Consider the following 72089-nt stretch of genomic DNA (forward strand, 5'->3'; position numbering starts at 1 on the left):
AACCCCAATGTCATGAAAAAACAGAGCAAAAAACAGAGTACTACCTCAGATAGCTCGTCGATGGCATCCTCGTCGAAGTCGCTGCCCTTCCTGCAATCTACGTCGAACTCCTTTATGGCGTTCTCCTCGTAGAGCTCTTCGATTTCGTCATGCACCTTGCGCTTAAGCCTTCTCATCTCCTCCTCCTCCAGATCTTCCCCGACCTTCTGCTCGCCGACGGGTGCCTCCACGGCTGCGATGGCAGCGGGAGCAGGCACAACGGTCGCTGCACCGCCAGCTTTCACCGCTACGGCGGACTCAGCCGCTCCACCCACGGCTGCAGCCACGGCAGCAGACTGCTCTGCTCCGATGGTTGCCTCCGGCTCGTCCGCCGCATCTTCACGCCCGCGTTTCATCGTCGGTCGAAGACAGGAGGAGGGAGGCGTAGGAAGGGAGGAGGGTGGTGAGGAAGGAGGAGAGGGTGGTGAGGTGGTGAGGAAGGAAGAGAGGGTGGTTAGGTTCGGGAGAGGACGAGGGTTTTCTACCCGATTTGGGGAAGAAATGCACTGCTCCTGCCTGTTGGAGCTACCGAGAAGCCGCGGGTGCCGATTTGACTTGACACACCCACCCGGCCGTCCCCATTCCACGTGGGGACGTGGCGGTCGTGCACGCGGTCGTGCACCTCCTGCGGTTTGCCATCAATTGCTATCGGTCTCACAAGTGGGTCCCCTTGTCATCCACACAACCGCGCCACCACATGTACCACATTTTTCTTTCTCCCCGTCTCGACCACTCCACATCTTTCTTTCTCCCCTTCTCGACCAGCGCCGCCACCGCCATCTCCCGACGACCCCTCTCTTCGCTGCCGGTGCGCGGCCGCCGCCAACTCCGGCAAGTACGTGAGATCTCCCCTCTTCTTCCCTTCCCCAACCGCGTCTCCCTACGGAGGCGGATCTGAGCCGATTGGTTTGGACTGAAACTTAGTTTTTGATTGGATCTTGATTTGGTTTCTATGGTTTGAACCTTTGGATTCAATCCAAAAGTTGAAAACGGTTTGGACTGGGTTGGATGACGAGCATGTATAGTTCGGTTTGGTCTAGATTCTAAATGAAAATATCTGGATTGGTTTGGTTTTGATGTGTGCCGTGGATTGGACTGGTTTTAGTTTGGATGCCGAGCTATTCCCAGGTTTAGATGAGACGGGCATTGCCATTGTCATTGGCATTGCTTTATTACGTAGATGATAGTAAATAGATTGATTGGCCATTGCCAGTATAGGTTATCACTATGATTTATTATATGTATGATCTTTGTATTGTACTATGTACAATTCAACTTAGAGTTCAACATGTTCTGTGTAGAATGGAGGAAGCACCATGTGGACGCTGCAACTCACGGTGCCGGACCAGCCTTTCTACTGCCACGCTGTTCGGCATCTACTTCCAGCCTTCTTTTGTTGTTGCAGCGGTAACAATTTATATGAACCTTCTGATAGTACATTCTTTTTTTTTGCTATTTCCACTAATGTATTGTGTCTGTTATTTGTTTTTATCTTACACAGATCGTACCATGCAATGTGAGATTGGCATTCAATGAGCTCATCGGAGACACCGTGACCTTCGACGCTCTTGGGGGCCCATACACTATGCAGGTCGAGAAGGGGCGAAAGATAACCCAGATAGGAGGAGATGATTGGGATCGTTTCATCGCCCGCATGCGTCTTAGTGGGGGTGAATTGATCAGCTTCTCCTTCAGAAGAGATAGGCCCAGGATTTCTGTTATCTATCTAAATTTGATTCCGGATAGTGAGGATGAAGTTCATGAGGAGGAAGATGGTGCTGATTCAGATGATGACGATTCAGATGATGATGAGAACCCACTTGTTGAATACCTGTATGCCCAAGGACTCAGACTGGGCGACGAGGAAATCGGCAACCTCTGGGACATGCTTCCGCTACCTGAAGACTACCTAGGGAAGCCATTCGTGACCCGCCTCACAAGGACAAATGTTAAACGGCATATCATGGTATGTTACTTAGTGTGGTAATTACATGATATGCATGCTTAGTTAATGTAGTAGTTCATATGATATGCATGTTGTAGTACTGTGATGAGAGGCCTAGTTTAGAATTCATTTAGTGAAGAATTTTATGACATGCATGTAGTGTAGTAATATGCGGTGATATGCTTAGTGTACGCAGTAATCTAATGATATGCCTAATTACTGTAGTAATTTGATGCTTGGCGTATAGTGTAGTGATGTGATGATATATATGCTCAGTGTCTTGAAGTGTATGCTTTGTTGATAATTGCACGTGACATGATCATATATCATGTCAACTGTTTTCAGAAATTACCTAAGAGGTTACTTGATAGCTGTGGCATCGACCCGGACGAAGAAGGCATGGCTGCTGGACTACGCCTTACCAGAACGGGCTCCATCACCAGCTGTGCCTATGCAGTGGACACGGACGGTCGCACTGTCTTGAGAAGGGCAGGGTGGAAGAAGTTCCTTCGTGGCAAGAATCTTCGCGTAGGACAGGCCATCCTACTCACTGTTGCGAACACCAGTCGCCATGACTTGAGGATGATGATCACCATCCACCTCATTTAGAACTTGTTATGTTAGCTCTTGTTTGCGAGTACTTGTCGTGTATTACCGTACCTATATCTACTCATATCTAGGTACTATTGCTTCTGATGGATTGCAACTATTATTAACTGGTAACTAATGCTCTACTAGCTATGATTATTCCACTGTGTGATGTTTTATAGACTGTAGTGTGACATGGTAACTGTTATATATGGTAGAGGCTGGTCTCTAAGACCTTGTACAATGCAAGGTGCTTAGGGATGTGCTTAGAAAAATAAAGCAGTTTTTTCTGAAGCACCAGTGCCTATTTCTACAGGAGAGACGCCTAGTTAAGCGTCTACCTTGTACAAATAAGCACCGGTGTACCAGTGCCTATTTCTACGGGTGCTTATTTGTACAGGGTAGACGCTTAACTAGGCGTCTCTCCTATAGAAATAGGCACCGGTGCTTCAGAAAAACCCTGTTTATTTTTCTAAGCACCACCGTACGCATCAAGCATTGTACAAGGCTTATCATGCATCACCAAAATAGTATTAACAACTTGGAACACTAAACCAGAGTAGCAGCAAACTCTTAAGATAAACGGTAGATCAACCACCGCACAGCATAAGTTCAGACACACCATAGGACATAAGTTCAGACACACCTAACAACAAAGAAACATAGATATCATAAAAGGACACTGCGCTAGCAACTTGAAGGCAGACTTTGATCTCTCTTCATGCAGCGTAGTGGCAGTGGTAGTAGGGGTCAGCCTCCTGTGCTTCTAAAATTTCCACACCTGATTTGATGTTGTCTATTATCTTCCAAGCCTTGTAGGTGGCGTACGCATCCTTCGCTGCGTACTCGATGAGGTAGTCTAGCAGCGGGCTGATCCCCCACAGTTTATGGTCTTCGGTCCTGTTGATCTTCTTCTTCATGTTTTGGTAAAATGGGTGGATGACGCTGGCTGCAACATCAGCCAAGGAGTCGTACTGCTTCTTTCTGCAGGCATATGGAACTCTATAGTTTTTCTGAATGTCGATGTACTTTTCGGGGTTGATCTCCAAACCAGACATCTTCAGCATCTCTTTGTCATTATGAATGCTGAAACCGGCAAAGGTGAACAACTTCTTCTCCTGGAGGAAGCTCTTGAGGCGCTTGGGCCTTCAAGGGGAGAGACATATTGAAGATTAGTAGTAATTTTGAAGATTTAGGAGTTGTTTGGTTTGTGACTAAGTTTGCCAAAGATTGCCACACCTAAGGTTAGGCAAGTTTGACCAACTTAGGTGTGTGTTTGGTTCAAGCCACACCTTAGGCAAGCCACACTTGGGTCCCACATGGCATACACACAAAAAGTGTGGCAAGATTCCCTTAGGCTTGCCAACTTGTGGCCCTCATTTTGATGAACTAACCTTAGGCAAACTTGGCAAAAAATTGTGGCAAAGTGTGACAATGCTAGTGCTAGAACCAAACAATACGAGTGATGAATGCATGAAGTACATGATGTTATTTCTCTTTTTGGATCATACAGTTGAAAATAACACTACAGCAAACTACTTCACTACATCAACTTCAGAAACAACTTTTAATACATCTAGTCCAGTGCATCCACACCGGTAGACACAACACTAATGCATCAATATCAGAAACTACACTAGTATATCAGAAACTACACTAGTAGACACAACACTAATACATCTAGTCCAGTGCATCAACTTCAGAAAATAACACTAATGCATCCACAGCGGTAGACACAACACTAATGCATCAAGATCAGAAACTACACTAGTATATCAAGTTTGGTGATTAATCTGGTGCAAGATTTTAAGATACTAATCCAGTGCATCAGGGTAAAAATCTATGCCAGTGCATGTACTTGAGAAACCACACTAGTGCGTCCACTTCACAATCTACACTAGTACATGTAGTTGAGAAACTAGGGTATATGAGTAGGATGGCTCACCATTTTGTGGCCGCAGCGATGTGGTAGACCAGGCAGAGTTCATCCACGCATAACTGCAGAACTGCTGCGTACTGCGGAGGTTCGTCATCCCTGGTATACTCCACATCAACGCCGACGAATCTAGGATACATGCCGACGGCTTTCATGAAGAGCCTCGTGAGCATTTCGTCGGCAGTGTCTGGATTGCTGGTGCAGACGACCTCCAGCGTCTCTTTGCCGTGGAGTTCCACCTTGTCAAGTTTGGTGGTGTAGTCGCGCTTCTCACCGGGGACCTGAACGTCGTCTTCCTTGATGCTCTGGTCGGACGTCTCGCCACAGTGACGCTTGGTAGACGGCTCCTCCGCCATTGCCCTTCTCCAGCGACGGCGGTTTTGAGACAGAGACGGTGGTTGCAGTTTGTGGAGTAGATGGACGTGGTTCGCATAATGAGGGGTGAATGGAGGAGAAGGTGCCTTTTTGAGTTCTGGGGGAGGCGGTTCGTCGCGTGAGGGAGGCGCTCGTCGTTATCGTGATCGTGGGGGTCGTGGGGCTCGTGCTGTTGGTGTTCCATTCTGTAACCACCCACGGGCCTGCATCGTGGCCCATATCACTGGGTTTGTAGTCGTATGCAGGCCGTGGTGTGTGAGAAAACTCATGTTAGGTAGGTGGGCTTTTCTCCTCCTTCACCCGGCGGCCGTGATGTAAACATGAGAAGCAAGTTTGCTAAGGTTGTAAACGGACCCAATATTTTTCTACATCTTTGTATCAACATGAAAAGCAATCATGACTAGTTTGCTAAGGTTGTCGGCATTTGTATGGATTTTCTAAGGTTTTTGCAACGATAAAATGCTTAAAACACTTCTGACATGTTGTGATGTTTTCGGTATTTAGTGGTCTACTCGCTGGGATTATTCCACTGTGTGATGTTTTGTACGTGCCAGGTTGTAGTATGAAATGCTAACTGTTCTATATGGTAGTGGTTGGTCTCTAATTGGACCGACATGTTGAACTAGTATCAATGGTAGAGGCGTTTCGTTGTGCGCCACATCCAACAGTTCACATAATTAATTATCCAAAGATTAAGGTATCAAACCCTTGGTCATACAAAGCAACATTTCGTTCCTAAAAATTAAGGTACTTCCACATTCAAACTAACTAATACTACAAATTCGAAGGAACTACTTAATACATTAACAGCACATAGGGAAGTAGCCCTGGTCCAACGGCTTGAGAAAGGACGAACAAAAGCTGAAAGAAGAAGGATCAGACAGTAGCAGCACCATCAGCCTCCCAGCCTCACAACTTCAGCCAGCCTGGTGAACTCCAGGTTTTTTCCTGCAAAACACACATGGGATGTTGGAGGCAAGAAAATAAATTTGCCAGGGGTCTTGTCATGGCATCTAATCGCACGGAATGCTAGTACAAATGATGGAGAACAAAACATCCAACATGAGCAAATTCATAGGAGTTCTAGATCCATGGATACCATGAAGAAAAAATGCTCAGTTCTAATTCAGACACAACACTTGGTGAAAACATGCATATTCATATCAGCAACATTGATATGGCATCTTTGCAAGCTTGGGTCAGTGACTTGTCTTGTGTTTCATGGCATGACAATAATTTTAACAATAAATAGACATGAAATTGACCCAAACTCATGTACAAAGTTAGGACATATGATGCATGGATTAATTCACAAATAAATGACAAAATGCCAACTTTGTATAGAATTTGCAGTACTGAAATATTTCAGTGTGTACCGGTGTGTACTAAAACTGCAGTATTGAAATAATTCAGTGTGCATCGGTGTGTACTGAAATTGTAGTAACAAAATATTTCATTGCCTACCGGTGTGTACCGAAATATTTCAGTGTCTACCACTACAACATTACAAATTTTGCCTAGGGCAGTACCGAAATATTTCACTGCCTACCGGTATGTACCAAAATATTTCAGTGTCCACCACTACAACATTACAAATTTTGCCTAGGGCAGTACCGAAATATTTCAGTGCCTACCGGTGTGTACCAAAATATTTCAATGTCCACCACTACAACATTACAAATTTTGCCTAGGGCAGTACCGAAATATTTCAGTGCCTACCGGTGTGTACCGAAATATTTCAGTGCCTACCACTAGAACATTACTAATTTTTCCTAGGGTTCATATGATTCCTAGGGTTCACATACATCATAATCATCCTCCAAATCCATGTACTCAAATATTCATGCAATTCATTGAGATTAAAATGCCATATAGCATTCCCTCTCTGAGCTATTACGATCAGTATCACCACGATGTAAGCACGAGCAGTAGGAAGATGAGGAGTGGGGAAGCTTACTCTAAACATAGCTACCGCCGCCGTTCAGACGAGGAGAGCGGCGAGGGAAGCGTGGAGAATGGCGGGGAAGCGAGGTCGCGACCACTGTCCTCCTCATCTTGTGCTTCGGAGTCTCCGATGACTCGGTTGGAGGCTGCACAATCTGCAACGGCACCTCGTGCACGGTGGGTTCCTGATCCAGTGGATGCTCTACCCTGGATCTGAACGCCCACCACCTCCGCCTGGTCCACTTGCTGGACGAATTGGCCTGCTCCATCGCCCAGAGGAGGATCTCGATCTTGTGAATCGGTTGTGCGGGCGGGGGGCAAAGCTTTGCCCTCTCCTTCTTCGTCAAATTCTTGAGAGTGGCCATTGCCGTCCAGCTCATCTGCCTTGTGTTGTCAAACCAAGAACGGATCTCCCTCAACCCGGCCAACTTGACCTGGTCGCCGCCGGCGATCTGCACGAAGTCGGTGTTCTCGTCGCCGGCCATCAGCTCGATTTGCCGATTCTTGCTTCGATGGAAGAGGGGGTGGGGGTGGGTGGGGGGGGGGGGTTGCCTGAGTGGAGAGAAGTTGCAGCGGCGAGAAGGAGGAGATGACTGCGGTGGACTTGGAGGAGAGGGCGGAGATGGCCGTCGATGAGTAATTGCATTCGACGAGAGGGGCGGCGCGTGCAAATTTTCCTAGGACTAAACTGCCCCTATATTAAAACGCGTCCCCACCTTGTCACGAGTACCGGCCCCACTCGTTTTAGTACTTTCGCGTACTTTCATCGGAGTACTACCCAGTACTTCGTATTTGTCTGCCGTTAGATCGACATCAACGAACGGTTCTAAAAAAGCCCAACCACTCTAAAACTTGTATTTAAAAAATACAGTGTTTGCCACTTGTAATTTGGTGGTTGTGTGAGAGTAAAATCTGTAGCACAGGCTCAAAGGCACAAGTGCAGCTAAGCCTTCCGAGCCTATAAAACACCATCCACTCCTTCCTGTTCCAATGCTACATCCCAAAGCCACAGCAGAGGATAGGAGAAAAAGAAACCCCTTGCTTACTTGTAAGTTGTAACCCACCCACCCCGTGGAGAGTTCTTCCACATGGTAACCCACCCTTTGCAAAGCCAGGCAAGATGTATAACGCTCTGTCGGGGCAGGAGATGTCCTACACAGACCATGTGCAGAGACGGCACACGATAAAAAGGCTGCATCTACGCATGGTGAGAGACACAGTTGGATCCACTCTAGGAATGTCTTTGAACTGATTCCTCTGGTTCATGTCAATTCCTTTGTGTTCACGGTGTTATTGATTGGAATATCTTTGAACTGATCCCCCTGGTTCGTTATTCCCTTCATGATTTCTGCGTTAGTGATTGGATATTTATTTTGGGTTGCAGTGTGTTCACAGCGCTGTGCTGCTTATGCTGCTACGAGACCTGCGAATGCTGCCTTGACTGCCTCTGCTGCTGTTGCAACTAAACTAGCCATGCCCGCCATGGATGGACGGACGCAGCAGCCCCGCGCGGAGAACGAGCGGCTTCCGCCGCCTTCAGTTACCCCCAAAACATTCTAGAATTTCATAATAAGTGTGTGTGTGTGTGTGTGCGTGTGTGCGTGCGTGTGGGTGCGTGCGTGTGCGTGTGTGTGTGTGCGCGCGCGCGTGCGTGTGCGTGCGTGCGTGTGTGTGTGTGCGCGCGCGCGCGTGTGCTGTCTTAACTCGGTGAGAACTATATCAGGATATTGATACAATATTATCTTCCCCGGACAAGACTATCACTGTAATAATCAATCATGGTTTGTGTTGCACCTTGATTTAATTAGCATCAAATTCTTGTAGCTGAAGACTTTTACCTTATAAAACTTATAGTAGCCTTTGCTTATCGTGCTCTAGTTGTTTTTCGCTTTCCCTGGGGGTTTCGGTTTGTGGGATTCACATGGGATAAGGGTTTATGTGTAGAGTCTGCCGTTTGGCTTACTGGAGGTGAGCAATGTAGTGCACATCTTCGTCCTTGTGGTCTTAGTGTTGTTGATGGGTAGTTTTCCTTTCAGCTCACGTAGATCATGCATCGTTTGCAGGTTTCCTTTTCCAGTTTCAGTAGTTTGTAACAAAGAGAAGTAGTTTCTAGCAGTGGCAGCGCCAGGATCAAGGCTGGGCAGAGGAAAACCCCAGGCCAAAAAAAAAGAGCTACGATACAAAACAGTGCAAAAAAGCTACAGTGAACGCAAACAAGCCTCACCACGCAGGCCACAGCCCGGGCAGCCTGGGACTTGTCTCTGCCGTCTAGTAAAGGAAATCGGAGATGGAGCTCTGTTTGTAGAAAAAGGAAAAGCATCAGATTCTGATCACTGTGCCGTTTCTTCTTCTTTCCTCCCTGAAATTCCCTCTCTTTTTTGCCGGGCTCCCGGAAATTGTCTGATTTTTTTTAAAACGGAGGCAAAAGCTTTGCCTCATCTCATTAATTAAGAAGAAGAAGAACACAGTTTTAATGGTTACAGGATCACTCAGGTCCGAACAAAGGATTACTCTCCCGGCAAAATATTAAAATAAACATGTGCAACTACTAATGACTTCACACTCGTGTGGCTGGTGTTGGTTTAGCTTGAGCAGGTTAATTAACCGGCCATACCAACCAGGCGCAGCAGCTAGGTAGGCGGTTAAGCAAACTGCAAGCTGATACTCAAGGAGAAGATGTTTACGAAAAAGTTTTGTGGCTTCGAAGAGGAAGGATCCTTGCGCTGAAGACGAGGTAGCATTCCATGACTCTAGAGCGCCAGGTTAATGAAAAATACATCAAATACCTGTCCGGATACTGTACAACTGCTCAAGTGGACACGAGTGCTCATGGTCGCTGCTAAACTATGGTGCAATAATCCCCAATGCCTCTCAAGCCTACGCAACTCATTTAGATAAGTGATGGCCAACTTCTTCAGTATACATAGATGATCTTCATTCACCAACACTAGAGAAACGAGATCCAAGAGACTTGGAATGCAACTACATTTATTTGTTAGGAATTGCTGATGTGAAGGTGCTTTGCTAGCTCATTGCAATCATTTATCGGCTTGTGAGGCTGCACTTGTCTCCAACTTGAGCACATGTGTTATGATCATTCTCACATAAGCCGGTTTGTTAATTTGGAGCAATGCCCTTGGGGCAGCCATGTGTGACCGTTTTTATGTTGAACTTTAGTGATCGGATGATGAAATTTGAAATGACAAATAAAAGGTTTTGTGCATCACTCAATGCAGAGGTCGACGGATGTTCCCTCTTAAAAAAAAATTGGAGCTCTACCGGTCAAATATGGCAGTGTAGTGAATCAGTTCAATAGAAATTTCAGTAGGTAGGTAACACCTTGGAAACCTTAGAGTCCAAGGAAAACTAATGATGTCCCATTTTTTTCTCCACAAGGATACCTCTAATTTATGTCAGAAGATACCACATTCAGATGTGATCTCCCCTGCCCTATTGATACATGTCGTTGGTGTTGGGCATCGACAAATGTTGGACCTCCCCTGCCCTATTATACACTCGCGATCTACGCATCTGGATGCTGTCACCGTACTTACATACACAAATTAGGAGAGAAACAAAGATAGCCGGAGAGAAGATAAGAGAAAGTGGAAACCGGCCAGCTGGCGGCAAAATGTATAACAACCCTCCGCCGGTGCAGAGCATGTCCTACTATGAGCACACGCAGAAGCGCCACCATGAGAAGGGCTGCCTCTATGCATGGTAAGATACCATCTGCAGCCATCGTATATATACCGAACTTTTTCTGCAGCGTGATGTGACAGTTGCACTAAGAAGAAGATCAATATACAGGCAGTGAGGCCGTAGCTAACTTTGCAGGGAGTAGTAGTGGAGATCGAGGCACATCTTGTAATCTAGTTCCTGGCCATACCCATGCACGCACGCACACATCATGGTCATGGGTCCATATATGCCATGACCTTATGGTCCTCATCGATTCATTCCAGCCCATCAGAACAGAACACTCAACTAGACAAAGAATGGTCATGGGTCCATATATGTACGACGCGCAGGAGATGTCCTACGTGGATCACGTGCAGAGGCGCCACGAGGAGAAGACCTGCATCTACGCAGGTGAGACACATAGCTCGATGATCCAGTCGCTCGCTCTCCTCTCTGGGTTTTGCTCTGCTCCTCTTGCTGATTGAGCAAAGCCGTGGCCTATTCGTTCCTCCCTTCCTAATATTATATAAAGTGGGATACTGTATAGACAAGGGCGTCTCCCCTAACCACACATCTTCGCAGAATCTAGTTGTATTACCGTTACCAATAGTGAACCTCACCCTGCGAAAGAAGGTTTCTTTCGCCCTCATCAATCCCTTCCAGAACAGTGAGTTAGTGTGTCTGGCGGTAACCTGGGCCAAAGTTTTTGTTTGTAGGTTTTTTTTTCGAAAAGAGGGTCTCCCCGGCCTCTGCATCAGAGTGATGCATACGGCCAACTTATTAACCAAATAAAAAGGTTCCAACAAGGTTCCAAAATCTCGAACTGTAAAAACTAAAAAGAAAGCTCACACAGAGCCATAATGGGCTAGAAACACAAACTAGCCAAGATAAGACGCCACAACCGGCTGGCTAAAGATAGATAGGTAAACTAATTATCTATCCTATTACATGACCGCCATCCAAACCGGTTGAAGATATCCCGAGCTACCATCTCCCAGCGGATAGATCCAGTAACCAAATGCTCTCTGGCCTCCATCGGAGTGAGTAGCGACCACGAACGGATCACGGCCGTGGCTCGGAAAATAACCTGCACAAAGTGAATACGTGATGTTCTGTTAAAAACCAAATCATTTCTGCATGTCCAGATAGTCCACAGCAAAGCGCAAACTCCAACACGAATATGTCTCGCTAAGTCAGGCTCAATCCCATTAAGCCATGTCCCAAATGACGTGGTGACAGAATCCGGTGGAGTAATATTAAAAGCAATGTGAACCCTCCGCCAAAGGACTCTGGCCAACGGGCAGTCAAGAAAGAGATGTTTGATCGTCTCATCCCAAAAATCTTGTTGATTGTTGAGACTGTCTTTGCCGGGAGTTCCAGGGCTAGCATTGCGTGCACTGGCATCACCGATAGGACAAATTGGATGAGGATCAACCTGCTGCTCTTTGGTAGGGTCGCGGCACGCCAAGTAGGCAGACAAGCAGCAATGTGATCCACTAGGCCTTGGAGCTGTGCGGCCGATTGCTTCCGGATGGTCAGTGGTAGTCCGAGATACCTCATCGGGAAGCCACCCAACACCAATATACCAACCTACATGGATAATCAATATGTCATTCCATCTCGGGCGATGGTTATATCACTCACAGCTCATTTAATCCTACATGGATTATCAATATGTCATTCCATCTCAGTCGATTTAGGATGGCATGTTGTCTGGGTTTCTTGAACAAATCCTTGTCTTACTATACAAGTCCATCGGGGAAAATGGAATCAGGCACGATCTGGTACACATCAGTTATCAGTAAGGGTGTAGACCACATAACAGTATAACGCTCATCAGATTTATATAAATTTCTAGAACAAACCATCACAGACCAGCGCCACCAGTAGAACATGGAAAATGCATATAACTCAACACATAAATAGATAACAAACCACAGATTGGTTTCTCAACACCAATATACCAACCTTCCAGCGACAACAAAACAATAGGTGATGCACATGCACTACCAGTGCCGCCAGTAGCACTAAGGATTGCGATGCATAATTTCATAATGGGCAGGCTTCTATATACCATGTGACACTTGCGATTTGGAAATTTCATTCGCCTTCACTTATAACAACAAAACTTGCGTTTACAATCACATCGATTACCACGAACCAGCATCACTTACCAACTTCTTAATGGTCTCCTAACTGATCACTGGCTTACTCTCTACTTTTGTTGTCTATCTTTGTCCCCCGTTCCACTTGGAGTATCAAGAAGTTTTTGGTTGTCTCTAAAAGGGTCTTCGCGTTAGCTTTATCATATGTGCTGAATAACAGAGATAGCATGATTAGAACAACAGCATTCAATACGCAAAGGTACTCATGCCATGTCAATATTTGCGTTCAAAGAAAGACTGGACAGTGTGAAAATAAAAAGCACTACAACAGGTGTCTTGGCAGGAACATACCTTCAGTCCGATGTGAGCAAGCTTGATCATGTTCTCCTCTGATTTACACCACTTCAGTAACATAGGGCAGCCAGAAATGGTTAGATGTTCAAGCTTGGTCAGTTGTATCATGCTGTCCGGCAAAGTCCTGATCCCCTCGCAGTAAATGATTCCAAAATTCTTGAGAGAGGTAAGGTCTCCTAACCACTGCGGTAGTGATGTCATGCTTCTGCCCGTAGACAAACTTAGTTCTTGTAGTGAAGTCAGCTCAACCAATCAACTCCGGAGTTTTGCCTGGTCAAGTGGCAATGATTCAAGAGAGGAGAGGTGTTGGATAATCTCAGTTGAGGTGGTCAGATCACTGCAACGTCCGATAGTTAACTTACGGGGGGCACCTTGCTGCAAGGGCACCTTGCTGCTACAAACAGTCAGATCAGTTATTGGACGAGAGGAAGCAGCACTGTGTGACAAGCTCTCACCCAATGATAATAGCACATTATCACAATCTATTATCATCAAGACCGATATATCTCTAGGGAGACATGGTTGTATCCTCAACTTTTCACATCGCTCTACGGTCAATGCCTCAAGCTTAGGGAACATTAACTCATTTGCACCTCCCTCCCCTCTGGTATATGCCGTGTTGAACTCTTCCAAGCTCTCCATACCATAGAGACCCATCTCTAGTAGATTTGGTAGTTGACAGAGTGGAGGTAAGCTCTTGCACTTAGGAAAATCACACAGATTTATCTTACAAAGATTAGGTAGGTAGTACCCAATGTCCATAAACCAATCAGGAATGCTGACACTCCTGTAACCAGTTATAGACAATATCTGTGCACTGCTTGGTGGCACTAGTTTTTCCAACACCTCCTGGTCATCCACAAACCTAACAGCAGCTACAGTCCATTGAAATGCTAGCATTTTAATTTTTTGTTTCTTGATCAGTTCTATACTCTCGGCCTCTTCTGCAGACTTCACATTTTCAAGTCTATCTATCGTCAGCATATCAGGATTTGTAGGTTGAAGCAGGGTGATATTGCTGCTACTTTTATCACTAGAAGGATGCACCACAAAGTGTGGCAACAAGGCAACATTTAACCAAGAGAGCCCTGATTTAACAAAGTTGTCCACATTTAGAAGCTTCAAATTAACTATTTGAAACATACTATCAGGAAGCTTCTCTATGTTGGAGCAGCCTACGAGGTCCAATGTATGAAGCTTCCTGAGGTTGCCAAAACTTTCTGGTATACTGGAAAGCCCTCGGTTCTCAGATAAGTTCAGATGCTCCAGATTGGAAAGGGTGCTGACAGAGCCAAGCAAGCTGTCAATTTGATCTTTTGACTGGGCCATAGCGTGCATGCACCCTGACAGATTTAGATACCTGAGTTTGGTTAGATTACCGATAACCTCTGTCAGACCTCTCCTATTTGCTACTATAATAAATTGAACTGATAAATCCAAATACTGAAGTTCTGTAAGACCGCCAAAAGCTTCTGATATAGACATATAACAACGCGATAAATCCAGATGCACCAACTGCTTCAGCTCCGCGAATGATTTTGGGAGTTTGCGTATTCCATGGCAACCTGATAAATCAAGATGCATCAGACCTTTCATATCACCAATTGACTCTGGCAGTGCTGAGAGATTATGAGAGCCTCTAAGGTTGAGGTAATTTAATTCTGAGAGCTTGGTGATACAATTGGGAATCATCTGATCTCGGATCCTTGGAGCACAAAGAAACCTCAATTGTTTCAACTGACCAACAGATTCTGGAAACTTCCTTACAAGGCATTCACTTAAATCCAAGACACAGAGGCGCGTACCTAGTGAAAATGCATTACCACGGAGTTCTAATTTGCCACAGTCTAGAAAATGCAGCACCTTTATATTTGCAGGAGAAGTCATGGATAACTGCAATGGCTTGCTACAATCTGTGAGAAATGCATAGAGGCATCTGTTTCCCACAACACTTCCATTATCGTTTACTTGATCGTCCAAGATCGCTCTTGCGAGGTCATGCACTAGGTCATGCATCGTGAACACTGTAACATCTTTGTCTCGCCGCCTATCATTCTGCAGCAAAAAGAACCTGAAGGTGAATTTTAAATTTATTTTATTTTGTAGAAGTATATTTATGAATGGAAGTAATTTCATTTAACTGTAAAAAGAAGTGTAAATAGAGTAGTATATATCAATGGAAGTACTTCATGGGGGTACAATATTTCCAACAGCAACAGCAACAACAACAACAACAACAAAGCCTTTAGTCCCAAACAAGTTGGGGTAGGCTAGAGGTGAAACTCATAAGATCTCGTGACCAAACTCATGGATCTGGCACATGGATAGCAAGCTTCCACGCACAACAATATTTCCATGACCATCAATTTGGAACAGTATTTTGACGCTGTGAATATAGTTTCTGACTAAAGCTGGTATGTTTGGATAGGTCCTTGAAGGATCAAGCAGTGGACGAAGTTGTACCTACCATGGTTAATTTGGCCAACCACTGCTGCCCTATATACATGCCCACATCGCAGCCCATAGTCCATATATAATCAGATTCAACTATGTTGCTCTATCCTACAACGCCTTCTCACTGCACTAGATCCTATGGTGGCGGGTTCAACCTCAGGTCAACAAGGCGCTCGACAAGGGGCCCGTGATCCCCACTCGTGCCTCAGAAGTGGTTGCTTGGACCATTGCACCACCGGCTGGTTCCTGCAAAGTGTTTGCAACTTTTTCTTCGTTCACATTCCACAATCCTTTGTTTCCATTTCTAAAACAGAAAATAGTTTCCGCATATACTTCTTTTAACTGTCTTGGCTGGCTAATATATGTACTCCCTCCACTAGTAGAAAAAGGGGCTTTCGTTCGGGCCTTGCCAGCCCATTAGTCCCGGTTCTGCCACGAACCGGGACCAATGGAGGCATTTGTCCCGGTTCGTGAGCCCAGGGGGCCGCCCGGAGCCTCGTGGGCATTGGTCCCGGTTCGTCTGGGCCCATTTGTCCCGGTTCTTGGCACGAACCGCGACCAATGGGCCTCGCTCCTGGCCCACAACCATTGGTCCCGGTTCGTGGCAGGAACCGGGACAGAAGGATGGCCTTTAGTCCCGGTTCCAGCCACGAACCGGGACAAATGAGTTGCCTATATATACCCCATCGCCGGCGAGCAGAGCACTCCACAGTGCTCTGTTTTTTGCTGGCCGGCGAGGGGGAGGGCATTGGATGCTCTAGCTCACCTCCTATGCACGTGAGGTGTTCGATGAAATGCCCGAGCCACACTAGTAAAGTTTTCTCCTCTCGAAGCTCGACCTCCGAGCTCCATTTTTTCCGAGATTTGTCTAGGTTTAGCGGTCCGTCACGCCCCGTCCTCGTCTTCACCGCCGTCGATTGCCCGCGCCGATCTCGTCGCCGGCACCATCGTGGTGAGCCTCTTGTTCTTATCTTCTTTCTGAAAAAAAATCTTACTTTAGATAGATACTTGTCTAATTTTCTTACTTTTGACACACATAATTATATATAATGCACGCAGATGAACCGGCAATGGATGTACGGTGACAGACACACCTCTGAGTACATTAAGGGCGTGCATAATTTTCTTGAAGTGGCTGAGGCAAACAAGCAGAATGGTTTTATGTGTTGTCCATGCCCTAATTGTGGGAATACGAGGTCTTACTCTGACAAGAAAATCCTTCACACCCACCTGCTTTATAAGGGTTTCATGCCACACTATAATGTTTGGACGAAGCACGGAGAAATAGGGGTTATGATGGAAGACAGCGAAGAAGAGGAGGACGATGACAACTATGTGCCCCCTGAATACGGTGATGCTGCAACGGGGGAAGCTGAAGATCAAGAGGAAGCTGAAGATCCAGAGGAACCAGACGATGTGCCCGATGATGATCTCCGCAGGTCATTGTTGATGCAAGGGAAAAGTGCGAAAGTGAAAAGGAGAAGCTGAGGTTCGATCGCATGTTAGAGGATCACAAAAAACGGTTGTACCCCAATTGCGAAGATGGCAACACAAAGCTCGGTGCCGTACTGGAATTGCTGCAGTGGAAGGCAGAAAATGATGTGCCTGACAAAGGATTTGAGAAGCTACTGAAAATATTGAAGAAGAAGCTTCCAAAGGATAACGAATTGCCCGACAGTACGTACGCAGCAAAGAAGGTCGTATGCCCTCTAGGATTGGAGGTGGAGAAGATACATGCATGTCCTAATGACTGCATCCTCTACCGCGGTGCGTACAAGGATTTGAACGCATGCCCGGAATGTGGTGCATTGCGGTATAAGATCAGACGAGATGACCCTGGTGATGTTGAGGGTGAGCCCCGCAGGAAGAGGGTTCCTGCGAAGGTGATGTGGTATGCTCCTATAATACCACGGTTGAAACGACTATTCAGAAACAAAGAGCATGCCAAGTTGATGCGATGGCACAGTGAGGACCGTAAGAAAGACGGGAAGTTGAGAGCACCCGCTGACGGGTCGCAGTGGAGAAAAATCGAGAGAAAGTTCTGGGCTGAGTTTGCAAGTGACCCAAGGAACGTATGGTTTGCTTTAAGCGCGGATGGCATTAATCCTTTCGGGGAGCAGAGCAGCAATCACAGCACCTGGCCCGTGACTCTATGTATGTGTAACCTTCCTCCTTGGATGTGCATGAAGCGGAAGTTCATTATGATGCCAATTCTCATCCAAGGCGCTAAGCAACCCGGCAACGACATTGATGTGTACCTAAAGCCATTAGTTGAAGAACTCTTACAGCTGTGGAATGGAACAGGTGTACGTGCGTGGGATGAGCACATGGGGGAAAATTTTGACCTAAAGGCGTTGCTGTTCGTGATCATCAATGATTGGCCCGCTCTCAGTAACCTTTCAGGACAGACAAACAAGGGATACCACGCATGCATGCACTGTTTAGCTGACACCGAAAGTATATACCTGGACAGATGCAGGAAGAATGTGTACCTGGGCCATCGTTGATTTCTCCCGACCAACTGTCAATGTCGAAAGAAAGGCAAGCATTTCAAAGGCGAGGCAGATCACCGGAAGAAGCCCGCCATGCGTACTGGTGATCACGTACTTGCTATGGTCTCTCATTTACACGTAATATTTGGAAAGGGTCCCGGCTGACTAGCTGTTCCGAATGACGCTGAGGGACGCACACCCATGTGGAAGAAGAAATCTATATTTTGGGACCTACCCTACTGGAAAGAGCTAGAGGTACACTCTTCAATCGACGTGATGCACGTGACGAAGAACCTTTGCGTGAACCTGTTAGGCTTCTTGGGCATGTATGGGAAGACAAAAGATACACCTGAGGCACGGGAGGACTTGCAACGTTTGCACGAAAAAGACGGTATGCCTCCAAAGCAGTATGAAGGTCCTGCCAGCTACGCTCTTACCAAAGAAGAGAAGGAAATCTTTTTTGAATGCCTGCTCAGTATGAAGGTCCCGACTGGCTTCTCGTCGAATATAAAGGGAATAATAAATATTCCAGAGAAAAAGTTGCAGAACCTAAAGTCACATGACTGCCACGTGATTATGACGCAACTGCTTCTGGTTGCATTGAGGGGACTTCTACTGGAAAACGTCCGATTAGCCATTGTGAAGCTATGTGCATTCCTCAATGCAATCTCTCAGAAGGTGATCGATCCAGAAATCATACCAAGGCTAAGGAGTGATGTGGCGCAATGTCTTGTCAGTTTCGAGCTGGTGTTCCCACCATCCTTCTTCAATATCATGACGCACGTCCTAGTTCATCTAGTCGACGAGATTGTCATTCTGGGCCCTGTATTTCTACACAATATGTTCCCCTTTGAGAGGTTCATGGGAGTCCTAAAGAAATATGTCCGTAACCGTGCTAGGCCAGAAGGAAGCATCTCCATGGGCCATCAAACAGAGGATGTCATTGGGTTTTGTGTTGACTTCATTCCTGGCCTTAAGAAGATAGGTCTCCCTAAATCACGGTATGATGGGAGACTGGCTGGAAAAGGCACGCTAGGAGCAGACTCAATAATATGCAGGGACGGGCATTCTTGGTCTCAAGCACACTACACAGTTCTACAGAACTCTACCTTGGTGACCTCGTATATCGATGAATACAAGAACAGTCTGCGCTCCAAACACCCGGAGCAGTGTGACGACTGGATTACATGTGAACACATCAGGACTTTCAGCAGTTGGTTGGAAACACGTCTCAGAGGTGACACCACTGTTTGTGTTGAGTTGTACTCGTTGTCCAGGGGGCCATCTTCGACTGTATTGACTTACAAAGGATACGAGATAAATGGGAATACATTTTACATGATCGCCCAAGATCAAAAGAGAACCAACCAAAACAGCGGTGTCTGCTTTGATGCAGCAACCGAGAAGGGAAAGGACACATATTATGGTTACATAATGGACATATGGGAACTTGACTACGGACATGATTTTAAGGTCCCTTTGTTTAAGTGCAAATGGGTCAATCTGTCAGGAGGCGGGGTACAGGTAGACCCACAGTACGGAATGACAACAGTGGATCTGAACAATCTTGGGTACACTGACGAACCGTTCGTCCTAGCCAATGATGTGGCACAGGTTATCTATGTGAAGGACATGTCTACCAGACCGAGAAAAAGAAAAGATAAGGAAGCGAATACATCATACGATGAGCCAAAGCGCCACATAGTTTTTTCAGGAAAAAGGGACATTGTGGGAGTGGAGGGCAAGACAGACATGTCTGAAGATTATGAAAAGTTTCATGAAATTTCTCCCTTCAAAGTCAAGGCTGACCCAAGCATCCTGATAAACGATGAAGATTATCCATGGTTACGGCGCAATAAGCAAAGCACACAAGCAAAAAAAAAGTGAAGACTTTCTCTCCACAACTATTATGATGATACCATGCCAACTTTCAACCTTTTCGTAGTTCATTTGAAATGTCTGTTGTAACAGACGAGTTTCCGTATGAAATCCTGATACTTCGAAACAAATTGTCCGTTTTGTACACGAAGTGCATCCAATTTTTGCTGTAACCCTCTCTACTTTCTTGCACATGCTATGTGGGTGAAATGATGATACCATGCCAACTTTCAACCTTTTCAGAGTTCATTTCTAGTGCTTTTCAATTTCAGGGTATTATAGCTCAAAATAATCAGTAAATGCATGGAAAATAACAAATATCATAAAAAATAAATAAGTAATTAGAAACAGAATAAAATAAACTTTAATAAAATATATTAGTAGAAACAAAATAAAATAAACTTTAATAACATAAATAAAATTTATGAAACTAAAATTATCAACGTATTTTCTGTTCAAAACATTATAAGCAACCTCTGGTATTACTGAAACTAAAATTATATAAAATTGATGCAACTAAAATTATCAAAGCTTTTCTGTTCAAAATCATTAAAAGCAAAAGGAATTTTCATAAAATAAAATAAATAAGTAATTAGAAACAAAATAAAATAAAATAAATAAGTATTTTATTGTAAGTGGAAACAAAATAAATTAAGTAAAGCAAAAAAGAAAAGAAATAAACTGGGAATAATAAAAAAACGTCACTTACTGGGCCACCACGGCCTGAATACGACTAGAAACCCACCCATGGGCCAGGCTTCAGGCCCGTAGAAGGCCCAATAGGCCCACAGGTAGATACAGTGTGTTTAGGCCCGAAAGCCTGCATTTGAGAGGAGCTCGAGAGGGCAGCGGGAGTGTGGCTTATAAACCACTCTCGAGCTCCCTCAGCTAGCGAGGTGGGACTAAACTTTCGTGCCACGATGCGGGCAGCACAAGGACTTTAGTCCCGGTTGGTGCCACCAACCGGTACTAAAGGTATACATTGGTACCGGTTCATGCCAACAACCGGTACCAATCCGCACCCTTTAGTCCCGGTTTGTGCCACAAACCGGGACAAAAGGCCTCTGCTTCCCGCCCTTTGGGCTGCTGAAAAGCGACCTTTGGTCCCGGTTGGTGGCACCAACTGGTACTAAACGTGTGCTTCGGTCCCGGTTGGTGCCACGAACCGGGACCAAAGGTCTGTCTATATAAGCCACACTTGTGAAATTTTCGGTTCAGTTCTTCTTCCCACTGCCCCGACGCCATCGCCGCGTGCTCCCCCGCCCCAACGCCGTCGCCGCGCGCGCCCCTGCCCCGACGCCGTCACCGCGCCGCCGCCCCCTGCCCCAAAGTCGTCGCCGCGCGCCGCCCCAGCCCTGACGCCGTCGCTGCGCCGCCCCGCGTCGTCACCGCCCCGGTCCGCGTCGCCCCTGCCCCGACGCCGTCGCCCCTGCCCCAACGTCGTCGCCGCGCGCCGCCCCTGCCCCGACGCCGTCGCCACGCCGCCCTGCGTCGTCACCGCCCCGGTCCGCACCGCCCCTGCCCCGACGCCGTCGCCGACGCCGCCCCCAGTGAGCCCCGGCCCCCACGCCCCTGCCCTGCCTCCCGCCGCCGTGGCCGCCGTAAAAAATATATGATTAGATGATTTTTTTTTTGTTCATAGATGTGATTTTTTTGTTCATATATCATATGATGTTTTTATATTGTTCATAGATGATCGATCATATTTGTTCGTATGTATGCAAGCGAAGTCGTTGTAGTTAGTTGTACTGTTTAGGGTTAGGGTCGTCGAGGAAAGAAAATAGGAAAGAAGAAAAGAGGAAGAAAAGAGGAAGAAAAGAGGAAGAAGGAAGAAGAAGAAAATTAAGAAGAGGACAAAGAAGAAAAAAAGAGGAGAAGGAGAAGGAATAGAGGAGAAGAAAAAAATCTTCTCCTCTAGTCCTTCTTCTCCTTTTTTTTTCTTCTTCTCCTCTTTTTTTTCTTCTTCTTCCTCTTCTTATTTTTTATCGGGTATGTCGTTCTCGATATACCCCCTCCCCGATAACTTCGACATGAGTGGGGGGGGGTCGATAAATAATAGAACTAGTTAAACAAGTTTATTTTTAGTAAGTACTACTTTATTTTATTTATAGTAAGTGCTTAGTAGTTGAACTAGTTGATTTAATAAAACTACTTTATTTTACTATAGAAGTAGTTTATTTTTAGTAAGTACTACTTTATTTTATTTATAGTAAGTGCTTAGTAGTTGAACTAGTTGATTTAATAAAACTACTTTATTTTACTATATATAGAAGTAGTTTATTTTTAGTAAGTACTACTTTATTTTACTATATATAGAAGTAGTTTATTTTTAGTAAGTACTACTTTATTTTATTTATAGTAAGTGCTTAATTAGTAGTTGAACTAGTTGATTTAACAAAACTAGTTTATTTTACTATAGAAGTAGTTTATTTTTAGCAAGGAAATTAATAGAACTAGTTTGTTTTTTTAGTTAAAGCAATTATTCCCGCATCGACGTCGACGATGCCTATCCCGCATCCTCGTCACCGGCTTGATCAGAGGGGCCATGTCCGGGACCGGGCTCCGCCGGGCTGGTTTTGGGAGGTGCTACCTTCCGGGAGGCATAGGTTGGTGAGGAGCCAGCCCGTCGTTGACCTGATCCTTGTTTGGTGGCGGTCGCGTGGGCCAGTGACGGTGCCGAGGCTTCCGGACACCACGGAGGTGGTACGTCACCGTGTCAGCGAGGAGGACCAGCATGTCCGTCGCTACATGGTTGCGTTGGAGGGCAGGTTCGACAATACCTGGCAGGTTCTTCAGGGATCTCACTGGAGCTATGATCATGTGATGGTTCCTTCCCTTTGGGTGTCCACCGCCCGCGCCGATACCCGTCGGGCGCTACGGTTCTAGCTGTGCCGGCGATGTTGTATGTATGATAGTATTCGAGGTGTATTAGTGATAATATTCGACGATGTACGGACGCATGGAGATGATGTAGTTTTGCTTATAATTGAATGCATCCTAATTTGAATACTACTTTATTTTGCGATTTGATTTTTCTTATTGAATGCTCAAATTGGAAAACTACTCCTACTTTGAATGCTAAAATTGGAGAGCACTATGCAAGGCATATGCATATGATTAGTTGATAGCTTATAGGGTTTTTGTTTTCGCAGAAATCTAGGAGCCCCCGGCCCTCCATCATCCCCGCCGTCGTCCCCGTCACCGACCCCCTCCGACATCGAGGTGAGACCAGCCAAATCCTCTTTTAGAAAGATAATTAAACGATATTTCGGGTTGACTTTAAGTCTGTCGAGTCTCCACCATATATGAGAGGACGAAGAATCCCGACTGTTGTCGTGGGGGTAGCTTCTCCTTCGTTCCCGTGTGCTAGACAATTTGGTGTAATGCACTCGGGAACGAAAGGAGGAGCTACCATCACCGACGGTCGCAAATGTCAGAGAGGAATCAGTGAGGGAGAGTTCCACCATATATATATGAGAGGACGAAGAATCCCGACTGTTGTCGTGGGGGTCGCTTCTCCTTCGTTCCCGTGTGCTAGACATTTTGGTGTAATGCACTCGGGGACAAATGGAGGAGCGACCATCACCAACGGTCGAATGTATACACCACGTGAGCTGAGAGTTTTCAAGAAAAGACTCGACAAACCAATAGTCAACCCGTGATGAATAATAATGATCTAATTTAGTTTTTGTAGTACATATATTTAATTGTACAAGTTTAATCTTTGAATTATGAACGTAGGAAATGTCATCATCGGACGACGAAAGTCTCCCGGGGGAGTGCGGGTGGTGCCACGACGATCGAGGTTTGTACGACAGGCCTCACCTGGACGATGATCGGCGCTTCAGCATTAAGCTCGAGGAGACCTTCGATGTTGAAACGGTACACAACGGCGACAAGTGTTTTTTTCGTAATTAAGCATGACTTCAACTATTTCAACGTGTAATTTTCATCTTTTACAATTCGAGTATAGCTTATCCCATGCCATGCAAGACGCTATGTCTTGGAGAGGATGGATTTTGAAGATCATGAAAATTTTGAAACGAAGAAAATTCACCTAAGGACCCATCATGATGTGGATTTTGAAGTAAATCTGTATAATGCTGAAAGCGTAACCCATTTTGGTTGCAAAAATTGGAAAGCATTTTGCAAGATGTATGGTTTTGATGAGGGTATGCTTGTCACCATGGATCTTGGTGATCCTGAAATTGAGCAAGACAATATGGATATTTGGGTCCTTGTTGATACGCCTCCAGTTCTACCGCTATGTGAGTTTCTCAAACATAGTTATTAGCTAATTTATATTTTTTATTTCAAAATAGTTGACAGCTTATTTCCATTGACAGCTTATTTTGATTGTTCAAACAATGTGCGGAACATGGTAGAAAAAACCCACTACACCGATGGCTCCGAATTAACTTATCAGGAGAAAAATCATCTGGTCGGATTTTGTACTGATATTGAGAATTACAATATCTACAATCAAACTCCTCAACATTATGGTCAATACGTGCCACTAGTGCACGTGTTGAACTACGGTAACTACCATGGAGATACCCTGGTAAGATATTTTACTATTACGACATTCGTGCATCTTTTGCATACTTCTAAAACTAGTACATCATTGCTAACTATGAAGTTATTACTATGTTTTTCAACAGAGAATCCCAGAGGATTGTGTGCCTCATTTGATGTATCAGAATGGCAGCCTTCGTGTTTTGAACATATATCCAGGTCATCCTACGAATCTCAACTGTCCATACCGGATTTCTCAAAGAAGTGGAGACATGCTAATCAATAAATGGAAAAAATGTATGGAAAGTCGTAAGGAGGTTCTTGGAAGCAAAAGGAAGTGAAGCGCAAGAATTGGAGACAGGATGATCTCCATTCTCCATAATGGAGAGTCAGGGTCTATATTGTTTTATGCTATTTTACCTTAAAGAAGGTATTTAGGTCCTACCTAATACTGATGATCATGTGCTAAGAACAAAGTAGGGTTGGTTCTATGACTATCAAGATGATGATCGTATGACTTATTATTAATAACGAGTAGAAGTTGTATGATGATGATTAGTAGGACTTGTTATTATGATGATGCATGATGCAAGCATGAAGAGTTATTATATATCTGTGGGTGAAATGAACATGGATTGGATTGAAGTGAAGGCAACATGCATGTGGTGCATGTCGAAAGTAGTACAATCCAAACTTGATCAAGTTAGGATTAGTATTACTTTCGACATGCACCACATGTTGCCTCACTTCAAGCTAAGTCATGTTTAGGCATAGCAATAGCAGTAGCACGGAGATAAGAGAGGACACATATCTCTATTAGCTACCTATACCAACCTAAATTAACCCCCAAAACCCCTAAACCACCTCCTTTCAAAAAAAACCAGCCGCTGAAATGCTGACGCGTGGAAGCTTATTGGTCCCGGTTGGTGCTACCAACCGGGACCAAAGGCCCTCCTGCCTGGGCTCGCCGGAGCGTCCACGTGGAGGCCCATCTGTCCCGGTTTGTATAAGAACCGGGACTAAAGGCCTAGGGCATTAGTAACGACGTCGACCCTTTAGTCCCGGTTCCCCAACCGGGACATATGGGCCTTATGAACCGGGACAAATGGGCCTTTTTCTACTAGTGCTCCGTCCCAAAATTCTTGTTTCAAATTTGTCTAAAGACGGATGTATCAAGTCACGTTTTAGTATTAGGTACATCCGTATCTAGACAAAGTTAAGACAAGAATTTTAGGACGGAGGGAGTATTAACTTGGTATTGTATGATAGAAAATAATAAGACACGTTATAATTGTGGTTAGATATGCACAAATGATATACATATGGTTCTGTACTTCTGTTAGACCCATGTTAATATACTAAGGGGTATGCGTGCTTCGCCAAGCTAGTGATTAACTTGTTTGAAAAGGTTAATAGCATTTTTCATCAAGCGAGTTAATGTTATGGTTGGATTCAGGTAACATCATCCCAAGATTGTATACTTGTCATTTACAAAATATTGTATACTTATCCACTGACGTGAGGAAATTACATAGCCTTGTGAACTACTCCCTCCGTTCGGAATTATTTGTCTCGGAAATGGATGTATCTAGAACTAAAATACGTCTAGATACATCCATTTCTGCGACAAGTAATTCCGAACGGAGGGAGTATATATAATGCTTCTGCTCCGGGAGTCATCATGAAAATAAATAGTACGTGTGAGTTGGAATTTTTTGAAAAGGAGGAAGTCCCCTGACACGTGTGAGTTGGAATACATGAGGACGAAAAATAGTAGTAATACATAATAACTCACCATAGGTGGCTTTGCATACTGAAGGAAGGACATGCCCAAAAGTTGCGTGACATACTTCTCGCAGAGCTGCATGGAGTCAAATATCCTAGACCACTCATTGAATCCAAGAGCTATCCATTGGTGAATTAAATCATACTTCACTATATTATGACCTTTTGCAAAGACTGCACAATAGGTAAAGCACAACTTCAACCATTCTGGCATATGAGTATAGCTTATCAGCAAGGGCGCGAGCACTTCATGATCTCTTGATGATGATTCCTCCAAAATAGATGCATTCCAGATATAATTGTCTCTTACTGACTCCCATTCATCAAATGTCTTCCCCTTCAGCGTGTATCCAAGTGATTGAGCCGCTAAGGCCACACCTCCACATTTGGTTGCAATCTCCCTTCCTATATGCTTCAATTGTTTTTTTGTCAACTTGACCTTTAAAGGCAGTTTTCTGTTTTATTATTTTCTAGCAGATTTTATTTGTTAAAGTCTCTAGCTTGTATGGCTCAACTGTATGACAAATTTCCCTTGCAATGGCTTCATCTCTTGTGGTTACGATAACTGTCACCATGCTGCCTGCACCAACCCTTAGCATAGCCATCAGAGATTTTAGTGTATCTGGATTCTTCTCCCACACATCATCTAAGACAATAAGAATCTTCTTACCAGCAAGTAGCTCTCTGAGTTTAATATGTATCATCTGCCTTTCAGCTACATGGCTCTCCTCTGATAGCTGTGATATTATAGAGTTGCCAATTTTATTCAGGACAAGATTTTGGGACACATAGACCCAAACCTTAGAGTAACCTGCAAACTGAGCATCATTGAAAACTAGTTGGGCCAACGTTGTCTTACCAATACCTCCAAAGCCATATATTGGAAGGACGGTGAACTCAAGTGAGATACTCCCAGATAAAGTAGCCACTATGTTATCTCTTTCTTCAGTCCTCCCAATGATCAGTGATTCTTCAACATTTGATGATGTTTCCTCTATGTCAGTTTCTTGCTGCACATTAGAGTTATCACCGGACATCAAACTGACATGCTGGTTTTGATTTGTCATATCATATAGTTCTTCTGTCAACTTCTTTAACTCATTAGCCATCGTATTCTCTGGAGCAATTGTGGGACCCGGGGCCACAGCTGCTGACTGCAAGTTGGAAGTACATGGAAAGATCAGAATAGATATCATGGTCATAATTTCGTGGAATATAAACTCGTGAGATGCAAAATTGTACATATCTGTAGCCTAAATGAGTTTACACTTATTTCAAATTAAACCAAAGTAGTAGATGATTTTTAGTTAAACTCTTTGAAGAATGTGCAAACCAGCTGGGAAAAGCAGCAAGACAGTAATACGTCAAGATGAAACCTTGGAGAAAATGCAGCACCGGAAACATAAGAAGTTTCATAAGGCATGTATACGTGCCCATACCTTTGCGATGAACTACTACTCGCCCCAGTTTCAGTAGCGAACTCATCCGCATTTCGTGTTGCACCAAGCCTATCAATTATATGCTGAATATGTAGTCGTTTCGCTGGGTTAAGGTTAGCGCACTCAATCGCTATCTCAGTGTATACTCGTACTTGTACCAGTTGTTTGTCTCCCAGAGATTTCTCCAACCTACTTCTCCACCTCTCAAGTGCCTAAGAAATTGCCATCCTGAGTTATGATTTATGTAGAGGGGCAACATATATTTTTATAGAATCCATCTTCCGCATATCCTCATATATATAAAGCCACTTCTTCTTCAGTACAACCCCCCTAACACATCAACGGACAAAATCTGTCAATACCCCTTCATAATAAAGGGTAAGATGGTCTTTCTAGAAAATACGACGCGGAGATCCGTCACTGAGTCCGCCTTGGGCCAGCCCATTAGTGAGCATGAGTAGCACGGATTGAAAGTCCAGAAAAACAATGCGCCTATTAGGCATCGAACACAGGACCTCCAGGGGTTGTAAAAATCCAAATAGCCACTAGAACAATCACGGTTTGGTTACACTTCAGTGGCGCAGTTATTTATAACCTAGTATGGACGTAGTGTAGGAGTTTCTTTATTATAAATATGGTAACATATACAAATCGTTATTGTACAACCAGGCCGACATTCTAGATAAAGCGTTTTTCATAGCTAAAAAAATGTGTTTCTTCATCTATTGGAATATTTTTTAAATATGAAACATTTTCAAAATTTGGACTTCTTTTGGAAACACGATTTTTTTCAAATTTCTGAACCTTTTTTACGAAAAATACTTTGATTCTGTGAACATTTTTCAAATTTTGAGAACAGTTTTTCAGAATTTTAAACATTTTTCTGAAACTGCAGACATTTAAAAAAAGAATACTTTATCAAATTTGTGAACATTTTCTATAACATGAATAAAAATCCGAACATTTTGAAAACGCACACTTTTTCAAATTGGCGAGCATTATTCGAAAGCACAAACATTTTTTAAAAATTTAGGAATATTTTTTCAAATATACTAACATTTTCTGAAAGCATTTCTTATTTTCTAGGGCCTAAGCATTTTTTTTGTTTTTTGTCTCTTTATGTTAACTCATTTTTCTACTTTTGAACTTTAATATCCTTTGTGAAACTTGTATAAAAATTTGATTTTTTTTGGCATAACATAAAATGTCCTTCTTTTCAAATATTATTTAAAATTCAAAAGAATATTCTAGAATTTCATAAAATTTTCCAATTTCGAATTTTTTTGTTCACAAGTTAAAAAATGTATACGTTTAAAAAAAGTTTATAATTTTTTAAAAGTTAATGTTTTGCGAGTTTGAAATTTCCATCATTTTTCAGAAAAAAAGTTCAAGTTAGTAAAATTTTCATACATACTTTGGAATTCCACAATTGTTGAAAAATTTCAAGAAATAGTTTGGAAAAAATAAAATGTTTATGTGGAGAGATAATGACGGGAATTACAAATACAGTCATCTAACTGGTTTATTTTAGGCTATGGATAAATGATTCTAGCTTCTTGTAAGAGCCTGACATGGACATATGAGGCATCCATACCTGGTTTGAATGACCTCCGACACCGTTTACATGTTACGACACGTCCGACCATTTATCACCTATTTTCATCGAGAAAACTCTAGAAATGCAAAAAAAATTAAAAAATCTAAACAACTCTGCATTTCCTTACCAAGAAAACTCTAGAAAAATACGAAACTTGTTGAAAACCAAAACAATTTGTCATGGTGCCTTGAATTGTTCATACGAGGCCATGAAAAAAATTAGGAAATTTTCAAGGATGTCAAAAACTGACGTGCTCTCTAACACACCCTTTCTGGCCAACCTGAACACCTTCCGTTGAACATGATGTTTTCATGGACATCCTTGAAATTACCCCAACTTTTGCCACTAGGTGGACATGCCCATGGTAGGCATCCATGGCAGGTTTGAACTACTTCCGACACCATATGCAAGTTGCGACACGTCTAGCCATTTATCGACCTTTTTTGACCGAGAAAACTTTAGAAAATACATTTTTTTTTCGAAAACCCAAGCAACTTGGATTGGTGCCTTGAATTGGACATACAAGACCATGGAAAAAATATTGGGGGCATGGATGCGTACCATGGGCATTCTAGCTGCTGGCAAATGTTGGGGTCATTTCAAGAATGTCCAAATCAACACCATGTTCAACATAGCGTGTCCGAATAGTCATCCATGCCAGTTTTGAAGGAAAATGTATTTAAAATCATAATTTACATAGATACTTAAAGCTATCATTTTAAGTTTCTAACATAACTAATAAATACAAAATGATAGAACTGAAAACAACAAATGCTTTTTTAAAGCATTTAATAAATATATAAATGAAAAAGAGTTTTAAATCATAATTTAAAATAGTAACTTAAAATTGTTATTGTGGTATTTAAATTTTTTGAACAGGTTTCAAACAAATAATAAAGTTTTAAAAGAAGAAAAGATAAATTTAGAAAAAAAAGAGAAAAAAAATCTTAGGCCTTGCCTAACTAAGCGACGGCATCGCTCCTGTTTGGCGACTATTGGAATTTGTTAAGAATTTTAAAAATGTTCTCATTTTCAAAATAATTGTTCAAAAATTGAGAAAATGTTCAGGCAAATTTAGAACACTTTTTGGATATCATTTATTTTGTCTCATTTCTGAAAAAATGTAATTTAAATTTTTGTCCGTGCTCTCAGAAAATGTTTGTTTTCACAATTTTGTGTGTGCTTTTCGAAAAATTATTAACATTTTGAAATTCTGGACAATTTTTAAATACAAACATTTTTTGAAATTACCTAATAATTTCCGAAAATGCAAATATTTTTTAATTTATGAACAAAATTTGGAAATAACGAATGTTTTGAACTTTTGAACAACATTTTGAAAGCGCGGCCATTTTTTGAAAAAGAAAGAAGAAACGTAACATGAAAAGGAAAATAAACATATAAAAAGATATTATGGAAAAAAGGCCAGTTCACAAAGTGTAGCTAAAATCTTTAATAAAATTCCCAGCGCGTGCATTACTTAAGGTGTCTAGCTTTAGATTGTTCACTAGAGGCACACTGTCGCAGTGGTTGTGGACGCAGTTATTGTTTTAAGGTGTCTGCTATTTTCATGGCATGCGCGGGACTCAAATAAAGCAGAGAGGCAAAATAATGATAAAAAAACAGGCATGAAATGTTTGTTAAAGGAGGCATAAATCATAGCAAAACCTCATGCCACCTAGAAACAACAGGCCTTCAGCCATTACAAAGATTTGTAATTGCACAGCAAGCAACACACTAACATAACAAGCAACAAAATATATAACTATAGGGATAGAGTGACAATTTATCACGCATAACTATAAACATGTTACACTTATAACACTGCTCATCTAGATTTTAATAGATGGTAACAGCATAAGATGCATCGTGGAAACATGTCATTATTCATACGTATATAATTTTACGGTTACCGATACCATGTGGGAAAATGTTTGATTCTTGTGCAGCTAATTTTTGCTTTGCAGTAGTATGTGATACAAAAATGATGTTATGCTATGTCTAAATGGAAGAAGGATATAATACAAAGCAGTGTAACACAGTAATTTTGAAATCAAGCCTTTATATTAGAACAAACTCATCTTACATTGTCAATATCAGCATATCCCCTGTCTCCTGTTAGTATCTCTATGATTATCATACCAAGACTATAAATGTCTAACTTCAATGTGATCTGTCTGCGCGTATAAAATTCTGGTGCCAAATATCCTCTGCATGAATATTTATAAATGTAATCAAATAATGGAAAAGGGGATTGATATTCATTCATACATGACAAAAAAATATTACAGGGGAGTCATAGCGAGCTTACATAGTTCCAATTAGTTTTGATGTAATAGCCTGGCTTTGCTTTTCATCAAAGCACCTCGATAGACCAAAATCAGCAATTTTCGGTAACATATTATCATCTAGCAGTATATTTACTGGTTTAAGATCCAAGTGAACGATGTGATTTTGGTGAAGATAATATAAACCATCACAAATTCCATTGATGTTGGCGTGGCATCTGAGCCCAGCCAGCCACTCCATTGTGGAGCGTGAAGCTTCGGATGTTACAGTCTCTCACTCGCATGAGACCGTTGGGCAAGTTTCTGTGCGTGACAAGGTCAATGATATTCTCTTTCAGATAGAGATTCACAGCTTTCTCAAACGTTTGGAGGCGGCTAGCCCTGCATCTGGCAAGGCGATTGTGGAGGAGGCTCTCGGGAGCAAGAGAATGAAGAGTGGCGCCACAAGAAAGGCGTCCGCAGTCGCTTGATGGATGGTCACCTGTCTCTTGGGTTGTCCTTTTGGTCTGATTTGTCTTCACGGATTTGGTGGTGCATGTGGTCTTCGACCGTGTTACTCTTGTTGAGGGTTTCTTTGCGATGTAGCAGTGTGAGGGTTGGTGGTCGTTATGTGTTGGGTATGTTTGTAGGGTTGATCACGGGTTTACGTGGTTGCATGCTCCGTGAGTAGTCCACATGTGGTTGGTTTGTATCGATTTTCGCCTGGTTTTCCGTTGATTAGCTGGGCAATTCTCTTCTGCTTAATTAATCGATGAGGCAAATTTTTTGCCTCCGTTTCGAAAAAAAAAACAAATTCCATTGATGATTTGGTAGCGGTTTGTCCATTCAAGTCCACAAGATACATCTACAAAATGGAGAGCAGAAAGTTGGTTTTGTATTTGAGAAACTTGAAGTCCTTAGTCACTAGACACTAAATAAATGGATGCTTGAACCAAATACATGCGACATCATCCTACCGGTGATGTGCTTATCTAGACTGCCTTTAGGTAGATATTCAAAGCAGAGTAGCTTTTGTCGTACATCTGCTAAGACAAGTTTTCCCTGGTAGTCTACCATTTCCCCTTGTGTGTCAGATCAATATCCTAGGAATCGTACTATATTTGTGTGCTTTCCTTCATCAGACAACGAATTTCTTCACTGAATTTCTTCTCATCCATATCAACCATATTGCAAAGCTTCTTCACAGCAACAGTGCCATTGTCAAGCATTTTCTTTTTTGGAACGAAGACGCTAGGAGCGTCCGGCTTTAAATTAATAAAGCCACTCGGCAGCATTCAAACAAGGTTCGGAAGGAAAAGAAGACCATCTAGGTCAGTAAGTATCGCAATACTGAAGGAAATATGCCCTAGAGGCAATAATAAAGTTATTATTTATTTCCTTATTTCATGATGAATGTTTATTGTTCATGCTAGAATTGTATTAACCTGAAACTTAGTACATGTGTGAATACATAGACAAAACATAAGTGTCCCTAGTATGCCTCTACTTGACTAGCTCGTTTATCAAAGATGGTTATGTTTCCTAACCATAGACATGTGTTGTCATTTGATGAACGGGGTAACATCATCAGGAGAATGATGTGATGGACAAGACCCATCCGTTAGCTTAGCATTATGATCATTAAGTTTTATTGCTATTGCTTTCTTCGTGACTTATACATGTTCCTCTGACTATGAGATTACGCAACTCCCGAATACCGGAGGAACACCTTGTGTGCTATCAAACGTCACAACGTAACTGGGTGATTATAAAGATGCTCTACAGATGTCTCCGAAGGTGTTTGTTGGGTTGGCATAGATCGAGATTAGGATTTGTTACTCCGTGTATCGGAGAGGTATCTCTGGGCCCTCTCGGTAATGCACATCACTATAAGCCTTGCAAGCAATGTGACTAATGAGTTAGTTGCGGGATGATACATTACGGAACGAGTAAATAGACTTGCCAGTAACGAGATTGAACTAGGTATGAGGATACCGACGATCGAATCTCGGGCAAGTAACCCACCGATGACAAAGGGAACAACGTATGTTCTTATGCGGTTTGACCGATAAAGATATTCGTAGAATATGTAGGAGCCAATATGAGCATCCAGGTTCCGCTATTGGTTAACCGGAGATGTGTCTCGGTCATGTCTACATAGTTCTTTATTATCAAAGGACAGCAACATAACCACAAGCAAATTAAACCAATCATAGCAATTCCCCAATTACCGATAGGACAACGAAAATATACTCAGACATCATAGGATGGCAACACATCATTGGATAATAATATGAAGCATAAAGCACCATGTTCAAGTAGAGGGTACAGCGGGTTGCGGGAGAGTGGACCGCTGTAGATAGAGGGGGGAAGCTGATGGAGATGTTGGTGAAGATCGCGGTGATGATGATGGCCCCGGCGGCGTTCCGGCGCCACCGGAAGCGAGGGGGAGAGAGCCCCCCTCCTTCTTCTTCTTCCTTGACCTTCTCCCTAGGTGGGAGAAGGGTTTCCCCTCTGGTCCATGGTCTCCATGGCGTGGGAGGGGCGAGAGCCCCTCCGAGATTGGATCTGTCTCTCTGTCTCTCACTCTTTTTGCGTTCTCAGATGTGGCCTTTCACCGTTTCTTTTATAACCGGAGATCCGTAACTCCGATTGGGTTGAATTTTGGACACCATCTCTATCCGGGAATTAGCTTTCTTGCGGCAAAAGAAGGGCTCCAACCGCCTTACGGGGTGGCCACGAGGGTCCAGGGCGCGCCACCCTGCCCCGTGGCCCCCTCGGGCATCGTATCGCGTTGATTCTTCTTCCCAAAAATCACAAATATTCCAAAAAAATCTTCGGCAGTTTTTATCCCGTTTGGACTCCGTTTGATATGGATTTTCTGCGAAACAATAAACATGCAACAAACAGGAACTGGCATTGGGCACTAGATCAATATGTTAGTCCCAAAAATAGTATAAAAAGTTGCCAAAAGTATATGAAAGTTGTAGAATATTGGCATGGAACATTCAAAAATTATAGATATGACGGAGACGTATCAGTTCTCGAACCCGTAGGGTCCGCGCGCTTAACATTCAACGACGATTTGTATTATGAGTTATGTGATTTGATGACCGAAGTTTGTTCGGAGTCCCAGATGAGATCACGTACATGACCAGGAGTCTCGAAATGGTTGAGAGGTAAAGATTCATATATTGAAAGGCTATATTCGGACACTGGAAGTGTTCCGGGTGATACTGGGTCATCGGAAGGGGTTTCGAGCAACCCCCGGCAAAGATATGGGCTTTATGGGCCAAGTAAGGGAACACACCAGCCCACAAGGGGCTGGTGCGCCCCCTATAGGGCCAGCCACGTGGGGAGAAAGGGAAAGGAGAGGAGAAAAAGGAAAGTATGAAGTAGGACTCCTATTTCCTTCCCCTCCCGCCTCCTTCCTTTCCCCCTTGTCCAAATATGGTAAGGGGGGCGAATTGGACTAGGGGCCCAAGTAGGATTCCTCCTACTTGGGCGCGCGCTAGGCTGCCTCCCTCCCTCTCCCTCCTTTATATACGTGGGGAGGGCACCCCTAGAACACACATCAATTGTTCCTAGCCGTGTGCGGCACCCCCCTCCACAGTTAACACCTCGGTCATATCGTCGTAGTGCTTAGGCGAAGCCCTGTGCCGGTAACTTCATTATCACCGTCATCACGCTGTCGTGCTGACGGAACTCTCCCTCGGCCTCAACTGGATCTAGAGTTCGAGGGACGTCACCGAGCTGAGCGTGTGCAGATGGCGGAGGTGCCGTGCGTTCGGTACTTGATCGGTTGGATCGCGAAGACGTTCGACTACATCAACCGCGTTACTTAACGCTTCCGCTTTCGGTCTACGAGGGTACGTGGACACACTCTCCCCGCTCGTTGCTATGCTTCTCCTAGATAGATCTTGCGTGATCGTAGGATTTTTTTTTGAAATACTACGTTCCCCAACGAATACAACAAATAGTTCAAAAGCACGCAGGCTTAAACATATCTAACATAAGGATAAACAAGCCCAAACAGCCTCCGCAAGGATGAAGGCGTCCCCAAAAGCAGCTCAGCCGTGCGTCGCGTCACTAGTAGAAAAGGGGGCTTTTGTCCCGGTTGGTAAGAGACTTTAGTCCCGGTTTTTGAAGCGGGACTAAAGGGTCGTTACTAATGCCTCCCCCCTTTAGTCCCGGTTCTTACACGAACCGGGACTAAAGGCCGTCCACGTGGACGCAGCCTGGAGCTCCACCTTACCAACCGGGACTAAAGGAAATTTTATGAAATTTTTTTTTGCAAATTTTTTTAATTTTTTTTTTTATTTTCAACATTCCAAATCATCTAACTTCCCGGACGGTCACCCATCCTCTCACTACTCCAGCCTGAGCACGCTTAACTTCCGGGTTCTATTCTCCCTCGTTCCCAAGTCTGCACTTGTTGTTTTCCTGACAATAGTAAGATGTCAATTCTATTAACCCTCAGGAATTTAGCTTGAGCATGAAGTGACACATTTCACTGTTTGAGTTTGAAACTATTGTTTTAAAAAACAATAATTATTTAGTAACACTAATATTTCTGGAATAATTAGTTTGACCACAGTTTGACCACAGTTTGACCAGATTTGACCAAAATTCAAAAAAACTGAAATAGTTTTTTAGTAACACTAATATTCTAGAATAATTAGTTTGACCATTGTTTGACCATAGTTTGAATTTTTTTGATTTTTTTGCCTCTCTAGATCTTAAAAGCCCCGTATCTTTTTTTCTGTTAGGTTTTTGAGGATTTTGAAAATGTTTAACGCCCCCTGTTAAATTCGGATGTAAATTTTCGAGTAGATGATTTTTCATATAAAAAACTTTTTCATCCGAGTTCGTATGCAAAAGTTATGCCCATTTTAAGAAATTCCAGAGAGATTTTGCAAATAAAGTCGAAATTCATGTTTGTTAATTTTCCCAACAACTAGACCACATATCACATGGGAAACTTATTTTATTTTATTTTTTTGACATTTCCATCATTTTCTTTTGTTTTTTCTAAAACTGAAAAGGCGGTCCGGGGGGGTAGAGTTTGATGGGCTCTTTAGTACCGGTTCGTGCCATGAACCGGTACTAATGCCTCAAAGCCCATTAGTACCGGTTGGTGGCATCAACCGGGACTAAAGGACTAACCTTTAGTCCCGGTTGGTGCCACCAACCGGTACTAATGGGCATCGCACCCTTTAGTCCCGGTTCGTGGCACCAACCGGGACTAAAGGGCCCAGGTGAACCGGGACTAATGCCTTAGCCGCACGAACCGGGACCAATGCTCACATTAGTCCCGGTTCGTGACTGAACCGGGACTAATGTGAATATTGCCCTGTGACGAAAGCCCTATTTTGTACTAGTGCGTCTTGCCTGGCCAACGTCTGAGTCATCCTGATACGCTCCAAGACTTCCAACATGCGCTCAACATCGCGCTCCTTCCCGAACGGTGTCCACATCTGTAAAAATAGGTGGCATTTGAAGATCACATTAGCGGGATGGTTAGGGAATTTCTTCTCTATCATAATTTTGTGACGAGTCGTCCAAATACCCCAAAGCAGCACCCCTACACAACGCCAAGCTATTCTAGCACTGGATCCCTTTTGGGTTTTGATCAAGGTGAGAAGATCCGCACCCGATCGAGGAGGGATTCTAATTTGTGTGACACGCCTCCCTAACCGCGCTCTACACAAACTTGGCTAGGTGGCATCTAAAGTACACATGGTTTGCATCTTCACCTAGACCGCAAACCGAACAGGACCCGTCAGACGGGCCATTACGTTTAGCTACATTGTCGGAAGTTGGTAACCGGTTCCTAAACATTTGCCACAAAGAAGATTTTTACCTTGAGTGGCAAACCGGCCTTCCAAAGCCCCCTGGCTATATCCAGCGCACTCCCCTCAGTAAGTTTGCTATATAGCGATTTCACCGTAAACTTCCTGGAGTCCGTCAGGTTCCAGTCCATGACGTCGGTCCCCAAGCCTAGTCGCAAATCCTCAGTTTTCTGCACCAAGTCATCCCATGACTCACGTTCGGTCAAGCCAAAACCGGGTGGATTGACCGTTGTTAATCCGGAACTTGGCCCCGACCGTGAAGGCGGGCCGCACCGCTGGATCCCATTCCAAAACACGGATCCGGACGAGGCCGCCATGAAGGGGTTTATGTTAGGGAAGTATTTGGCTCGAAGTAGCTGTGCCCAAAGTCCCGACTCATTTTGGGCAAGACGCCACCACCATTTTGTGAGGAGAGCCACGTTCATGAGTTTAGAGTTAGTGATACCCAGGCCCCCAAATTTTTTGGCCTACACACCGCAGCATTTAACTAGATGGTATTTGCGTTTGATCCTGGTTCCTTCCCAAAAGAACCTAGAGCGAGGGGTATCTAGCCGAGCGTGCACTCCATCAGCTAGGAGAAACATCCCCATAGTAATCAGAGGGAGGGAGGAGAGACTCGAGTTTGTGAGAATTAGCCGAGCGGCGGAGGACATAAATCTCCCACGCCACGGGCTGACTCTATTGGCCACCTTCCCATAAAGGGGCTCCCACTCTACGATGGACAATTTCCGGTGTGATATCGGAAGGCCCATGTACTTAATTGGAAAGCTCCCTAGCTTACATTTAAGCAGATTGGCAACACGCGTGCTATCCTGGTTGTCCATCCCCATGGTAATGACCTCGCTTTTCAGGAAGTTAATTTTTAGCCCTGAAAGTATTTCAAAGGATAGCAGCAAGAGCTTGATAGAAGCAATGTTGTGGTCATCGGATTCAAACAACAACAAAGTGTCGTCGGCGTATTGAAGGTGGGTCACCCCTCCCGGGATGAGATGAGGTACCGGCCCTCTGATGTGGCCTACCGCCCTGGCTTTGGCTATCATGGCCGACAAGGCGTCCACTACATAGTTAAAAACAAGCGGAGAGATGGGGTCTCCCTACCTTAGCCCTTTTTTGTTGTGGAAAAACTTCCCCATCTCGCCATTGATTATGACCGCGGTGTGCCCGCCGGTAATCAAGTTCATGATACGATGAACGAATCCTACCTCAAAACCCTTTTTGAGGAGGACCTCCCGCACAAACTCCCAGTTCACGCGGTCGTAGGATTTTTTAAAGTCCAGTTTAAGGATTACTCCCTGCCTCCTAGTTCGTTTAAGCTCTTGTACTATTTCCATTAGCACTATCGGACCTTCAAGGATATTTCTCCCCTTGAGAAAAGCAGTTTGGCTCTTAAGAATAGTATGTTGTGCTATAGGAGCCAGCCTGATGGCGTAGGCATATCTTGAAGGGAACGTTAATGAGGGTAATTGGGCGAAACAGCTTTATGGCGTCCGCCCCTTTGACCTTAGTGATCAGGCAAATGGCACCATAATTGAGGCAGGATGTGTCTACAGTGCCAAGGGCGAAGCCGTTCACTATCACATGAAAACAGGTCCCTAAGGACAGGCCAGAACTTCTTAAAGAACTCCACCGGCCACCCATCCGGCCCTGGAGCCGTGTCATTCTTCATGTCAGGAAGGGGCCTATCTATTTCTTGCGGCAGGAAGGACAATGCAAGGGCATCGTTTTCCTGGTGAAACACTTTCTCCGTTAGATCCCACAAATCGTCTCGCAGGTGAGTCCATTCTCTTCGGTTGTTCCCAACAGCCCGATGAAGAAGTCATAAATATGACTCACAATCTTACTTTGGGTCACTGGAGGTCCATTCTCTGACTGAAGTCTCAGAATAGAACTTTTGCGCTTGCGGCCATTGGCGTATGCATGGAAGTATCTGGTATTAGCGTCTCCTTTCGTGACCCACTTGACACCGCCCCTATGGCGCCAATATTCCTCTTCCGCTCTCAGGATCGCAAGACTTGGTTTTCCAGAGAGTATCTATGTGCCCATTCGTCTTCAGAGAAAGCCCTGGCATCGGCCTGGGCATCTAGGTATCCGATCTCCTCGAAAAGCCGCTCCCTTTCTCTTTTAGACTCGCTGCCATGGTTAGCCCCCCAGCCCCGAAGGAAGGCCCTCAGTGACGCAGCCGCGGAGGACCAAAACTCCACAGGGCCGCGTTGGCGGCCCAGCTGATTCCCAATCAGCTCCCAGCGGTCCGTAACCATCTGGGCGAAACCTTCGGCCTCAAACCATGCAGTTTTGAAGAATAATCTTCTACTGCGCCGAGCGATGTCCTCCCCAGAGGATAAAGTTAAAGGGACTTGGTTGGATCCTATGCACGTCTCGGCAACTAGGGTACATAGAGGGAAGAGCACCCCCCAGTCTCGAGTACAGAAAACACGGTCGAGTACCCAGCGAACAGGCGAGCGCTGTTTGTTAGTCCATGTAAACCTCGTACCAGTCCGCGCAATTTCACGCAACGCGGCGGCCGCGATCGCATTATTGAAAAGGGACACCCTTGCCCAGTCAACATTGTCGTTGTTCTTTTCCTCCCCTGAGCGAATGAAGTTAAAATCCTTATAACCGCAACATGCTTTGGCAGCGTCAACTTAAGTTTCACAGAAACCATGATCAAGATGAGGGCAGCTGACTAAGTGAGAGTTGCTGTATATGCATACCTTATAAACCGTTGCAAAGCCACCACAACCAATTTCTTTGTCATCAGAGAAACTGTTGGTGATGTGCTCCAGAAGTGATAACGATAGGGCCTTTGGTTCTGCGCTTTCATCAAATAGAATACGCTCCAGTACTTTTTTGAGGTAATAGTTCGGTGATCCATTTGCAGTTACAAACACAATACCCTTAAGACAAGAAAAAAACATTCTTCATGAGTCAATTAGATCTGGCTCTTAGATTCTCATCGCACATGACAGTACACTTCTTTTTCAATACTATTACTATACTACACTTTTAGGAAAACATTAGACAGCGCTAGACTTCAGCATGGGACATGTCACAAACTCTTGACATGTCACTTTTGAATGGAACAAATCGACGAGGTTAGACTCAATAAATATTCTTCTTTTGAATTGCGCGTGAAATTCATATGGTTCTCAGTCCAACAAATCAAACAAGCTTTATCGGGGGAAAATCCCAAAGAGCAGAATCCTCCAAAATTCCATATAATTCCTTTGAATAAAAAAAGGTTCTTATACCAAAACATTTAGAAAAAGCCCACTTCTCAGAATTCCAATCGGATTTAGTTGAATCAAAGATGCCACTGTGCGGATGATTGGTCCAAAGCGTCCTGAACACGATAAAGAAGCAGCATGTCCTGTAACTAAAGACAGCAATCATGCATGCAGGGGAAGATATTTTGCTGGCAGAAAAAAATGGCAATTACCTGAAGAAAGCTCAGCTGCAGTCCTCTGCAGCGATTACCTTAAGAAGCTCAGCTGCAGTCCTCTGCAGCGATCATGAATTTCAGATGTTGCCCAGTCCTGTCTAGACGTGGATTTTGTCACGGCCCGAACTAGAGGAGATGAGGAATCGAGGAAGAACAGGGGAGAAAAAGAAAAGGCAGAGCGATCTTTTCAGGTTTGCAAGTTGATGAGCAAACAAAAGGGAAAAAAAGGGCCTGTAGCCACGACCAGTGATATGGCCCAGCTGGTTATCGCGGTTAGCGCTGGAACGCAGAGAATAAAAATGAAAATGGACCAAGCCCATGCCGTAGCGAGGGTGTGCGCCGATTTGCCCGGAACGAAGAAACGGGCGATCCTGTATGACGCCCGGCAATGCTAGACACACGGATCATTACTAAAGGATTTTACGGACTAACTAAAATGGACCAATAGAATTGGAGATTAGGGGAGGCAGGGGCCCACCCCAACTGAAAATGGGGGGGAGGGGGGGGGGGGATATTAGTTAGTTGAAGGATCATGTAAAACCCCGTAACAGGTCTGTGTTTCTAGGATTATTGGTATGACGCGCGTGCGTGTCCGTTCGTCGCTGCTTCGCTGAAGCGAAGGGAGCGAACGAGGCGCACGGGCCGGCCCACTTCGAGCGAGATCTGGTTTTGGGAACCTTAACCGTTTTTTTTCTTTTGCTAGTTGTTCCGTTTTTTTCCTTTTTTTACCTTTTGTTTATTTTTCCTGTTTCTTTTCTTTCATTTTATCCTTTTCAGTTTTACTTTTATACTTTGTTTGCAAGAAAATGGTTTGAAATCCCAATTTTTTTTCATGATTTCAAAATTGTTCATGGATTCAAAAATTTGTTCTCCATTTTCCAAAATTGTTCAGCGTATATCATAAAATGTTCAATACGTATTAAATATGTTTTTAGTGTATATAACAAAATTGTTCAACGTGTAGTGAAAAATAGTTCGACGTATATTACAAAAATGTTCAATGTATATTTATAATTTGTGCATCATATATCACGAAAATGTACACTGTGTAGTTAAAAATTGTTCGGCGTATTTTCACAAAATATTCAATGTATATTTTAAATTATCCGACATGACTCTTGCTCTCGTCGACGTGTAAAAACTCATACTGGTAAACTCTCGGGTAAGAATGGCCTAATAAGTAGACACTTCAATATAATTACTAGTACATAGTTATGGTTTTCCACTACCAAACACAAAGTCACTTTTCAATCATGTGATGGATAGCACATGAATCCCGGTGGCGGCTGGTATGCATTCTTGGTCGCTTGTTCTTGCAACGAACGCCATGTAGGACGTACGACCATCATGGGAGGCAGATCAAACAAATCCTTGCACTGCCTCTTCTTCCCACCCAGTTCCTGTGAAGGATATTGAAGGGACAAATTGATAGAATTGCTCATGTATACCACATTGCAGCACTAGAATAATCCTCGATGCTTCTCAAGCCTAAGGCATGATTGCTACTTCTTGGACATATGGATGATCTTCATTCATCATCACTAGAAAAACATGACTCACTACAAGGATTCCGGCCTATTGCAACAAAATTTATTGCTACAAGTACGTTTTGTTGCAATAAAATGCAATATTACCACAAATTCTCCGGTTGTGGTAATAGGCCGCACATATTGCCATAACTTAGTTGCGTCGCGATAAATACTAACTTTGTTGCAATACAGGCCTCATATTGCAACAAACTGTATCGGCGTTGCAATATGGTAGCGGTATTGCGACAAACAAATTCCGTTGCGTGAGGGCAGTCATTTTGTTGTAATAGAGACTAGGTATTTCAACAGAATAACTATTCGTGGCAATATTCAAAAAGATATTGCAACATCAGCGTGACATTGCATTAGTTCCAAATATTGTTGCAAAAAAGTGGCTAACTATTGCAACAAACTGCAATATGGTAGCGATATGCGACAAACAAATTCTGTTGCGCGAGGCAGCTATTTTATTATAATAGAGATTAGGTATTTCAACAGAATAACTATTTGTGGTAATATTCGGAAATATATTGCAACATCAGTGTGACGTTGCATTAGTTACAAGTAAAACAGTGGAAAAATATATTATTCGAATTTATAGATATTAAGTTATGATTTTTGCAAGCTTTAAGGAGTAATTAAAATATACTTTAATTGCACCAATTTCAATTAACCAAAACAATGAAAAAAGTTTATAAATGGATAGAACACACTTTCTTGATAGGAATATATATTTAATTTGTTAATTTTGGATTTGAGTTGTTGCCATTTTAAAACTAGGGTGTTTTCTGCCAAAATAGGGACTTGTGAGATGAAAATCGAAAATGAGTTAATTGCATGGAAGTATCATAATTGGGGCAGTACGTGCAGATTGGTACCACTTTTCGTAATTTTTACATGTCAGTATTATGTCTGGGGCAATCTGTTACAAAATGATATAAACTGCGTATAATAGCGTATTGACAGTGTATTTGACCATTGGGTCCGGCTGTCAGGTGTTGACGTGGCATGTTCTTTTGCGAAAAAAACCCTTAGTTTTTACTATTTAATAACTTGTATATCATCCCCGTTTGCGAAAAAAGTGTCTTTCAAGAGAAGAAAAATTACGAAAAAGAAACATCCGTGCGGCCGCGGGGATTCGAACCCAGTGGCTGGGTTACCGCAAGAGCACTCTGACCGCTGCGCCAATGCATCACTTAGTTCTTACAGAAGGCATATAGTCTTTTATACCACATAAATTAATTGCAAAACTTCGGAGAAATAAAAGCACGCCGCCCACAAGGATTCGAAACCGCGCAAGAACCTCCGCGATTGCACCATTCGTTTAAAATAGCAGACGTATATCTTTGTATACTTTGGTCCGTTGCGTTTTTTTTATCTGTTTTTTTCGTATTTCTTTTATCTTTTTTTCAGATTTTGCATATTCTTCTGATCATACGCAGTGTATGTATCGTATATTAAAAAATTATACATATATTTATATATATGGTATATTAAAAGAATGTTCAATATATATACGATGAACTTTTTTATAATTCACTGTAAATTGAAAAATGTTGAAAGTATTGAAAAAGGGTCTTATGTATATTATACAATTTTGCGTGTTGTTCCGATTCTACGAAGAAGGGTCCTATGTATATTCAATGTTCAATGTTACGAGTCTATGAAGAAGGGTCCTACGTATATTATACAATACACATAATATGTAGTGTATATATATATATATATAAGAATAAAATGTATATATACAATGTATATATTATATTATACACGTAAATATACATTTTTATGTGTTGTCCATAGACTGTATATATGTGTATACACGTGAATCTAGACACACACAAATATATATACACGTAAATATACAGTGCATATATATGTAATAACAAATATGGACACATAAATATACAGTGTTTATATATTTAAATGGTATTATACTTTTGTATTTCTTTTTGTCAGACTCACAAAAAAAGTGCAGCTGACAGGATTGATCCGGTCGTAGTTGTATACTTTTGTATTTTCTTTTCGTCAAACTCACAGGAAAAGTGCAGCTGACAGGATCGATCCGATAATACCTCCATACCAAAGGAAAGAACGCAAACCACTAGGCTATCCCATCGATTGTGATATACAGATAACGTATCCAGTGCAATGAGCCAACTCGTGCACCAGATGCGCCGGCTGCACATGAGCCGTCAGATTGGAATATGAGGGACAGGATCAATCAAAGATGTGGGTGCTGGTACATTTTGCAAAGGGACCTTGAAGTGTAGCAAAATCGAGCCAAACAACCTCCAAACTCCACTTTGTGTCTTCCCCTTTCGCCATCTTCTGTACCACTGAACCAGGGCGCTAGGTTGAGCTAGGGTTAGCAGAAAAATTGGGTGACTTGGCGTCTCCCTCTCCTCTTCCTCGAGAACTCCCTCTCCCTCTCGGACCGCCGGCGTTGAAACACCAGCGCCCAGGATCCAAATCATGTAGTTGAGCGGCGGCTCGGTGTGATTGCGCTTGCGCCTATGTAGCGACGCGAGGTTGTAGCTCTGTGGATGGACCGTACTGCTGCATAGGATCCGTCCATCCGCCATTACAGCTCAACGATCCGAGGTATGTGCACTGTATTTCGTTCTTATATTATTCATGGGCAGCCATATTGGTTCTTCTGATTCCTCCTCAGTTGCCCCAATTCGTTTGAACCCATTTCAGAAATTGGACAGTATGGGCACTGAATTTATGCACGAGATGCAACCATAATGGTGAAATTTTATCACTAATTACAATTGTTAGAGAGGAATATAGATGTGCTATGTCTGCTCTGATAATTAGTCAAGTACTTCGCTCAATTTATACTAAAGTCGTACATGAACGACTGAGTATGTATGTGAAAAATGATTACCTGTGAGCCCGCGTACACGGCAAGAGTTTGTTCATTACTACTTTTTTTCTGTGATGTCAATTACTACTTTTTCCTGTGATGTGTACACGCAATGGTTTTTACGTGAAAAATGATTACCTAGAACTAGGAGCTCACCTTTGCAGGCGTTTTGTTGAAGCATGCATATGATTGGTTTATCCAGTTCTGTATAATTATTCTATGTAACTCTGAATGAGCCTTACTGTTAGCTTCAGGAAGTTGATTGTATGACCTAGAAAGGGAATTGCTAAGCCTAGCTTCACATAGATTTCAAGATTTGATTTGTCTTTATGTGTAACTTCATTTTCCAGACAACTGCTATACATTGTGCTCATGTGACTATTTGGCCAATTAGCGCAACCTTATTATTATGTGTACTGAGCACAATTCCTTTTTCTCATGTGTGTTGTTGCTCTGTACTGCAGCAGCAGCAGCATCATCTGAAACTTTGAAGATAACATGTTCAGCATCATTTATCATCTGAAACTTGGAAGATAATTGAGAACATGTTCAGCATCATCATCTGAAACTTTGAAGATAAGTGAGAAGATGTTCATCTGTAATAGATATTTTTAGCATCATCATCAGAAATTCTTGCTCTGTACTTTAGCAAGTGAGACACTTCTAATAGACACTCAAACAAGATTTAATTCTGCAAATATGTCGTAGTTTTTCAGCATTATAAAGACAATTGTTGTCCAACCAAATCACTTTTGAAGTTTTGATCTTAGCATGGCCTTGCCTGGATCGCTTAAGATCTGTTTTTTTTTCCCTGAATTTGTTCTTTGGACTGCAGGCTACCCCTTATATGATAGAATCATGTTTCTTTCTACCAGGCAGTTGTATTGTTCGTACTTGGAGTTTCAGAGCCAGTACATATTCAGTGAAGTGCAACGGGAAACAGAGGGGATGGCGCCATGCAATCCATGATTAGTGTTAAGCCGTGAGTTGATTTAACTGGGGTTGGTTTGTGTGGTTTGGGTATTTTGATAAGCTTGCTCGTTTAGGTTAGTGTTAAGCCTTGAGATATGTTACCTGACAATCACACTTGGTGGATACAGTTAAGCTATGTAATGTACGGTTGTAACTAGAAACCTCACAGATGAGTAGATCCATTAAATCTGTGTCTATTAGAAGAAAATCACTGTTTGCAGGTGTAGTTCGTTCAGTTTTTTTTGTTATATATACTCGTTGCATCAGTTCAAAGGTGAATATTGCATGTGTAGAACAAGTGTGTCAAAATTTACTCTCACTACTAATGGATTGGTCACAGTAACCAAGTCTACTGAAGAAAATCTCTTTTTAAAACTTGAGAAAATGATTTTTCAACTTGGTCAAACAAAAAAGTCCGGTTTGATCACGTCTCCGCAAACAACAGCAGGATTGGGCATCAATACAGGATTGGGCAGTACTATTCGTAGTATTCAATAATACTACAAGGTTCCCTTTGTAAAATGTACCAGCAGCCCAGATCCTGTCCCTCTTATTCCAATCTCGACTGGTCATGTGCAGCTGGTGCATTCGTTGCACGAGTTAGCTCGTTGCACTGGATACATTCTCGTGATATACATGCTTTTTTACTTCTTTTATTTGTTCTGTCATTTCGTGGTTTTTTCTCCTGTCGTTTTTATTTTGTTTTTATGTTTTTTTTCTTTATCCTTTTTCCTAAATGCGCGGATTCCTTTCAAATTCATGAACTCCTTTTAAAACCGATGAAGCTTTTTTTCGAAATCCATGAACTCTTACTCAAATTCGTGAAGCTTTTTTCAAAATTGATGATTTTTTTCTAATTTGTGAACTTTTTAAAAAATTAATGAACTTTTTTCAAATTTGATGAACTTTTTTCGAAACGAAAGAATTTTTTCAAATTGTTTAACTTTTTTAAAATTCGAAGAACTGTTTTGAAATTTGATACTTTTTTAAAATTAAACTACAACATTAGCATCAATTATACCAGTAGAAATGGATATAGCAACTAAACCATGAGATTCCAACAAGGACGGCGGCGGCAGGGTTCCTTCGCCCCCTCACGCGTGGATCTGATGCGGGACGGATCTGACGGACAAGGGTGTCGCCATGCGGAGGGTTGCGGCGGCGCGGTCCGGCTTCCTAGCGGCTACGTTGGGAGGCGGGTGACGCAGATGTGGCCTCCGGTGGTGGGGTGTTCTGGGTCTTGGTGGTGGCGGCGATCTCGCCAGATCCGTGGTTCCAAGCACCAGGTGGTGCGAGCTGCGGACGATGACCGGAGGGATCCCTAGACACCCCCCAGTGCCCTGCCGTCTGCTCCTCCCATCCCCTGTCGCTGCCAGAGGGCGTGACCGGGTGAAACCTGGCCAACGGCGGCGGCGGCAAGGCTCCTTCACCCCCTCGTGCGTGGATCTGATGCAGGACGGATCTGACGGGCAAGGGCACAAATATTTGACATATATCCCAAGTTTCAATTTTGTCATGGCGACTAGGGAGTAAACAAAGATACACAATGTAGATCCATGATGAAACAACACGTTCCTAAACACAACAGATCTCAAAACGAAATTGGTTTGGTTGTTAATTTACACAATTGAATCTTTATGGTTTTCGTTGAAACAAAAATGACAAGATTATGTTGGACCTAGTCTGGCGCGGAGGAACCCTCCACGGACTGTCTGGTAAGATGAAAGATGTTAAGATCACCCCATCTCAAGATCAAAATGTGAGACCGAGACTGACATAGATCGACCGTCTCATCAACCCATCCCATTTGTACTTGTGTTCCAAGGCAAGAGTATAACCTAGTAGTTTTAAAGTGAGGGCCACATGAGGTTTCTGTGAGTTGTAGTTCAAAATTGGCCAAGTTTTTGCTGCTTTCTGAAATGATTTTCGAAATTGTAGTGCAAACCTGGTTGTACCTACAACCGGGTCATCCGGCGACAACGCGCTAGCACCAGTCACGACCCCTAATTTCGCGCGACGGCCACCCCTACTAGGCCGCAGCTCGTGCCGTCCTGACCCGAGCGGCAAGCCCCGGCCGACGAACCGCCCCTCTGACCTTGCACGTCGCTCCTGGTCGGCCATGGTTCCCGTCGCCCGCTTCCTCCATCCTCGGTGCTGACCAAGCAGTTCCGTTGTCCCTCTTCCCGACCTTCGCCCGCGAGCTCGAGCCTCTCCACCAGCCATGGATGCAAGCTTCCCACATGCCGCCGGACTTAGGGAAGATGACGAACGTGGGATGATTTCATCGGGAATCTCCCGATCTAGTTCGGAGGGAAGGTGACGGTCGTGAGACGATTTAGCGGCATATATATCTCATATTGCTTTGAAATATTATTTTTCTAATTTATTTCATTATTCTAAACATTCCCTTCAAAAAGAATTACTTTCCCACCACATAATTTTGGTTTACTGTAGTTTGCGCCAATATTTTGTGTTCTCACCAAAAAAATAGAGTCTATTTATCTTGCCGCTAAAGACCCTTCCTAACTATCCACGATTACTATTCTAAACCAAATCACACGGCGTCTTCACCGGCGATTGGATCTGGAGCTATCGTCCTGGTTCAGGTTGTTCTTTCTCCCGATCTCCTCCCGTCCTAGAACATCCAGAAATCCTAGCGTCGTCCAGCGGGTGCGGCGGTTGCCCAGCGCGCCGCGCGGTGCCGCCGACGAGGAGTCGTCGTCCTCGATCTCACCCTCCTCCCTCTCCTGCGCGCTCGCCAACGTGGGCCGCGTCTCCGTGTCCTCGGCCATGCCCGCTCGCCGCCGCACGCCCCGTCGGCTGCCCGACACCCGCGCAACCCCGCGCAGTCCTACCGCCCGCTGCTCAACCCCGCCCAGTCCTACCGCCCGCTGCCAGAGGCCGTCGCCCTCGCCCGCTGCCGGAGACCCCGGCCCGTGGACGCCGCCCCTCGTCCGCTGCCCAAGAATCGCGAGCGCCGCCCCGCCCACTCGCCTCGTCCACTGCGTCACAGGGCGACATCCCTCGGCAGCGCCCCGGCCCCCGTGCTGCCCGCCCCGAACCCCACCAGTGCGCCCTCCCTTGGCGGCGCCTACGTTCTGCGAAGTCGAGCCAGTGGGCGTCGACTGGCTCCCCTCCGCCGGGCATTAAGATAGAAGTCTGGCTTTCCTCCTTTAAACGTGGAGGAGCCATGCACTCCTAATGTAGTATCTCTTGTTTTTGATAATTTCGCATAATGTAGTTCATGACTACAATGTTTCTTACTCTGATTTTATTGTGAAGATGTCAGATGATGAAGACGATGGGTGATCGTGATGGTGACACCCAGAGCTACAAGGCCATGAGGAGTTCAATATGATATGTTAGTATTCACATCTGCTTTACATAATTCTGCAACTGTATGTGTATGAGTACTAATGAAACCAAAAACTAACAGTATTTCTTTTATTTGTGAAGCACAATGGTATGAAGAATATCTGCTATTGCCGGCGTGTTGTCTTTGTAGCAGCTCATTGAGAAGTTAGGCTTTAATAATGTGACTGATAAGCCAGCTGCACTTAAAATGATGAGAGATGTATGTGAATCTGTTCTTGAATCCTCTGAAAGGAAGCAAAGCTAGCACATAGTGGCGGTGATATCTTGAAGAGTTACAGAGTGGCCGTGCGGAGGCAACTTGGGCAGGTTAACAAGGGATTGCATTGGAATTATTTCCGATTAAGTATTAGCTCTGGATTACCACTATTGTTGGTGTTAGTCCCGCTGTACTGGTGCCATAGCTATACTATCTGGGTTGGCACTTCAGTTGAATTCTGGATTTATTCTTTTGGTCTGGTTCTCTCCTTATGATTGTCTTCTACTGTATGACCTGGTATATCATACTTCAAAACATGTTGGGCCTGTTTTTTTTGCGATACTCAGTGAGGAACATATGCAGGTGTGGGGATTGATAAAGCTTGGAGATTACTGGTGAATCACTCGGAGGTATTATAGGGATTACTGGTGAATCACTCGGAGGTATTATAGATCATGATTGCATCATGATACTGAATTAATATATAGACTTCACTTTTAGAAAATTTATGACTTATACATGTTCCTATGACTATGAGATTATGCAACTCCCGAATACCGGAGGAACACTTTGTGTGCTACCAAACGTCACAACATAACTGGGTAATTATAAAGGTGCTCTACAGGTGTCTCCGATAGTACTTGTTGAGTTGGCATAGATCAAGATTAGGATTTTTCACTCCGATTGTCGGAGAGGTATCTCTAGGCCCTCTCGGTAATACACATCACTATAAGCCTTGCAAGCAATGCAACTAATGAGTTAGTTGCGGGATGATGTATTACGGAACAAGTAAAGAGACTTGCCGGTAACGAGATTGAACTAGGTATTGAGATACCGACGATCGAATCTCGGGCAAGTAACATACCGATGACAAAGGGAACAACGTATGTTGTTATGCGGTTTGACCGATAAAGATCTTCGTAGAATATGTAGGAACCAATATGAGCATCCAGGTTCCGCTATTGGTTATTGACCGGAGATGAGTCTTGGTCATGTCTACATAGCTCTCGAACCCGTAGGGTCCGCACGCTTAACGTTCGGTGACGATCGGTATTATGAGTTTATGTGTTTTGATGTACCGAAGGTAGTTCAGAGTCCCAGATATGATCACAGACATGACAAGGAGTCTCGAAATGGTCGAGACATAAAGATCGATATATTGGATGACTATGTTTGGACTTCGGAAGGGTTCCGAGAGAGTTTGGACGGATACCGGAGTACTGGGGGTTACCGGAGACCCCCCCCCCCCGGGGAGTGTAATGGGCCTCATGGGCCTTGGTGGAGAGAGGAAGGGGCGGCCAGGGCAGGCCGCGCGCCCCCTCCCCCTCTAGTCCGAATTGGACTAGGAAGGGGGGGGGGGGGTGCGGCGCCCCCTTTTTCCTTCCCCCTCTCTCCTCCTTCCTTCCCTCCTTCTCCTACTCATGGAAGGGGTGGAATCCTACTCCCGGTGGGAGTAGGACTCCCCTTGGGGCGCGCCTAGGAGGCCGGCCTCCTCCCCCTCCTCCACCACTTTATATACGGGGGAGGGGGGCACCCCATAGAGACACAAGTTGATCATTGATCTCTTAGCCGTGTGCGGTGCCCCCCTCCATAATAATCCACCTCGGTCATATCGTAGCGGTGCTGAGGTGAAGCCCTGTGTCGGTAGATTCATCATCACCGTCATCACACCGTCGTGCTGACGGAACTCTCACTCGAAGCTCTACTGGATCATGAGTTCGCGGGACGTCACCGAGCTGAATATGTGCTGAACTCGGAGGTGCCGTGTGTTCGGTACTTGGATCGGTCGGATCGTGAAGACGTACGACTAGATCAACCGCATTGTCATAACGCTTCCGCTTACGGTCTATGAGGGTACGTGGACGACACTCTCCCCTCTCGTTGCTATGCATCACCATGATCTTGCGTGTGCGTAGGAATTTTTTTGAAATTTCTACGTTCCCCAATAGTGGCATCCGAGCCAGGTTTATGCGTAGATGTTATATGCACGAGTAGAACACAAGTGAGTTGTGGGCGATACAAGTCATACTGCTTAGCAGCATGTCATACTTTGATTCGGCGGTATTGTTGGATGAAGCATCCCGGACCAACATTACGCGTACGCTTACGCGAGACTGGTTCTACCGACGTGCTTCGCACACAGGTGGCTGGCGGGTGTCAGTTTCTCCAACTTTAGTTGAATCGAGTGTGGCTACGCCCGGTCCTTGTGAAGGTTAAAACAGCACATACTTGACGAAATATCATTGTGGTTTTGATGCGTAGGTAAGAACGGTTCTTGCTCAGGACGTAGCAGCCACGTAAAACTTGCAACAACAAAGTAGAGGACGTCTAACTTGTTTTTGCAGGGCATGCTGTGATGTGATATGGTCAAGACATGATGCTAAATTTTATTGTATGAGATGATCATGTTTTGTAATGAAGTTATCGGCAACTGGCAGGAGCCATATGGTTGTCGCTTTATTGTATGAAATGCAATCGCCATGTAATTGCTCTACTTTATCACTAAGCGCTAGCGATAGTCGTAGAAGCAATAGTTGGCGAGACAACAATGATGCTACGATGGAGATCAAGGTGTTATGCCGGTGACGATGGTGATCATGACGGTGCTTTGGAGGTGGAGATCAAAGGCATAAGATGATGATGGCCATATCATATCACTTATATTGATTGCATGTGATGTTTATCTTTTATGCATCTTATTTTGCTTAGATCGACGGTACCATTATAAGATGATCTCTCACTAAATTTCTAGGTATAAGTGTTCTCCCTGAATATGCACCGTTGCGAAAGTTCGTGGTGCCGAGACACCACGTGATGATCGGGTGTGATAAGCTCTATGTTCACATAAAACGGGTGCAAGCCAGTTTTGCACACGCAGAATACTCGGGTTAAACTTGACGAGCCTAGCATATGCAGATATGGCCTCAGAACACTGAGACCAAAAGGTCGAACGTGAATCATATAGTAGATATGATCAACATAGTGATGTTCATCATTGAAAACTACTCCATCTCACGTGATGATCGGACATGGTTTAGTTGATATGGATCATGTGATCACTTAGATGATTAGAGGGATGTCTGTCTAAGTGGGAGTTCTTAAGTAATTTGATTAATTGAACTTTAATTTATCATGAACTTAGTACCTGATAGTATTTTGCATGTCTATGTTGTTGTAGATAGATGGCCCTGCTGTTGTTCCGTTGAATTTTAATGCGTTCCTTGAGAAAGCAAAGTTGAACGATGATGGTAGCAATTACACGGACTGGGTCCGTAACTTGAGGATTATCCTCATTTCTGCATAGAAGAATTACGTCCTGGAAGCACCGCTAGGTGCCAAACCCGCTGCAGGAGCAACGCCAGATGTTATGAACGTCTGGCAGAGCAAAGCTGATGACTACTCGATAGTTCAGTGTGCCATGCTTTACGGCTTAGAACCGGGACTTCAACGACATTTTGAACGTCATGGAGCATATGAGATGTTCTAGGAGTTGAAGTTAATGTTTCAAGCAAATACCCGGATTGAGAGATATGAAGTCTCCAATAAGTTCTACAGCTGCAAGATGGAGGAGAATAGTTCTGTCAGTGAGCATATACTCAAAATGTCTGGGTATAACAATCACTTGATTCAACTGGGAGTTAATCTTCCAGATGATAGTGTCATTGATAGAATTCTTCAATATCACTGCCACCAAGCTACAAGAGCTTCGTGATGAACTATAATATGCAAGGGATGGATAAGACAATTCCCGAGCTCTTCACGATGCTAAAGGCTGCGGAGGTAGAAATCAAGAAGGAACATCAAGTGTTGATGGTCAACAAGACCACCAGTTTCAAGAAAAAGGGTAAAGGGAAGAAGGGGAACTTCAAAAAGAACGGCAATAAAGTTGTTGCTCAAGTGAAGAAGCCCAAGTCTGTACCTAAGCCTGAGACTGAGTGCTTCTACTGCAAAGGGACTGGTCACTGGAAGCGGAACTGCCCCAAGTATTTGGCGGATAAGAAGGATGGCAAGGTGAACAAAGGTATATGTGATATACATGTTATTGATGTGTACCTTACTAATGCTCGCAGTGGCACCTGGGTATTTGATACTAGTTCTGTTGCTAATATTTGCAAGTCGAAACAGGGACTATGGATTAAGCGAAGATTGGCTAAGGACGAGGTGATGATGCGCGTGGGAAATGGTTCCAAAGTCGATGTGATCGTGGTCGGCACGCTACCTCTACATCTACCTCCGGGATTAGTTTTAGACCTAAATAATTGTTATTTGGTGCCAGCATTGAGCATGAACATTATATCTGGATCTTGTTTGATGAGAGACGATTATTTATTTAAATCAGAGAATAATGGTTGTTCTATTTATATGAGTAATATCTTTTATGGTCATGCACCCTTGAAGAGTGGTCTATTTATATTGAATCTCGATAGTAGTGATACACATATTCATAATATTGAAGCCAAAAGATGTAGAGTTGATAATGATAGTGCAACTTATTTGTGGCACTGCCGTTTAGGTCATATTAGTGTAAAGCGCATGAAGAAACTCCATTCTGATGGACTTTTGGAATCACTTGATTATGAATCACTTGGTACTTGCGAACCATGCCTCATGGGCAAGATGACTAAAACTCCATTCTCCGGAACAATGGAGCGAGCAACAGATTTGTTGGAAATCATACATACTGATGTATGTGATCCAATGAATGTTGAGGCTCGCGGAGGGTATCGTTATTTTCTCACCTTCACAGATGATTTGAGCAAATATGGGTATATCTACTTGATGAAACATAAGTCTAAAACATTTGAAAAGTTCAAAGAATTTCAGAGTGAAGTGGAAAATCATCGTAACAAGAAAATAAAGTTCCGACGATCTGATCGTGGAGGAGAATATTTGAGTTACGAGTTTGGTCTTCATTTGAAACAATGCGGAATAGTTTCGCAACTCACGCCACCTGGAACACCACAACGTAATGTTGTGTCCGAACGTCGTAATCGCACTTTACTAGATATGGTGCGATCTATGATGTCTCTTACTGATTTACCGCTATCGTTTTGGGGTTATGCTTTAGAGACGGCTGCATTCACGTTAAATAGGGCACCATCTAAATCCGTTGAGACGACACCTTATGAACTGTGGTTTGGCAAGAAACCAAAGTTGTCGTTTCTTAAAGTTTGGGGCTGCGATGCTTATGTGAAAAAACTTCAACCTGATAAGCTCGAACCCAAATCGGAGGAATGTGTCTTCATAGGATACCCAAAGGAGAATGTTGGGTACACCTTCTATCACAGATCCGGAGGCAAGACATTCGTTGCCAAGAATGGATCCTTTCTAGAGAAGGAGTTTCTCTCGAAAGAAGTGAGTGGGAGGAAAGTAGAACTTGATGAGGTAACTGTACCTACTCCCTTATTGGAAACTAGTTCATCACAGAAATCTGTTCCTGTGACTCCTACACCATTTAGTCCGGAAGCTAATGATGATGATCATGTAACTTCAGATCAAGTTACTACCGAACCTCATAGGTCAACCAGAGTAAGATCCGCACCAGAGTGGTACGGTAATCCTGTTCTGGAGGTCATGTTACTTGACCATGACGAACCTATGAACTATGAGGAAGCGATGATGAGCCCAGATTCCACGAAATGGCTTGAGGCCATGAAATCTGAGATGGGATCCATGTATGAGAACAAAGTGTGGACTTTGGTTGACTTGCCCGATGATCGGCAAGCCATCGAGAATAAATGGATCTTCAAGAAGAAGACGGACACTGACGGTAATGTTACTGTCTACAAAGCTCGAATTGTTGTGAAAGGTTTTCGACAAGTTCATGGAGTTGACTATGATGAGACCTTCTCACCCGTAGCGATGCTTAAGTCCGTCCGAATCATGTTAGCAATTACCGCATTTTATGATTATGAAATTTGGCAAATGGATGTAAAGACTGCATTCCTGAATGTATTTCTGGAAGAACAGTTGTATATGATGCAACCTGAAGGTTTTATCGATCCAAAGGATGCTAACAAAGTGTGCAAGCTCCAGCAATCCATCTATGGACTGGTGCAAGCATCTCGGAGTTGGAATAAACGTTTTGATAGTGTGATCAAAGAATATGGTTTTATACAGACTTTTGGAGAAGCCTGTATTTACAAGAAAGTGACTGGGAGCTCTATAGCATTTCTAATATTATATGTGGATGACATATTGTTGATTGGAAATGATATAGAATTTCTGGATAGCATAAAAGGATACTTGAATAAGAGTTCTTCAATGAAAGACCTCGGTGAAGCTGCTTATATATTGGGCATCAAGATATATAGAGATAGATCAAGACGCTTAATTGGACTTCCACAAAGCACATACCTTGATAAAGTTTTGAAGAAGTACAAAATGGATCAAGCAAAGAAAGGGTTCTTGCCTGTGTTACAAGGTGTGAAGTTGAGTCAGACTCAATGCCCGACCACTGCAGAGATAGAGAGAAAATGAAAGGTGTTCCCTATGCTTCAGCCATGGGCTCTATCATGTATGCAATGCTGTGTACCAGACCTGATGTGTGCCTTGCTATTAGTTTAGCAGGGAGGTACCAAAGTAATCCAGGAGTGGATCACTGGACAGCGGTCAAGAACATCTTGAAATACCTGAAAAGGACTAAGGATATGTTTCTCATTTATGGAGGTGACAAAGAGCTCGTCGTAAATGGTTACGTCGATGCAAGGTTTGACACTGATCCGGATGACTCTAAGTCACAAACCGGACACGTGATGACTCTAAGTCACAAACCGGATACGTGTTTATATTGAACGGTGGAGCTGTCAGGTGGTGCAGTTCTAAACAAAGCGTCGTGGCGTGATCTACGTGTGAAGCGGAGTATACAGCTGCTTCGGAAGCAGCAAATGAAGGAGTCTGGAGGAAGGAGTTCATATCCGATCTAGGTGTCATACCTAGTGCACCGGGTCCAATGAAAATCTTTTGTGACAATACTGGTGCAATTGCCTTGGCAAAGGAATCCAGATTTCACAAGAGAACCAAGCACATCAAGAGACACTTCAATTCCATCCGCGATCAAGTCAAGGAGGGAGACATAGAGATTTGCAAGATACATACGGATCTGAATGTTGCAGACCCGTTGACTAAGCCTCTCTCACAAGCAAAACATGATCAGCACCAAGACTCCATGAGTGTTAGAATCATTACTGTGTAATCTAGATTATTGACTCTAGTGCAAGTGGGAGACTGAAGGAAATATGCCCTAGAGGCAATAATAAAGTTTTTATTTATATTTCCTTATATCATGATAAATGTTTATTATTCATGCTAGAATTGTATTAACCGGAACCTTAGTACATGTGTGAATACATAGACAAATAAAGTGTCACTAGTATGCCCCTACTTGACTAGCTCGTTGAATCAAAAGATGGTTAAGTTTCCTAGCCATAGACATGAGTTGTCATTTGATTAATGGGATCACATCATTAGAGAATGATGTGATTGACTTGACCCATTCCGTTAGCTTAGCATTTGATCATTTAGTATATATTGCTATTGCTTTCTTCATGACTTATACATGTTCCTATGACTATGAGATTATGCAACTCCCGAATACCGGAGGAACACTTTGTGTGCTACCAAACGTCACAACGTAACTGGGTGATTATAAAGGTGCTCTATAGGTGTCTCCGATGGTACTTGTTGAGTTGGCATAGATCAAGATTAGGATTTGTCACTCCGATTGTCGCAGAGGTATCTCTGGGCCCTCTCGGTAATACACATCACTATAAGCCTTGCAAGCAATGCAACTAATGAGTTAGTTGCGGGTTGATGTATTACGGAAAGAGTAAAGAGACTTGCCGGTAACGAGATTGAACTAGGTATTGAGATACCGACGATCGAATCTCGGGCAAGTAACATACCGATGACAAAGGGAACAACGTATGTTGTTATGCGGTTTGACCGATAAAGATCACTACTAGGAAAAAGTCTAGTAGTAGCGCGGGTTAAAAGCTAGTAGTAGCGCGGGTGTCTGCACTGCTACTACGGCGCTACAGCTAACTAGTAGTAGTAGCACGGTGCATCCCGCGCTACTAGTACGTGTGTTACTAGTAGCGCGGATTCGACACGCGCTACTACTAACTATCTGTAGCGCGAGTCTGTGACCCGCGCTACTTCTATTAATTTGAAAAACCAAAAAAAAAATCTCGACCCCGTGCATGCTGTCAATCGTGCAAGGAGATCTCGGCCATGACGCGCGCCTCGTGGAAGCCGTCGAGGGCGGCCGCAGAGGCCAGCCCGGCGTGGGCCGGGAGCTGGAGGACCTGGATCTTGGCATCGTGCGTGGGGAGCAGCACCTCGCGGCGGCCGTCGTCGTTGAGGTCGGCGGCGGGAGGCGGTCCACGTCGTGCTTGATCAGGAACCCGTCGTCCGATAGGTGGTACCACGCCTCCCAGAACGAGAAGTCGCCCTCGTGCTGCCGGAGGATGAGGGGGATGGGTCAGCTAGGGTTCCGGATCGAATCGGAGAGGGGGAGGAGGAGGAGGGCTGACCTGGAGCGAGAAGAAGACGGTGAAGGCGGCGAGGAGGAGGATGCCGAGGTCGCGCTTCCGCATCTTGGCGGCGGTGAGGAGCTCAGGCGACCGCCCACCGGAGGGATCTCGGAGAGGGAGGGGGAAGAAAGCAGAGTGTACCAGCGGCGGCCACCGCTGGAGTACGAGGGAGAGAGGAGGAAAGTGAGAGAGGGGGAAAGTGAGGGAGAGATGAGGGATTCGGCCGAGGATATGGGGATTTCACCTACCTCGTACTTAGTAGTAGCGAGGGGTATAAAACCGTGTTACTACTATCAACTTAGTAGTAGCACGGGTTTGTACCCCTCGCTACTACTATGGCATGTCCCGGGAGGGCACGGTAGAGACCGCTTAGTAGTAGCACAGGTTAAAAACCCGCGCTACTAGTACCAACTTAGTAGTAGCGAGGGGTAAAAACCCGCGCTACTAGTAAGTAGAAGTAGCGAGGGTTATAAACCTCGCTACTAGTAAGCGTCTGCCTATAAGCTTTTCCCTAATAGTGGATCTTCGTAGAATATGTAGGAACCAATATGAGCATCCAGGTTCCGCTATTGGTTATTGACCGGAGATGAGTCTCGGTCATGTCTACATAGCTCTCGAACCGGTAGGGTCCGCACGCTTAACGTTCGGTGACGATCGATATTATGAGTTTATGTGTTTTGATGTACCGAAGGTAGTTCGGAGTCCCGGATATGATCACGGACACAACGAGGAGTCTCGAAATGGTTGAGACATAAAGATCGATATATTGGATGACTATGTTTGGACTTCGGAAGGGTTCCGAGAGAGTTTGGACGAATACCAGAGTACCGGGGGGTTACCGGAACCCCCCGGGGAGTGTAATGGGCATCATGGGCCTTGGTGGAGAGAGGAAGGGGCGGCCAGGGCAGGCCGTGCGCCCCCTCCCCCTCTAGTCCGAATTGGACTAGGAAGGGGGGCCCCTTTTACCTTCCCCCTCTCTCCTCCTTCCTTCCCTCCTTCTCCTACTCATGGAAGGGGTGGAATCCTACTCCTGGTGGGAGTAGGACTCCCCTTGGGGCGCGCCTAGGAGGCCGGCCTCGTCCCCCTCCTCCACTCCTTTATATACGGGGGAGGGGGCACCCCATAGAGACACAAGTTGATCATTGATCTCTTAGCCGTGTGCGGTGCCCCCTCCACCATAATCCACCTCGGTCATATCGTAGCGGTGCATAGGTGAAGCACTACGTCGGTAGCTTCATGATCACTATCATCACGCCGTCATGATGACGGAACTCTCCCTCGAAGCTCTACTGGATCGTGAGTTCGCGGGACGTCACCGAGCTGAACGTGTGCAGATCGCGGAGGTGCCGTACATTCGGTACTAGGATCTGTCGATCGTGAAGACGTACGACTACCTCAACCACGTTGTCATAACGCTGCCGCTTACGGTCTACGAGGGTACGTGGACGACACTCTCCCCTCTCGTTGCTATGCATCACCATGATCTTGCGTGTGCGTAGGAATTTTTTTTGAAATTGCTACGTTCCCCAACAATTGCACCAATGGATGACACTGAGATGGCCAAATTTTTTGGCATTCCAGTAGCTGATGAAGATAAGGAGGAGAAGGATGGTGAATCTAGTATGCATACTGATACTGATGCTAACAGAGATAGAACTGAAGATGTGGATGGACAACTAATGGAAGATGCTGCAGATGATGCACATGATGATGGGTTGGTAAATGTGTATGACAAGGAAAACCATGTTATTGCAGTTGGGAAGTTGTTCCCAAACATGGATGAGTTTAGAATGTGTTTCAAGACTTATGCAGTCAAACATGAGTTTGATGCCAAGACTAAGTGGACTGATAGAAAGAAGTTTTATGCAAGATGTAGAGGTTTTGATGGAAGCGTCAAGCCTTTCAAGTGGTACATATCTGCTAGACGCCAACCTGATGGAAGTACCATTAGGGTGAATCAAATCTCTCACCAACATAGTTGTATTACAAGTTCACAGAGAGTATCAACCATGACATCACAACTTTGGAATGCAGAAAAGATCACTCCTATTCTAGCCAAGAAACCAAACACTACTGCAAAGAAACTTAAAGTAGACTTGGAAAAGAAATGCCCCATTAAGGTGAAGTATAACACAGTGTGGAAGGCAAAACAAAGGGCAATGAAACAATTATATGGTGACTGGGCAAATACTTTTAGGATGCTTTATAATTTCAATGCAGAGGTGGAGAAGAGGTCATCTGGCAGTGGTGTGGAGATAGATACTGAGGTGACAGAGGATGGAAGAGTCCTTTTCTCTGAGTTTTTTTATGGCTTTAAAGCCTTGCATTGATGGCTTCAAGGCAGGGTGTCGTCCATATTTGAGCATAGACTCATCATTTTTGACTGGCAAGTGGAATGGTTAATTGGCAGCTTGCAATGCTTTGGATGGACACAACTGGATGTTCCCTGTTGCTATTGGCTTATTTCAGTCAGAGACAGAGGTCTCGTGGACATGGTTCATGATGCAGTTGAAAAGATGCATAGGGCAAGTGTCACCTTTGGCAGTCCACACAGATGCACGCAAAGGGCTAGAAAACGCAGTGAAGAATGTTTTCCCCCATTGTGAGCAGAGGGAGTGCTTCGGCCATATGTGGATGAATTTGATCAAAAGATTCAGAGGGGAAGAATTTGGTCGCATGTGGCCAACAGCAAGATCTTACACTAAACAGACACATTCATATCATCTTGGTAAGATAATGACATTATGCCCTGAGTTTGGTCCATGGGTGAACACCTACCATTTTCTATTATGGTATAGGTCAGGATTTAACATTGCCATCAAGTGTGATCATATCAACAACAACTTGGTAGAAAGTTTTAACAACAAGGTGAAGCAGTTAAAAAATTTGCCTATGCATGACATGGTTGACCAAATCAGGATCATGATCATGCGCTTGTGGGAATTGAGAAGAAGGATTGGTGATTGTCTACAAGGGGATACGCTTCCTGTAGTGGTACAACAGGTGGTCAACAAGAGTAGAAATCTTACACATTTATCTATTGAAAAATCTTCTGTGTGGGGTGCTGAAGTTAGAGATACCAAAACTGGTAGAAGGCATGTTGTTAACACTGAAATGCATGACTGCACTTGTTTGGAGTGGCAGCACACTGGGAAACCATGTGATCATGCCATACTTTTCTTGGCCTCCCGACCAAAGATAAACATGCACCCATATTTGCACGAATATTACTAAGTAGCAAGATTCAAGGCTGCATATGCAACTCCAATTCCAGCACTTATAGATCAGTCTCCATGGCCTGAAGTGGAAATTGAATTTTCCATGTGCCCCCCTAACAAAAAGAAAGGCTGCCAGGCCTAAAGAGAGTAGATTCAAGGCATGGTTTGAGAAAGGCGAGAGTAGTAAAAAGGGCAAGGGAAAGAAGGATGCAAAGCCAAAAAGGTCCCAAAAATGTAACAAAAATAGATGCAAGTTGTGCCAGGAACTTGGGCACCGAGTTGGATCTCCCAAAAGTTGTTACGCTCCTGAAAGGCCAAAGTATGTGGGCATATGTTTGCATTGTTTTATATTTTGTTGCATTTTTAATTACTAACCAGTTGACATGCTTTATCTTTTTAGGAGGAAGCGTGCAGGTGAGCCCCTTATTGTTGAAGAGTGCTGGCCAAAGAAAAACGCAAGAGGCAATGGCTCTAGAAGAAAGAGAAGTTTTGGTGAAACAATACACATTCAACCAGACTTGGATGGTGTGGTGCAAAATGAGCAAGACTTGAATGTGCTGCTGCAAGATGAGCAAGATTTTGATGTTCTGGTGCCAACTGAAGATATGGGTATCTCTGAAGATATTCCAGCTGATGTTGTGCAAGCTGAGCCTATGTTGGAAATTGAGTTGCCAACTGAAGATATTCCAACTGATGTGGTGCCAACTAAGCCTATATTGGAGGTTGTGTTGCCAACTGGTGATATTGGGTCCGATGATACTGCAACTGTTGTGGTGGGAAATGAAGAGAATCAAGAGCTTGAGTGAACTGGGTGTTGTACAACCAAAAACAAGCATTGGTAAAAAGAAGAAGAAGAAATCGAGTGGTAGGAAGAAGCAGAAGTGAAAATTTGCCGAAACTTGTGTATTGCTACTATGCTGTAGTAATAAAACCTTGCCCGAATTTGTGTAATGGTATTTTTACTTTGATATGATGTGTATTTGTGTAAAACTATTCAAGTTTGAGACAAAATTCAAATTTGAGCCAAAATTCAAATTGGAAGTTATTTGGTCTGTGGTATTGGTGTTACAATGATTTCTGGACTATTATGCATGTTAGTTGATTAATCGCAGCACTTTTATTATGTGAAACTCCGGACATGAAAAATGTGTTCCACATGACCTTCAAAACCCCTCCAAAGCTAGGGAAAACAGACCCATTTGTAAGCAAGTTTTTTTTTGACCTTCTCTAAATGAGCCCAAAAAGGGAACTTGACATCTAGTGTGTGTATATAAGAGTCCTTCCTGATATTGGATTGTTTCGATCAAGTATGACATGTTTCACACTAAACCCTAGCTCACTTTTCTTCAAAACCCTACAACCTCGTTCTTGATAGCCATCTTTTGTGAAGGTTTTTTCATGAAAATATCCGTAGTACAAGTTTCTTATTTTTCCTAGATACTTAGTCACATAGAACGATGATCGGCACAAGTTTTATACTTTTTTGATTTTTTTGAATTAGTTATGCTCAACCCTAACCGTTGAAAACCTCTCAAAACCCCATCAAAACCTCATCGAAACCCTGCACTCCTCTGGGCCATTGGATCGCTGTGAATGGAGGGTCTGGATCAGGCACTAGGGCTATCTCAGCGATCCGCGGGCTGCACTCTGATTGGCCGATTCGAAGATGCTAAATATTATAACGCGCAGCATTCTGGACCATTGGATGGATGTGAACATAAGCAACGGTCTGGATTGGCAGCCACGTCACAGATCCGAGTGCTGCGCTTTCATTGGCTGGTCGTTTTAGCCCATGTTTTACGTTGTAAGACTGAGCAGGCCTGCCATGTGTTGTTGGGCTTAATTAAAGCGGCCCACCCGTTGGACCGATGGACACGACGCTGCATTTGGCCTGAAAAGCATGCACGCGCGCGCATCACTGCTATGGCCGCCCTCACAGCGTTCGACGTTGCATGCATGACATCGATGGCGAGCATGCCCGCCGACACCCTCATCGCATTATGGCTATTTACGCATTCTAGATGGGTCTAGATGCCCGACCGTCGCTAGCCGCTGCATGCATGGCATCGAGCTCATCTCTTGACGTGTTTTTAATTGCTAGAGTGCTACGCGGGTCGTTGGCATTACTACCACAATGCATGCACGTGTACACACGGGTTGGCTCGGGTGACTTGATGCCACATTGCTCGTTTCCCATGCCATTACGAGGGAGAGGAAAACAAAACGTTAAAACAGTGCACCTCGGCTATTTAAGCACACCCAAGCCTACATCTTCCTCTCGCTCTCCTTCATCTCCCATCTTCCCCACAAGCCATCCCAAGATCCACTCGAAGCTAGCAAGCAAGATGCAGTTCACCGGGGCTACCTACCATGTGCCGCCCACCTTCCCCGAGAGGCTCTACCCTGTCGGAGTCCGGGTGGAGAACACCCTACAAGTGTGGGCGATCTCGAGGTGGAGGGGGGCAAGGGGGTTGACCGAGTTCTTCCTCTCCGCCGGCTACCACCACCTCCCGAGGGGCTCTCCGGCCATGTTCCGTGTCGAAGAGGTCAGTAGCAATGGCCATCCTATTGGGCTCATCATGAGGTTCACCAACCCCTTCGACGCCTACTACCTCCTCAGCCGTGTTTTTTTGGTGTGGATACGAGTTCATCGCATTCACCATGTACAACATCTTCACCGACTTCGACAACGCCTTCCCCGCCGATGAGCGCATGCACACCCTCGGTACCCCACCGACGACGACGAGTGAAGGAGTTGGCCATGGAGGAGTTGTCCTTGGAGCAAGCAAGCAAGCAAGCCGGTAGTGTTTTATTATTGTCGTGTTGGGTTGAACTATGAATTATCTATGTTGTAATGGTACTATATATGTCGTGCTACCCTTATCTATGCAATGCTACTATTTATGCTACTATGTTTTATCTGTTTTTTTATCTAGTTGATATTGGTTAGTTGATATATATCATGCTTGATGTTCTATGGGTACCCATGTTATATCTAGTTGATCAGGTCCCTATTTGATCTATGTCTTACTAATAAAAGGTAGGTTCCACTACGGACATGCAAGTGTATGGGTACCCAATTTTTTTTTCATATCTTGGTGTGCTGCATGTGTGCATGCATGTATCTAGGCCCTGGCTAGTAGGTGTACGGTGCAAATTTTTGTGCAACAATGGACATGCAACTAATTTAGTTCAAGCAAATAGGGTCACCCTAGCTAGTAGGTGTACGGTGCAATTTTTTTTGCAACCATGGACATGCAACTAATTTAGTTCATGCAAACAATTATTGGATTAACTCAAATGCACAAAAGAAATATTTCTGTGCTCCTAAAAATATTTGTTTGAATTTTACCTCTGGCCAATATTTTGTGCAACCGTGGACAAGCAACAAATATGTAAAGAAGTATATGTTTGTTAAAGGTTTATTTGCCGAAGCAACATTTTATTTTGAGTTTTTAGTCGAACATTTTTTCTAAACATGGGTGCCTCTATGCTATAAAACTGGGCTGGTGCCCCTACGCGGGTGGGCTTGTCTCTATTTGGGCCTCGTTATTTTTTCACGGCCCAACATTTATTCGGCAGCAAGATTTTTTTTACTAGGAACTGAATTTGGGGGGTGTGCACTCTGTTAACTGAAGAACAACAACAGAGTATGAACACTGAATATTTCTGCTTCGATTTAGTTATATGAACTTGGCATGGCGCACAGATCGCATCCTCTGCCCTGACAGACCTAAATGCCCCCTCTAATGATGGATGAACAACAAGTAACACAAAAACAGAGCAATGACACAACAATAGAACGCCCCTGCCATGATATTTGCTTGCTTCTGCAAATCGATCATCTCCATTTGATTTTTCTTGATCTTCTTCAGTTCCTCGGTTAGTTCAGACTCCAAGTGCAGATCAGCATTGCGCGCATACCTATCGGCACGACTCTGCCCGCCCCTCTGTCCGAGCTCGACCCCAAATTCTCCATCTGCGGCACCCCACCCCCCAAATTGAGCTCCCAAGTTGCGGCCAAGCTCGAATCAGTGTAGCCCTTGAACTGAATCCTCTCAACATAATCATCCATCTAATCGAAATGTGTGCATTTCTTTAGGATCTGAAAACAACAACATAACCCTAAATTCGAGGGGAAAACACAAAATATGGAGAAATCAGAGCAAACGGCAGTGAAAGAACGGGCTAGAACTGAGATCTAACCTTGACATCCCTTCCTGCCATTGTTTTGCTCAAGCACTTCACAAATTCCCGCCCAAGATTTCCATTCTCATCAGTCCTACTGACCCACCGTTTCAGAGGCTCTGGGCGTGGGCAGTCAGGGCACCTTGTGAGCGGCACTGGACCATACTGACGCTATTTTGAGTGTGTGGTGGAGGAGGTGGACATCTGCACTAGTTCGCTGGAGAAGAGGAAGAATGGGAGCAATGGGCGGCGGCGGGCGGACAAGCATGGGCGGTCATCTCTTCTAGCTGCGAAGAGGTGGGTCCCGCGCTTACTGGACAAGTGGTAGGTCCCGCGCTTACTTGGAAAAGTTGTGGGTCCCGCGCTTACTGGACAGGTGGTGGGTCCCGCGCTTACGTGGATAATTTGTGGGTCCAGCCCATAACAGCTAATGAGGGCATCAGTTCAGCTTAAGGGCCATGTCGTGTCTCGGCTATTTTCTCGCTCAAAAGTGTCGCCCCAAAGCCATTTTCGTCAACAACATCGCACTCCGTCCAATTCCCACGAAAGATATCGCACATGAGCTATTGACCCTGTAGAAGGAGATGTCGGAAAGTTGTCAATATAGACCAGAAGACATCAGCGGCCTTTATAGAGTAAATCGCTGCCCCAGATATGAAAATGACAAACAGGGCAGATGGAGTCGGGGAGCACATGCCTCACATGCTCCCCAACAAAGCCGAAATCGGACAGCCTTCACCGGCCGAAATTGGAGCCGGAGGAGCAAGATGCAAAGCCACGACGTCCTCTTTTTATGACAACCCATCGAGACAGACCTGCAACCCATCGAACAGACCTGCACACGGAAATCATGTATTGCAGACAACCCTTATCAAGAACTGTTGGTGGAAGTATCACACACGGCTCCAGTTCTAGTCGGTTTGTAAAAGTTTGTAACCAAGGCTTTCGAGTCAGAATAACCTGAAAACTAGACCCTTCACACTTCAGTGTATAATTACTCGTATATATATTTAAGGTATATGATGTAGTCTAATCACAGGTAGTGGTTGTTGTCTTTGTGGGATATACACTCTCCGTCATTTCTCTTTGCAAATCAATAGACACCGAGCAAAGACCATGGGGTTTAGCCGGCCAGATCAAACAAATCACCATGTCGTCTTTATGCTGACGGATTGTTTTCCTTCTAGGATACAACATGCATGTCAACGTCGACTAGTCGGCGGAGGGAAAAAAGCCACGCCAAGAACTGGATGTGAGAGGCGTCCCCATCCATTTCTCACTCAACTGCTACTGCTGCACTCAAGGTTGTAGTTTCATCTCATTATTCCCAACTGGATGATTTCTGCACTCATGGTTGTCAATTCCCCATAGATCATGCATCGTTGGAAGGTTTCCCTATCCAGTTTTACTAGTTTGTAACAAAGACAAGTGGTTTCTAGTAATGTAAATCGGAGAGGGAGCTCTCTTTATATAATAAAGCATCATATTCTGGTTCTCACCGGACTACTGTGTCATTTCTTCTTTCCTCCCTGAACTTATCTCTTTTTTGTAGGGACGTGTTGTGTTGTGCCCCCAGCGGACCTATTTGAATTTGTACCCTGTTACACTCTTTTCTTTTTTTAGAAAAGGAGGATGACCCCCGGCCTCTGCATCTGGGCAATGCATACGGCCATTTTATTAATTATTCTCACAAGACCTTATAAAGCCATACAACGGCAAGACTAAAGCCACCGTCTAAGCAACAACTGTCGCTACACCTATCCAATTGATGAAGGGGCGCAGATAGTCTGGGCCTAATACCAAACAGACATCGCAGCCAAACCTAAACATTTAAGACCTGAGATCCCAACTAGGACGCCTGCCGGGTATGGGGCACCTACCAGTCCGGCGCACTCCTCAACCAAGACGCCTGCCGGGTATGAGGCCGCCGCAGCCACCTGCCACCAATCCATCTTCAGAGCTGTGTACTGTTGCATGTATCGTGCCAGGTCTCTCTACCATCAATGCCACCACGACGCCCGACAGCGTCGTCCTCCTGCGCGAGTCCATCCTCCCACAGCGAACTCCGAATCTGCACTGCGCCACGCCGTCAAGATCCGTCACCATCAGTGTGTAGGATGAAACACCGTTCCACCAAAGAATCCATCCTCTGGTCCCTCGATCACGTGTGTACCTCCAAGAATGACGCCCCCAAGGGAGGAACGACACCAGAGCGCCGCCGTCATCCGATCATCCGATCTAGGATTTCCCCCAGAGGTAGCAGAGAGTGGCCTTGAACTTCTCCACGGCGATGCCTTCAAGAAGGGAACGACGCAGATAGGGCCGCCACCGCCGGCCTTAGCAGAAGCCGAAGGCTAGTTTTCACCTAGATCAGTTCGAAGGGATCCAACTGTTGTGCACGGGCCGCTGAACCACCAGCACCACCAGGCAGACCCTGGAGTACCGGCAGATCAGCGAGCCGCCGGCACCACCGCATCCAGATCGCCGGCCACGCCGGGCCGCCGCCATGCCCCGCGCCGTCCGGGTCAGAGACGGAGCCGCCGACCACGCACAGGGACCACTGCCGCCTGCACACGCCGGAGCGCCGTCAAGAGCCCAGCGACCGCCACCGCTTTCCGAAGCCATCCGCCGCCCGAGCACTGGCGCCACCGTGGAGCCATCAGATCGGGGAGGAAGACGTTGCGCGCCGCCACCCTCGCGGACCCCGCCGCACGCCCGAGCGCCGGCGCCAGCGCGGCTCCATCAGATCGGGAGGAGGAGGAGCCCGCGCCTCGCCGCCCCACGCAGACCACGCCGCCGCCAGCGACGCAGCGCCACCAAGCAGGGGAGCCCCGCCCAGATCCGCCGGCGGCCCGCCTGCCGCCGAGGCGAGCGCCGCCGCGAGGGCCAGCCGTCCCGCGCCGCCCAGGAGCCTCGCGAGGGGGGAAGGAGCCCCGCCGCCGCCGACGCACGCGCGAGCTTTGCCCGGCGGCGTCCCCTGGCGGCGGCGAGGGAGAAGGAAGGCGATAAAGGGGAGCGGCGGCGGCGAACTAGGGTTCCGCCCGGGCCGCTCGCGGGAGCGGCACGGGGGACGGGGGCTTCGTGCCTGTTTGCACTGAGTCGTACTTGTGGTCCGATGTTGGTGCGGTTGCTTTATTTATAAAGCGGGGAACCTTTTTTCATCAACTTATCTTTTCTTTTTGGCTGTGCTCACAGAAATTATCAAAATATTGAAATGAACATGTGCAACTACCAATGACTCCACACTGGTGTAGTTGATGTTGGTTGAGCTTGAGCAGGTTGACCTGCCATAGCAACGAGGCCCAGCAGCTTTTTAAGGGTTTCCCCTCGCTTTGTATACAAATCAACCAACCGAACCATACAGGAATAGGTGCTGGGGCGGAAGCAGCACAATCACGCCCAAAAGAAATGACAGAGAAAGAGCAAAAGAAACAAATGCCGACAATGGCGGATCAACAAAAACGAAGAAGCCTCGCAATTGCTACGCCCACCGGGATCTTCCACTAGGCTCCAAGACTCCGAAGCGCCGGCTCCTATCAACACTTCCAAGAAGGATCGCGACGTTGACGACACTGCTGCCAAGGGTTTCCTCCGGTACACGACAAGGCGAGAGGAAGGATGGATTTTATAAACTCAATGTGAAGCATCCAGAGGATACAACCAAGCCCAGCAGCTAGATAGATGGTTCAGCAAACTGCATGCTGATATTCATGGATAAGATGTTTAGAAAAAAGTTTTGTGGCTTCAAGGAGGAAGTTCCCTTGCGCTGAAGACGAGGTAGCATTCCACGACTCTAGAGCCCCAGGATAATGAAAAATACATTGAATACCCATCCAGATATTGTGCAAGAGCTGAGGTTGACATGAATGCTCATGGTCGCTGCTAAATTCTGGTGCAATAATCCCCAATGCCTCTCAAACCTACGCAACTCATTTAGATAAGAAGTGATGGCCAACTTCTTGAATATAGATAGATGATCTTCATTCACCATCACTAGAGGAACAAGATCTAATATACTTGGAAGGCAACTATATATTTATCCACTAGGAATTGCTGAGGTGAAGGTGCTTCGCTAGCTCATTGAAATCATTTATCGGCTTGTGAGGCTACACCTGTCTCCAATTTTAGCACATGCGGTAATTCTGCTTCTCGTTTATTTGATTTGCTATCTTTCCCTTTTATGGTCGAACAATATCTTTACCACATCACATCTTCACGTGCCTTTGATACAATTCTACACATATCAACTTTGGATATTAAATCGAACGAACCATATATTTACTGCTTCATATGCTCACTTGTTGGGGTTATTATGCTCACATGCATGCTAGTGTTATTAGCGTGTATGCCCACCTTCAAGCCGGTTTCTTAAATTGGAGATTTGCCGGTCAAATATTTGCCATACCCAGAGCATGCACGCACACACCCATCATGGTCATGCATGGGTCCATGACCTTATGGTCCTCATCGATAGGTGGTGGATTCATTCCAGCCCATCAGAACAGAACACTCAACTAGACCAGGAGTCATCTGTACACAAAGTCAGGATTCACAACCAAACTACTAAGAGAAAAAAAAAACTCCATTTTTTCACTCTCTCTTTTTTAACTTGAAAAAACAACTATTTTTTCACTACAAAACCGAACTTGAAAGTAAAAAAAGCTGAACTCAATTTTTTTTCTATTGGGAATCCCACAGGGTTATCTCTACAAAGGCTATGCGCAAGTGCAGCTATCCTCCCCAGCCTATATAAAACAACGTCCGCTTCTCCTTCCTGTTCCAATCCTACAACGCAAGCACGGGAGATGTACAGAGCAGAGCAGGGCGGAAAAGAAAAAAAGAACCCCTTGCTAGTTGTTCTTCCATAGTTCCATAGTAACACCACCCTTCACAAAGCGGGCCAAGATGTACGAGGCTCCGTCGGCGCAGGAGATGTCCTACATGGACCACGTGCAGAGGCGCCACGAGGAGAAGGGCTGCATCTACGCATGGTGAGACACACAGCTCCATGATCCACTCACTCGCTCTCCTTCTGTAAACCCATCGATGCAGAGTCCGAGAGAGAGAGAGAGAGAGAGAGAGATAACTCTTCCCCCATCTAAAAAAATCTTAGAGACAGGGCAGGAACTGACCTTCCCCTAGTTCATGTCAAGTCCTTCGTGTTCTAGTTGTTCCTCCCTTCATAATATTATTCGTAAGACATAATAAGCATGTGTGTCTAGCTCTCAACTTAGCTTGATGTGAGCTTTATCAGATATTGCTATAGTAGTTTCTGTCTCAGACAAGACTATCACCGTAATCATCGATCATGGTCTGTGTTGCATCTTAATTAATTAGCATCAGATTATGGTTCCTCGAAATCAAACCACTGCGCCGTTTTTTCCTTGTATTTTTCATACATCCATGAAATTTTCCGAAGATTGGAATGGAGCATGTGCCACTACTGATGATTCTCCATACTGCTGTGGCAGCTGTTTGTTGAGCAGATTATAACCTACCATACCAACTGCTAGCAGACGGTTCAGCAAACCGTGTCAACATGATACACCTTTTTCCTAACCTTTTTGCTTAAAGCAGATGAAATAAAGAAGACATCGGCTCAACATGTAATGTTCCATCTCCTGCAAAAGGATTAGCTAGCAGTTTTTCTACCATACCCGAAGGAATTTCAAAGTAGACGTTTTCATTTTCAGTAGGTTCAGTAGGTTGAGGAGCAACTCTTTGCTCTACTGGTCGGGGTGAAGATACCCCGAACAAGCCCCTCAGAGAATTACTTTCCATAGCAACAAGTGACAGTAAATTTCAGCACACTATATAAATTTTTCCTTACCAAATTCCACCTACCAAAGGCGCTTCACCCCCGGCAACGGCGCCAGAAAAGAGTCTTGATGACCCACAAGTATAGGGGATCTATCGTAGTCCTCTCGATAAGTAAGAGTGTCGAACCCAACGAGGAGCAGAAGGAAATGATAAGTGGTTTTCAGCAAGGTATTTTCTGCAAGCACTGAAATTATGGATAACAGATAGTTTTGTGATAAAATAATTTGTAATGAGCAACAAATAACAAAAGTAAATAAAGTGCAGCAAGGTGGCCCAATCCTTTTTGTAACAAAGGACAAGCCTGGACAAACTCTTATTAGAGAAAAGCGCTCCCGAGGACACACGGCAATTATTGTCAAGCTAGTTTTCATCACGTTCATATGATTCGCGTTCGGTACTTTGATAATTTGATATGTGGGTGGACCGGTGCTTGGGTGTTGTCCTTACTTGGACAAGCATCCCACTTATGATTAACCTCTATTGCAAGCATCCGCAACTACAAAAGAAGTATTAAGGTAAACCTAACCATAGCATGAAACATGTGGATCCAAATCAGCCCCTTACGAAGCAACACATAAACTAGGGCTGTCACTCTAGCAACCCATCATCTACTTATTACTTCCCAGTGCCTTCCTCTAGGCCCAAATAATGGTGAAGTGTCATGTAGTCTACGTTCACATAACACCACTAGAGGAGAGAC

The 72089-nt window shown here is 44.5% G+C and overlaps 1 long non-coding RNA gene and 1 pseudogene across 1 annotated transcript; one reads left to right on the forward strand and one right to left on the reverse strand.

Annotated features, from left to right (window-relative positions):
- Positions 1-12813: 12813 nt before the first annotated feature.
- On the reverse strand, positions 12814-42014 carry LOC123170769 (putative disease resistance protein RGA3; annotated as a pseudogene).
- Positions 42015-48602: 6588 nt separating this feature from the next.
- Positions 48603-49817, forward strand: LOC123164804 (uncharacterized). The gene is made up of 3 exons (XR_006482645.1): positions 48603-48664; positions 49341-49419; positions 49515-49817. It is a non-coding gene; the product is annotated as an uncharacterized lncRNA (long non-coding RNA).
- Positions 49818-72089: the final 22272 nt, after the last annotated feature.

Source organism: Triticum aestivum, chromosome 7D (genome assembly GCF_018294505.1).
Source record: "Triticum aestivum cultivar Chinese Spring chromosome 7D, IWGSC CS RefSeq v2.1, whole genome shotgun sequence".
Classification (NCBI taxonomy): Eukaryota; Viridiplantae; Streptophyta; class Magnoliopsida; order Poales; family Poaceae; genus Triticum; species Triticum aestivum.